At 33.5% G+C, this 72,089-nt stretch overlaps 1 protein-coding gene and 2 pseudogenes across 1 annotated transcript; all 3 read left to right on the top strand.

The window, feature by feature from the left end:
- The first annotated feature begins 17,713 nt into the window (after window positions 1-17,713).
- On the top strand, window positions 17,714-18,558 carry LOC145564844 (uncharacterized). Its single transcript, XM_081625021.1, has 2 exons — window positions 17,714-17,893; window positions 17,986-18,558. The coding sequence occupies exons 1-2, from the start codon at window positions 17,714-17,716 to the stop codon at window positions 18,556-18,558; spliced, it is 753 nt and encodes a 250-aa protein (XP_081481147.1).
- A 20,033-nt stretch (window positions 18,559-38,591) lies between these two features.
- LOC145564841 (cytochrome P450 CYP736A12 pseudogene) lies at window positions 38,592-42,613 on the top strand (annotated as a pseudogene).
- Window positions 42,614-46,832: 4,219 nt separating this feature from the next.
- LOC145564840 (uncharacterized) lies at window positions 46,833-47,555 on the top strand (annotated as a pseudogene).
- Window positions 47,556-72,089: the final 24,534 nt, after the last annotated feature.

The following is a 72,089-nucleotide window of genomic DNA, read 5'->3' as shown; positions in this document are numbered from 1 at the left end:
AATATTATGCTTTAACATGATTATGATAATTATGATTATTATGATTGTTATCATGATTATGATTATTACGTTGCTTGATATATTTTTATTCTTATTGCTTGATCACGCCCTCTCTTGCAGGTTTAAAGGGAATTTGTACTTGTAATCACGCTTAATAAGATAATTAATAATCTTGCTTAGGGCTAATATGATTATAAATCAAGTGATTGCCAATAATAGTTTTGCTTGTGCATTAATATTCAACCAACATAGATAAACAGGTTTAGGGTTAATCTATTGATTGTATGTTAGTCAGAAAGTGCACGTGAATATGAGAAGAATAAAGTAGAGGCCTATTTAGGGTAGGTTCAATCTCTTTTAGGTTGGATTTGTACCTTCACCCCGAACTTCCAGTCATGGTTCCAGACCTATTGGAGTTAACGATCTCCTGGATCGTTAAGGGGTGTAACCTTAACCCTGTGAACGGTTTACATGTTCCTAAAACTTGTTGGCGACTCTTTTACTCTAGCTTCCTTCCCTTTGGACGCCACCATGCTTAAGTGTATGATCGCAGTGGGGTTCAAGCTTGGGGTTAATGGCTTGAAATATTCCCTACAGAGGGGTTAGGACATTGTGATTTATGTAGGTTTCCTCTGGGTCACCGCCTAGAAACTCCACTATTTTATCAATATTGGCATCAGGAAGAGGGTTTCTTATAACATTACTTTTAAAATATATATCATACCCAGTATTAGGAACATCAAACAACTCAGTCAAGTACATCGCATCAAACTCAATTTCTTTTTCATACACACAACACCGAATAGTACCTTTAGAGTACTTGAAACTTTTGCAAAATCCTTCATAGCATCAACATACAAACTCCGAGTGAAGCATTTACTCAACAAATTCACCCAATTTTGAGATTCAATCAAATCAAGCAATTCATAAAACTTAACAGACTTACACCAAGGGAGATTAATAGCCAAACCTGTCACAAAGTGATCCCCAATTTTCTCTTGCTTTTTCATGGCTGCTGGCTTGTCCCGGTAATTGACCCCTAGTCCCGGAGCACTTTCTTCTTCATCTTGCATGTCATCAGACTTCCTTTTGCAAGAAGACTAAGATTCGGTAGTCGATTCAACTTTTAGAGGCTCTTGAACTTCGATGGGAGTGATTTCCGGTGGAAATTCCATGGTAATTTCTGGGATAGGGTTTGTGTTTGAGTCGGCTTCAATTTGGGTTTTTGGAGAGGTAGACATTGGAGAGTAGTTTTGATCGGAGTGATGAGAGAGAAGGTAATTTTTGTGTGGTGTAAATTTGTGTAAGGCTGACTTGTTTTATGGTGGAGGTAAATTGGTGAAGTGAGGTGTCGTTTGGGAGGTGAGGTGAATTAAGTTGATTTGAAACTCATATTTATTGCTTAGGGAAACGCAAACCGTGTTTTAAGAGAGTAATGTGAGTGGGCTACTTTTGAACAAAAGATAATGATGAATATTTGATGCATTCATCCGAATTTTGTGTTTAGATAAAAAGAATTTGGAATTTTGAATAATAGATAAACATAATAATTTTATCTCTTGAATTTAATTAGTTAAAAATCACTTGCAAATGCAACTTGATACACAGAACAATTCAACAAGGCTCATGCAACCAATTTTGGACTTTCACATTCTATGTCTTTCAAATTTACATGCCCTTAGTAAATATTACTCCTGCTCACAACCTGTCTTAACTATGTAATTAAACATATAACACTTGTGCACAGTATACCATGATTAAGCACGTCAGTTTAAGTTTCATACCTGAGGGAACTTGATGCATTTTTCTTAGTATAACTTAATCATCCCAAGTTCCATTCTCATCTTCTCATGCCTTTATCTATTCAAGGGTTTTGTTAAAATATCTGCAATTTGATTATCACTTTGGCAGAAATCTAATTTAATCAAACCATTTTCAAGATTATCCCAAATTGCACTAGTGTTATCACAATAGATAGTAATGCAATTAAATTTAATACCAAAGTCACGCAACTGTTGTTTGATCCAAAGGACTTGAGAGCAACAAGCAGCTGCTGCTACATACTCAGCCTCTGTAGTAGACAATGCAACAGTATTTTGTTTCTTGGAACCCCAAGAAACTAGACAAGAGCCAAGGAATTGAACCATTCCTTAGGTGCTTTTCCTGTTGACTAAGTCACTAGCATAGTCAGCATCTGTAAATCCTCTAAGCATAAAGTCATCACTTCTAGGATAGAACAGACACAGGTCATTTGTTCCTTTGAGGTATCTTAAAATTCTCTTAACAGCCGTTAGATGTGATTCTTTAGGATTAGACTGAAATCTAGCACACAATCCAACACTAAAAGAAATGTCAGGCCTACTGGCTGTTAGATATAGCAATGAACCAATCATACCTCTGTAAGTGGTTTGATCCACACTTGTTCCTTGTGGATCCTCATCAAGTCTTGTTGCTGTTCCCATGGGTGTATGATTTGTCTTGGCATTCTCCATGTTGTAGTTCTTTAGAAGTTCCTTGACATACTTCTGTTGGCGAATCATAATTCCTTCTACTGTTTGCTTTATTTGAAGTCCAAGGAAGAAATTTAATTCACCCATCATGCTCATTTCAAACTCACCACCCATTAAGCTCAGCAAAGTACTTGCACTAACCATTGTTAGTAACACCAAATATAATATCATCTACATAGATCTGTACAACTAACAAATCAGTTCCTCGAGATTTAAGAAAAAGAGTTTTATCTACTTTTCCTCTTTTAAAATCATTTTTCAGTAGGAACTTTGAAAGCCTTTCATACCAGGCTCTTGGAGCTTGTTTAAGCCCATAGAGAGCTTTATCAAGCTTAAAAACATGATTTGGAAATTTAAGATTTTCGAAACCAGGAGGTTGTTCAGCAAATACCTCCTCATTTAAGAAACATTTAGAAAAGCACATTTCACATCCATTTGATAGATTTGAAACCCAAAAAAGAGGCAAAAGCTACTAGGATTCTAATAGCTTCTAATCTAGCCACAAGAGCAAAGGTTTCATCGAAATCAATACCTTCCTGTTGGTTCTAGCCCTTCACAACCAATCTAGCCTTGTTCTTTACTATAGTGTCATGCTCATCAAGCTGTCCTGAACACCCATTCGAGCCCAGTGACTTTCTTATCCTTAGGCTTTGGCTCAAGGTGCCAAACTTTGTTCCTTTCGAACTCATTTAGTTCCTCTTGCATGGCCACTGTCCAGTCAGCATCTCCCAAGGCTTCTTGATGATTTCGAGGCTCTAGGATGGACAGAAATGCATGGAACGCACAGAATTTCCTCATTTGCGATCTTGTTTGAGTTCCTTTTCTTATGTCATTGATTATGAGATCAGTTGGATGGGAACTTTTATACTTGAATGTCCTAGGTTGAAATTCCCTAGCAGGAACTCCAATTTGAGGGGCTTCTGGATCTGTTCCTTCTGCTAGTTCCTCATTCGCTTGTTCATCTGGTTCAGGAACTTCCTCATTCTCTTGATGATCCTCTTCTGGAGCAGGCTGCTTTTCTTTGGTTTGCTTCTGAGTCTCTTCTTCATCCCTGTCTCTTATCAATCCAATTTCAAAATCATTATCATCTTCTTGTTCCTGCACACTCACAAACTGGTTAACTTCATCAAAGATTATGTGAATGCTTTCCTCAACACACATTGAACTTTTATTGTAAACTCTATAAGCTTTGCTATCAGAGGCATATCCAAGAAATATGGCCTCTTCACTTCTTTCATCAAATTTCCCTAGGTTTTTCTTACCATTGTTATGTACAAAGCACTTACAACCAAAGGCTCTACCATGAGATATGCTTGGCTTCCTACCCTTGAATAGTTCATAGGGAGTCTTGTTGATGATACTTCTGATTGTTACCCTGTTAAGGATGTAACATGCTGTATTCACGGCTTCAGCCCAGAAGTTCCTTGGCAATCCACTTGCAATCAGCATCGTTGTAGCCATTTCCTCAAGGGTTCGATTCTTCCTTTCTACAACTCCATTTTGTTGGGGAGTCCTTGGAGCTGAGAAATTATGATTCATGCCATTTTCCCTGCAAAACTCATCGAATCTTGAGTTCTCAAATTCAGTTCCGTGATCTGATCTGAGATGAACTATGGAGTGACCACTGATTTTCTGTATTTTCTTGGCAAAAACAACAAACTCGTTAAAAGTTTCATCTTTACTAGCAAGAAAAATAACCCAAGTGAATCTGGAATAATCATCAACAATAACCAAAACATATTTCTTGCCACTCCTGCTTTGAATCCTCATGGGACCACACAAATCCATATGGATTAATTCCAAACGCTTTGTAGTGCTCACCATTTTCTTCAATTTAAAAGATGAACGAACATGCTTGCCTTTCACACATACATCACAAATTTTGTTCTGCAGGAACTTGATTATAGGAAGTCCCACAACTAGGTTCCTTGACCTTAGCTTGTCCAGTAATGAAAAGCTAGCATGTCCAAAAAGTTTATGCCATAGCAGGGGATCATCTTCAACAACACTTAAACATGTAAGGTTGTTCCTTAGGATTAAGTTGAGGTCAACTGTATAAGTATTCCCTCTTCTTGTTCCTTCTAGAACAACCTTTCCTGACTTGTTGTTGATGATGTTGCAAGAGTCAGAAGTAAAACTTACCGAGTTTCCTTTATCACATAACTGTGATATGCTGAGCAAATTGTGCATTAAGCCCTCGACCAGGAACACACTATCAATGGAATGAGATTTTGATCTTCCAATTTTTCCTTTTCCAATGATCTCGCCCTTCTTATTCTCCCCAAAGGTTACTATTCCTCCAGGGTCTTCTTCTAGTGAGAGGAATTTTGAATTATCACCTGTCATATGCTTTGAACACCCGTTATCGAGATACCACGAGTTATTTCCCCTCACTAGGACCTGCAAGAAAACTAAGCATTAGGATCAGGAACCCAGGTTTCCTTGGGTTCCTTAGACGTGGATGCAATATCAGTTTTCTTGACCCACACTTGTTTTACATTTCTTTTATCAGCTTCTTCTCTTATTCTACATTGACCATAGAGATGTCCAGTCTTACCACAAAAAGTGCATACCTTTATGCTAGGAAGCTCAACATATTTCTTTTGCTTACCTTTTCTCTTGGTCATATAACCAAGGCCTTCAGTTCGTTTTCCTTGAGGTTCAACTATCTACTTAGGTATGACCTTTGGGTCAATGCTTCTATCCTTTCTAGCATTCAGTTTCGATTCAAGTTGATCCTTTTGAGTTTTTAAAGTAGAGAGTTCATTTTTCAAATTTTCAAAATTAACATTGAATTTAAGCAGCTGATCGCTTGAGGAACTGTTAAAACTGATATCAGAATTCATGAGCTTATAATGAGTTAATTCAACATTTAGAAGAATACTTTCATTCTTGATTCTATCAGCTATCTATGTTATGTGTTTATATTTAAAATCAAGCTCTCTTAATTTGCTTTGAGACTTTGCATAGGTTGTTTCCAACCAAGCACCATGTTCTTTGCAAACCTTAAGAGCTTTTTCACATTTGTTCAGTTTCACACAAGTATCTCTAAAGAATTCTTCTTCTTCTAGACATATATCTATTAGGACGTCTTTAGAGAGAGTTTTAAGCTGTTTTGGATCAAGAAATACCTCTTTCTGGAGTTCCTCAAGGTAGGCCTTTTCATCATCTGATTTAGCCATCAGACAAAGATTATCCGTCTCCTCTTCTGGTTGGTCATCCTCTTCTTCTTCACTGTCTGAGTCTCCCCAGGCTGCTATCATGGCCTTCCTCATGTCTGACTTTTGGTAGTTTGCTTTGCTGAATTTTTCTCTTCCTTGTTCCTTAGCCTTTCCTTTTCCTTTATCATTTTCCAAGAGGGGACAGTCTCTGATAAAGTGTTCTGGGGATCCACACTTGTGGCAGCTGTAGTCAGGTTTTGGATTTGAGGTCTTTTTTCCGAAGTTCCTTGAGGTGCGGCCTTTCTTGAACATCTTCTTGAATCTTCGCACAATTAGGGCAGCCTCATCCTCGTCTACTTCTGAGTCTTCCTCCTCATCAACCTTAAGAGCCAATCCTTTGTTCCTCATGGATTCGTTGTTGACTCCAAGGTGCAGCTCATGAGTCATGAGAGAACCTGCTAGTTGTTCAATGTTGAACTTGGTAAACTCCTTAGTTTCCTGAAGGGTTGTCACCTTAGCTCTCCATTTCTCATCTTGCGGAAGACTTCTAATAACCTTCCTAACCTGCTCATCTGTAGGAATCTGTCTACCAAGGAAAACCAACTCATTTATGATGTTAGTAAAACGGGTTAGCATCTCTTGGATGGTTTCCTTAGGTTGCATCTCAAATCTTTCATACTTTGACATAAACACATCGATTTTTGAACGTTTAACCTCATTGGTTCCTTCATGAGTAATCTGCAGCAAGTCCCAGATTTCCTTACCGTTCTTGCACCCCATAACACGATTGTGTTCGTGAGGTCCAAGTCCACAATGGAGCAATTTCACAGCCATAGCATTGATTTCCATTTTATCAAAATCCTCTTTCTCAAATTCAGACATAGGCTTAGGGATTACCTCATTTTGAGCGTTTGTTTTGGTGACATCGAAATCACCAACCTCGATAACCCTCCAGACTTGGTAGTTCTCCGCCTTGATAAAGATTTCCATGCGGTTCTTCCAGTAGGTATAGAACTTGCCGTTGAACATAGGAGGCCTCTGAGTTGAGTATCCTTCCTCGAGCTTTTCATGAGTATTCATTTTCTCCAAGACCTTTCTTCTTCAAGGTTTCCTGATTTTCCTAGAAGTTAGGCTCTGATACCAATTGTTATTCTAATGAATACTACAAGACGGGGGGGTTGAATTGTAGTATGAGAGTTTAGCCAAACTTTTTGCGGAATTAAGACTAAGTAAGCTAAAGGAACATAAAGTTAAACTGAAGGAACTAAAGGATGAGAGAGATTTTTACGTGGAAAACTCCTTGGCCCTAACAAGGAGAAAAACCACGACCACTTGGGATTTTGGGAAAAGAATCTTCACTAGAGTAGGGAAAATGGTCCTATTACAAACTAAAGACTCAAACTTCAAGTTCCTCAACGAACTTGAAACCCCGAGAAACAAGTCACCCAACTTGTTACTCTTCTCTTCTCTTCCTCTCCTCTTCTCTTTCTCTTTTCTTTCTCACTTATCTTTCTCACATACATAAATTCACTCAAACTTCCCCATTCCCCAAATTACAACTCGAAAGAAAAACAAACTCTAGTACAAGAACATTAAGAACACTCTAATTAACTTGTGTGGAATTGACACTTGACTCAAATTAAAAGTTTAGAAAACTTATGTGAACAAGGGTGAGTTTTTTCAACTGAAATCAACAGCTATTTATAGACCAAAATTCGTTTAGGAAAAACTTCTTTATGCAGCAATTCCACTACGCCACTACTCCAACCCACTAAGAAGATTATGTTCCTAAAATTAAGGAAACATGAACTCCTCAATCTGCAAGACCATGACTTGAAGAAAATCATGGAGGAGTAGGCCGCAAGTTTTTAGAAAACGTGGGAGATTTTATTTTCAGAAGATATTTTCAAAATCAGAAATTAAATAAAATCCCTTTTAATTTGGAAAAAGATAAACGTTTAGAAAACAGTTTTCCTAAAAATTAGCATGTATAATTTTATCAACTTAGACCAATTCCACACAGCTTTTTCGAGTGTAACTAATTTCTTATACTTACATAAATTCTAAAATATATAAATATATTTAGTCTTCATGTCCTCTGATGAAGCTTCTACTCCGAGGCTTCTTGTTTCTTGGGAGGAACTTCTCTTCTCTGATTAAGCTTCTGCTCTGAAGCTTCTGTTCCCTGAGGGGAACTTCTCTTCTCTGGTGAAGCTTCTGCTCTGAAGCTTCTGTTCCTTGAGGGGAACCTTCTCTTCTCAAGTATTCATTTCTGAAGCACCAGTTCCTTCAAAGGAACTCTTCTTTTTGGATAGCTTTGCTTCTGATCTTCTTGTTTCTCATGGTATCTTTGCATGACACTTAATTCTCCTAGTCATTGCATCTGATCACACACTTAAACAATCAAGATCTTATTAGTCTGTAAGTAAGTGAGGTTGTGTCATCATCAAAATCATTAAATCCAACATATATTTATGATTATATATATGTGAATTATATGTTAGATGCATGTTTAGGATTTCGAATGTTGCGATGATTAATTAAGTTCACTTAAATCAACCAACATAGAAACACTAGGTCCCTAAAATATTGAGTAAAATTGCCATTCCAAAACAACACTTATCGACCTATTGAGAGTAGTGATGGGCTACGCCAAAGCGAGGCATCACTATTACTCCCTAGGATACCTAAGGCATACCAGGTATGCAAGTTAGTTTTGGGTATACTCAACGATTTGAGTGATGAAGTCCTAACATGTCGTGGAAAAGTGGATAAGTTGTTGAGAGAGCATTAGATGCGACGATTTATCCAACCAAGACTGGCTTGGAGCCATTAAGAAAGAGTTGCTTACCTTAGAATATTGAGTGTGAAGACAAGCCAAAGCATGCTTAACTACTCATTGTTTCTTTGAATCTTGGAATCGACTTATTCTCACCAAATGGGGACAATTTAATGTGTGAATAAGACGTTTAAATAAGTTTGATTAATATGCATGATTTCAATCTTATTTAAGTATTATGAATGGTTTTTCATTTCAAATTCTTTCAATTGTAGAACAATGTCTGCAAATAACTCAAACAACTAATTCTCGTTGCGCTCAATTCTTGACAAGGAGAAGTTGAGTGGGCCAAATTTTCTTGATTGGCAAAGGAACTTGCGTATAGTTCTCATGCAAGGGCACAAGGAATATGTCCTTGATCAGGAAATGCCCGAGACTCCCAATGAGGAGGTGACTCATGCTGCCCTAAACCGATGGAAAATTGCCAATTGGGATGTTAAATGCATCATGTTAGCCACAATGTCTCCCGAGCTTCAAAAGACTTTCTTTGAGAAGGAGACAACTTTTGAGACCATTTATGAACTGCAGAACATGTTCCAAGAGTAGGCCCGAACTGAAAGGTTTGAAACCCACAGGCAAATCCTTAAGAGCAAGCTCAAGAAAGGAGAGCCAGTCAGCCCACATGTACTCAAAATGATAGGATTATTTGAAAACATGGGAAGGCTTGATGCGGGGTATTCAACCGAGATTGCAATTGACATCATTCTCCACTCGCTTCACAAAGGCTATGATCAGTTCAAGATGAACTATAACATGCATAGCATGGAGAAAACCCTCACCGAGCTTCATGGTATTGTAGACACCTGAATGTGTCTCCCCAAAACCAAACCCAATGATGAATATCTTTTGCGTCATTTGATTATCGAACGAAGTGAAAGTGTGGAAAGTCTAATGATGAGGATGTTTTTATTAAAATATCTCTCTTTCTGTTTTTGAAAATATTTCTTTTCCTACTCCTATTTTATGAAAAGTAGCCAGTCCAATTTAGTTTGGTCCATGATAAAGGTCCAATAATAGTGTAGTTGGATTAAGCTCAAAAAGAGCTTTCCAATGATATATTATAGGCCCAATTCCGATGACTTATGAGGAAGTTATGGATTAAATTAGATTAGGCCCAGTGATTTTCAAAGGTGTCCCGATGATCTAGAGGAGGGCCTATTAACTATTATTTTAAATGAAAGGATGTTTTAAAATATATTAAATCTGATTTCGAAAATTGCTCGGACGCTTAATTACCCGCAACCGGTGTTGAAGGTAATTACGCGTGGAAAAGCGCGTTGACTTTTGGACCAGCGCGAGGCGACAGCGTCGTCACCTGACCTTCGTCACCTGGCGTTGGCCTTCGTCGCATGGCGACGATGCTCGTCGTTTGGCGCTGACTCCTGTCGTTTGCGATAGGAGGAGTTTTATTCCGAATATGATTTTCTTTGATCCCGTGCTATTTTTCTTATAAATAGGGGTCGAATCTCCCTGTTTTAAAATCATCAACAATCATCAATCATCTCTCTTTCTCTCTAAAAAAGCTAGAAGCTTTCTCTCTCTCTATTATTTTCTAAACCTTCCCTTTTACAAAATTCCGCATTCATTAATTTTAGACACACCTAGCCAAGTTCGAAGTTGCCTTCGCCCTAAACGTGAAAGGTTTGATAATTTCTAAGGGTTTGGTCCTAAATTCCTATTTCAATTATTTAATTTAATTGTTTGATTTATTATTTTCCTTGAAGTTACTAACGTGTGTATTTTGTTATTAGAAAGAGATACGAGGCATCGAAGTAAGTAATTTAATTTACTTTAATTATTATTTTGATATAGAAATAATGCTTAGAGTATTTTGTTGATTCCTAGTATCATGTTAGAATGTTTTTATGATTCCTAGTATCATGTTTAGGGTTAACTAATATTTCTGATATTATTATGATGCTTCCTATTTCTTTCTTAATATCATGTTAGTGTCATGCCTAGGATCTTGCTATTATTATGCTTTGAGAATATTATTATGATGATGATTGTTATTATGTTGATTGATGATTATTTATTGTTGTTGCTTGATCAAGCCCTCTCTTGCATGTTTAAAGAGAATTTGTACTTGTAATCACGCTTAATAAGATAATTAATAATCTTGTTTAGGGTTAATATGGTTATAATTCAAGTGATCGCCAATAATAGTTTTGTTTGTGCATTAATATTCAACCAGCATAGATTAAACAGGTTTAAGGTTAATCTATTGATTGTATGTTAGTCAGAAAGCGCACATGAATACGAGAAGAATGAAGTAGAGGCCTATTATTAGGGCAGGTTCAATCTCTTTTAGGTTGGATTTGTACCTTAATCCCCAAACTTCCAGTCATGGTTCCAGACCTATTAGAGTTAACGATCTCCTGGATCGTTAAGGGGTGTAACCTTCACCCTACGAACGGTTTACAAGTTCCTAAAACTTGTTGGCGACTCTTTTACTCTAGCTTCCTTCCCTTTGGACGCCACCATGCTTAAGTGTATGAACACAGTGGGCCTCAAGTGTGGGATGCTCGAAATATTCCCTACAGGTATGTTGAAGCAAGCCGAGCAAATGCTCAAGGATGAGGGGAAGCATGATATGCTCATGATCAAAAAGGGCAAGCCGTTCAAATTCTTAGGCAAGAAGAAGAAAGGCTTTAAGGGGAAGGGTAAGAAGAAGACCATTTTCGCCTAAGTCAAAGGCTACCATGGATAACAAGGAGAAGAAGGTAGCATCTTCTAAATTTGATTCCGAATGCTTCTATTGCAAGAAGAAGGGACATTAGAAGAGAGATTGCCTCAAATTTAAGGAAGATAAGAAGAACGGAATTGTTGATTCTGGATCAGGTATATTCGTTATAGACTTAAACTTCACTAGCGCAACATCATGGGTATTAGATACCAGATGTGGCTCACACCTTTGTTCCAATTCTCAGGGACTAAGGAACATTAGGAAGCTAGCGAAGGGAGAGGTTGAACTTCGGGTCGGCAATAGAGCCAAAATTGCAACCGTATCCGTAGGAATTCTCAATTTGTCTTTGCCCTCAGGGCTAGTTTTGGAACTAGAAAACTGTTTTTATGTTCCCAACATTACCAAAAACATTATTTCAATTTCGGCGTTGGACGCCAAAGGTTTTGAGTTTCGAGTAAAGGATAATGAATATTCGTTTTATCTCGATAATGTTTTATATGGTATTGCACATTCTGAAAATGGTCTTTATGTGCTTTCTTTAGACAAACAAGTTTATAATGTAAATAATACCGCCAAGAAAGCTAAGACCATGGAGTCAAATCAAACGTACTTGTGGCATTGTTGTCTTGGACACATTAACATCAAACGCATCAAGAAACTTGTACAGGAAGGTGTTCTTGACCCATTCGATTTGCAATCGTTTGAGAATTGGGAAGGATGTTTATTAGGCAAGATGATTAAGAAGCCATTCTCCAAGTTGGGAGAAAAGACATGATACTTGTTGGGCCTAATACACACCGATGTATGTGGACCAATGAGCTCCACCACAAGAAATGGACATCGATATTTTATCACCTTCACAGACTACTATAGTAGATATGGCTATGTCTACCTTATGTCACATAAATCTGAATCGTTTGAAAAGTTCAAAGAATTTCAGAGTGAAGTTGAAAATCAGCTTAGCAAGAAAATCAAAGCCCTTCGATCGGATCGAGGTGGTGAATACTTGAGCTAAGAATTTGGTGACCATCTGAAAGAAAAAGGTATGCTTTCAGAATTGACACCTCCATGAACTCCTCAATGGAACGGAGTATCCAAAAGTAGAAATCGAACCTTGTTGGACATGGTATGATCAACAATGGGTCTTAATGATCTTCCTATCTCTTTCTGGGGATACGCACATCTAACTGTGGCATTAACACTGAACCGTGCTCCATAAAAAGTCGTAGAAAAGACTCCATACGAGTTATGGATGAAGAAACCTCTTATGTTAATTCTTGTTAATTATGTCTTTTGATTATATTAATTGTGAGTTTGATCTTGGCTCGAGTTTTATTTTCCGCGATGAGTCGGACTCATCAAAACCTAACAACATCAATATAAGTTGATAGCATGCTAAGATTAAGAGCATGGAATGAAATCTAGTGCCAGCTCTTTTTTTTTTAAAAAAAAAAAAAAATAGTGCTCGATTCTTCTATAATACCATTTTGATTTATTTGTGTGTTTCTTTTTATCCAGGGACATAAATCCATTGGATATGTGTAAACTAACAGTGCTAGGGGTGGATACTTAAGCTCAAGAACATGCTTCCCGAATTGTTCCCGAACTGCTTTACTTGAGAAATTCGAGAAGCAGTAGAAAGAAATGATAATGTTGTCTAAGGAATTGCTAAAAATATTGTTTGGGGGACAATATTATTTAGTTTTAACTTTTAATTGAATTTTTCTTAGTTTAACTAGTGATAATTTTATTTTGTAATTTTCCTTATAGATAACAATGTATAAACTTTTAATTTATATTAATAAAATTCTTTTGTTTTTTTTTTAAAAAAAAATTCTGATTTTAATTGTATGATTGTTATAATAATAATAATAATAATAATAATATCAAAAAAAAAACCTACAAAGTCAATCAATTTACAAGAAATTGGTGGGGAGCCGAGATACAATCTGGGCTCCCACCCCTCTAGCTATAGCGAACCTGATCCTGCTGAAAATGTGAGCAGCTGCACAAGCACCAATATCCTGAGTGTTAGCGAATGCCTGAACCTGCTTCAGCAACGCAATAGCATCCTTCTCTAATTCCCCCAAAGAAGAAAAGGAGAAAGGAAGAAAACCATAACCAATAGCCTTGCAACACGCCTCATATTTGTCCCGCTTCCGCTGAGCCACTGCCGACACAACACGACCAGGAACGAAGTCAGACAACCCCGATTGTGTCAAAGGTGAAGACCCCGTCAAGTCAACACATACATCAAGGCCTCTATCCCAGGAATAAAGAAACACATCTGCTGGTCGAAGAGCCCCTCGTTCCCTCCAGTTAACCCAAAGTTAACCTCTTTTCAAGCAGAAATCCCATACCGCAAACAAATATCAACCAGGGTGTCACGAACAACGTTGTGCCTATGTTTGATACCCACCATCCCAGCACAAGACACTGCATGATCCCCGTAAATATCCCTATCAAAAACCCTTGAGCAAGCATAACACGGTGTTGAAACGGAGAACAAAGGAACACCCAACCGGTAGCAAAGAACACTACGGTAAGTCTTACCATTCATAGTCTGACCCAAACCCGATATAGGGACCGTCCGCAACCAGGCTGAAGAGTGATCCCCCTGTTGGGACTTCCATAAGGCAACCTGACGCGGAGATAAAGAGAAAGTGTAATCCGCAGATGCAGTGACCTTCGTGAAATATATATCTGCTAGTTTTTTCATGAGTCTGGGGGCAGCGATCTCACTAGGGTTACTCATAAGGTCAGTCTCCACACTCCTGTTAAAAAGACTAAGAGCACCATCAAAGGCCAATCCCAGACCAACAATACCAGAATTGCGAAGAAGCATAGCCTAAAGAGTAGAAGACTGCAGACGCGTCGCAAGGAAAGCATAGTGTCGAACATTACCCGCCGAATAGACACCCAAACCACCATAAGCAAAAGGTAAGGTGGCAAGTCTCCATTGCCAATCACCAAAACCAAGCCCCGAAGCAGTTACAATGCGCTTCAAAGAAGCCCGAAGGGCCACGTCAAAGAAATCTGTGTCATTTCAAAAAGACAAGGAGGACAAGTGCGCATAGCAAAGTAGAGTTTGGAAACCCCAGTACACGTACGAAGAAGCAACAACTCGCATTGGGGATCATCGAGCTTAGCAACAGCATCCATTAGCACAATGGTCTTCGAGACTCTCTGTGCAACAAGCTCACCACAAAAAGAGGAATTAGTACTGACAGGATCACCCAACAACTTAACACCATGCACAGGGCGACCAATATCTGGAGGAAAGACACCGATGAGACGACTACGAAGGTCCTCTGAGGGCCAGAATACTTCCGTTTTCTCAACATTGACATGGAGACCGAGACAAGGTCCCTCCGCCTAAATCAACTCGAAAACCTTTCCTACCACTAAGGTATCACCAATAATAGTGTCGTCTTCTAAATACCATGCTTGCAAACATAAGTCAAAAGAATCCCTGATTTGGGCATACTAACGGATGAAGAACCAAAACAAAAGGCAAAGGGCCTAGAGGATCACCCTGTTGCACTCCCTGACATGACCATAAGATATGCTCCTCGTAAAACAATCTAGCTGGAGTAGGGTAACAGAATTCAACCCATCGCGAGAGAGCTAGACAACGGAGACGAACCTCACGCAACAAAGCCGAAACGGTCTACCAAATTAAAGGCATCCTGGAAATCCACTAGCAACATGGAGAGGCCAACATCACCGCCACCTGCCTCAACCAAACGATTAACAGTATGAAGAATAGCCTCACCACCCGCCGGCACCCCAACACTAAACTGAAGACCTCCTATATAGCTTTCCAGACGCGGACCAATCAAAGTAGCCCCAACTTTTGAAACTAAACGCCTCCAAACGGTACCCACCGCTATAGGCCGAATACCACCACCAGGCTTAACAAGTGGCGTAAGAGGAGCACTAGAAATATATTCTCCCAACTCAGCAGGACATTTCCCAGCAAGAAAAAGATTAACCACCTGAGTAATAGAGTCCACCAACTCATCAGAAATAGCAACTGCAACACCACTCAAACAATCCATAAGGTGTTGATCACGCAAGCCGTCTCTACCGTATGACGTACCTCGCGGAAAACCCCTAATCTGTTCCAAAACAACATCAGAAGTAGCAATAAGGTGCTGATCAACGGGAATATCCGGTAAGATAGGAGCCGGAAAGGAAAGGTGCTTAGCTTGCAAATCTGCAAGAGTAGCATCATTGTAAGGGGCAAGACCAGAAGACGAAAGAACCCTAACCGCAGTAGCGTAATGTCCTTCAGAAATCTTTCTCTTACACTACTTAATATTACGCTCGGAAAAATCATGGTCCACATCAGCATCCAACAAAGGTGGAGACACATCAGCCAACGTGTCTCGCACAAGCTACACAGAACCACAAGGCTCACACCAAGGACAAATAGCAGCGGCGATACTCTCTTCCTGTCACTGTCGCTTGACACCCGAAGAACACTCTCGACTACTCCTCGGCGAAAAGGTTTTAAGGACACAGAGAGGCAACACAAGCAATTGAACCCAATAAGAGATGTCATCAGGCTTGCTAATCACCTTATCAAGGGAACCCGCAAAAAATCCAAGCGACACTTAGGAGGGATAGATTTCACCGAACGAAATCGCTTAGATAGCAAACTATCAAGAAGAGCAACATCAAAAGCAAAATGAGGCTCACTAGGCACCCTAGGAACAGGATCAGATACCTCAGAAGCAGGACCCTGCGGTTTAGGAAAACCATAAAGAATAAACTGAACAACACAATCCCTAGAATTAGGCGGGCCTACAAAATCATCAGGACCAGGACCATGCCGACACTTCGTACGAAGAGTATGTGTCTTGAAACACTCCCCACAAAGCCAAATGCCCATACGACGAAAGGTTGACTCCGCCTCCAAGAAAATAGCCAAATTAGAAGAAAGAGAGTGCCGAGTCAAATCCCGCGCATTTGCACACCAATGACGATCACGAAGATGAGTAAGCAAATAAGCTTTAGAGAGCCCGTTACCCTGGCCATCATGACACCCATTAAGACCCATTATTATCATTATTATTATTATTTTTTTTATTGGCATTAGGTATAGGGAACCGTGGCATTAGGGTATATGCACTGTGGCATTAGTTATAGGAAACTGTGGCATTAGATATCATAGCTAATGCCACGGCAATAATGTTACCGTTGCATTAGGTATTGATCTAACGCAATGGATTATTGATGCCGTGGCATTAGGTGTCATATGTCGTTGCATTAAACCAACTGCAACGCCAGCAGATGCCACGATACATGGCCATTGCATTAGGCCTAATGCCACGGATTTAGATGCCTAATGCAACGAATTTGGGGGTTGCAATAGATTAAAAATGTAGTAGTGTACAACCTGAGAGCTGACTATGAGGAAGAGGATTAACTTGCTAATTATGAAATTTATCAGGCTAACTTTGACCGGGGAAGAGGATGATAATGATGACATTGAACAATTAAAGGAGCCAGAGGTTTTTGATGCAGAGAGTAGTGATGATGAGCAAAGGAAGGCAAGGGAAAGAGTGAAAGGTTTCAATTGTAGTATAGTAGAATTGGCACAGAAACTACAAGTTTAAGCTTCTAAGGGTAATTTAGCTGCACGGCAGGAGGGGAACAAAGGTGGTAAGAGTAGTAAACAGGCTAGGGATAGTAGTAAAAAGGCTGGGGAGAGTAGTAAACAGGGAGGTTACTGTTCTGAATATGAGAAATCCAGTGATGAAATTCACATACCAAGGGGAAGTGATGAAGAGGAGACAATTGGGGAAAGGAAGAGTAGGAGAGGCTGCTTGTAGGGCCTGAGACTAACTTTAATGTTTTTTAGTGGAAGGTTAGTCATAGATTTGAAACTAGGGATGACTTCAAGCAAACTGTTGCTAAGTTTGCAATATTTCAAGGTAGATATGTAACAATTGTCTCAGGAAATAGAGATAGGCAGCAAAGTATTGGTGTGAAATGCAATATAGTGTGTCCTTTTAGGTTGTATGCATCTTGGGACTCTTGGAGAGTTTTCTTTGTAGTTAAAACTGTAATGCCAGACCATAGTTGCATCAAAACTATGGAGAAAAACAAGCAGTTGAAAGGGTCATGGTTGGCAGAACAACTGCTTGATGTGTTCAAGGCTAGGCCTCACTGGCTAGCTAAATAGATCATAAAAACAGTCAGGAGAGCTTACATTGTGATAATTAGGAAAGAATTTTCCTACAAAGTTAAGTGGCATGCCCACAAAAAACTTTAGGGCTCTATGAAAGAGCATTATGGGAAAGTTGGTAGGTATCTTGAAGCCTTGAAAAGGTCAAGTCCAAACACACGGCTGGACTTAGTGACATACATGGACAAGAATAAACCACCTCAGATTTTTCAAAGGTTGTATGTTTGTTTTGAAGGACTGTAAAAAGGGTGGATGGAGGGTTGTAGAAAAATTATTTGTGTTGATGCTTGCTTCTTGAAGACATTCTTAGGGGGGCAGTTAATGTCTGTTGTAGGGAGAGATGGGAATGATCAGATGTACCCAACTACTTGGGCTGTTGTTGAGGGTGAAAACAACAGTTCTTGGGAGTGGTTTCTAAATAACCTCAGCAAAAGCCTTCAGCTTAGTGATGGCTCTAGGACTATGATTGTGTCAGATGAGCATCAAGTAACAGCTACAACTGTATTTGTTTTCCTTTTGGTTTTGTATTTACTTAATGTTTTTTTTTTGGTTTATGGTTGAGTATGTTCATTAATGTATGTTTGCTTAACTAGGAAATTTTAAGAGGGGTTAGTGTCACATTCCCTCAAGCTGAGTACAGACATTGTACAAGGCATATATTTGCAAATTGGCATAAAAATATCAGAGGTGATGAAATAAAGTTGATGTTTTGGAGCTGTGCAAAGTCATACAGTGAAGTTAACTACAAAGAGGCAATTGAAAAGTTGGCCAAAGCTAATGGTGCAGCTGCTAAAGGATTCAAAAGTTACAACCCAGTTGTATTCTGCAAGGCATTTATGAAAGCTAATGTGAAGGCAGATGCCATTACATCTAACATGCTTGAGACATTTAATGGGTATATCATTCAAGCTAGGGCAAAGCACTTGTTGTATATGTTGGAGGATATAAGGGCAGCTTTAATGAGAAGGTTGGTCATTAAGAAGCAGGAAATGGAAAAATGGACAACTGTGTTATGTCCAAGGATTCAAAAGAAGCTGGAAACAGAGAAAGAGGAAGCTGCTAACTTTGTGGTCATTCCTTCATCACAGACTCTATTTCAAGTGAGTCATATATTGGACACTATGTCTGTTGATCTAGAGAACAAAACTTGCACATGTAGAGAATAGGGCATGTGTGGGATCCCTTGTTGTCATGCAGTGGCTGCAATTTTCTTTTTCCATAAGAAAGTAGAAGATTATGTGGATGAGTGTAAAAGAAGGAGATGTACTTGAAGGCATATGGGAATTCAATTCCTCCCCTTGAAGGTGAAAGGAATTGGCCAACGTCAGAGTTGATTATATATTCACCCCCCATCAAATAACGTGGGACCAGGAAGACCAAGGAAGAACAGAAGAAAGGATCCATTTGAGGACCCTAAGATGCCAGGAAAGTTGAGCAAACATGGCATGGAAATGACATGCTCCCTATGTCAGCTAAAGGCTATAATAAGAGAAGGTGCCCAAACAGAGGAACTGCTCTACCACAAGCCCAAGATGAGCCTCCTACTAAGAGACCAAGGGGGAGGCCAAGGAAGGAGGCTGGACCATCAAAACCTATGCAGCCATCCTCTTCTGTTCATCTAATTGAAACAGCTAAGCCTTTAAGAATAGGAAAAAGGGGTAGAGTGATCAGCATGGGAGGCAACTTAGCTAGAAGTACAAGGGGGAGGGAAACAAGCAGGAGTAGAGGAAGGCCCCCTGCAAGTAGTAGAGGTGGGAGAACTGGAAGGGGTGGGGAAAATTCAAGCAGCAAGGGAAGGGGTAGTACCACACCAAGGGGAGGTAGCATGGGTGGAAGAGGATCGAAGGGTGGCAGAGAGAAAGGGAGAAATCAGGTCCCCTAGGGTTTTGGTGTTCTTATTGCATCAAATGGTGCTACTGTAACCAATGTAATGACACTAACTTCTTCATTACTTTGATTCTGTCATAATTGTGATCCCAAACTAACTTGTTTATTTGTTTCAATGCAGCCACCAGGGAGTTTAGGACCTCAAGATGTTTCAACATACACCACTTCTTTCTCCCACAACTTCAGTCAGGGTTCCTTAAGTTAGAACAAGTTGTAATAAGGTTGTATTAGTTTGTTAAGGTCAACATTATTCCTAAGTTTAGGCTATATTTCAGACTTATGTTAAAGTTTCTTCATATGAACAAGTTTGTGTTTGTAATTTGAACCATTTCGTGTTATGGAACATCTGACTTCTGTTTATATATGTTCCCTTGTTTTTTTTTCAGTTTGTGCTGATATATGATCTCTTTGACTTGATTTTTTAGTTTAAACCATATAAATGTATTAAACAACTTCCCAAAATGCAATAACATTGAGCAACAACAATTAAACCAAGCAAAATAAGTCATATATTCATTCATACTACCATGGTTACAAAAGTTCAGTTAATATCAGCACCTACACTAAAGCAAAGCCCTACTTACTTCATTGTTTAAGTCAATACTAAAGCCATGTCAATACTACTGCCCTGCCTAGCTGACATGTATGCCAAATTAAGCAAAACAAACCAACACTACCACATCTGAAAAATACCCAAAATACAGATGCCCCAACCAACCCCAAAACACTTATACTACACCTTCAACACAACCCCAAAAACTACCTACACCCCATCATCAACACAACCTATTTCATCAACAGCACAATGGTGAAAAAAGCCCAAGAGAAGACCAAAGTAAGCATCATCCTTTTGTCATTGTTGTTTTCCTCCAATTCAAACATCGTTTCAGTTGTTGCAATGCCCATCTCCTCCACCTCTGGAGTTCACGAACATCATCCACCTCATTAGCCCACTTGAAAAAGCCACAAGTCCTCTGCTCCTACAAATCACCTAAATTAGCGTATTACAACAACAACAACAACAACAACAAAAAACAAAAACAAAAAAATAAAAAATAATCAATTAGATGTGCAATTACTTACAGGCCAGTAAGAACACCCAAAAAAGCGCTTCCCCTTTGTTGGACCATTGTAGCGCACCGTCCTTAGTGGTGCAATTTCATTGTGGTAGCACATCACTTGAGAAGATGAGGTTTGTTTGGACCTCAACCTTGAAGATGAGCCAATTGAATTATGACTTACCATTGATACAAAACTGGAGAAAAAAAAAAGAAAACTTTCAACATAAAAGAAGAGATGAGATGAGATGAATTAGATGAAGAAAGATGAAAAATTTAATTAGGGGGGGAGGGGAATTTATAACATTTGCAGAGAAAAGAAACAGGGGAGACGGCATTAATGGCGTCTTAGCTTTCTCTCTCTTCAAATGGTTGGAAATTAAATTAGAGGAAACCGGATGTGTTAAGAAATCATGTGTGTTTACCAGTTTTCAATAGGTGATGGATCGTTTATGGAAGATAGGGGCAAAAGGTGGGATTGTTTCTAGAATCTCAAAAGGTGGGATTGTTTGTGGAAGACCGACTAAAGATGGGATTATTAGTTTACAATTTTCCTTTGTTAAATTAGCAACTAAGTATTTGCTCATTTGACAAATGAGCAACTAACTATTTGCTCATTTGCTAAATGTGCAAAAAATATTGATTGCTTATTTCCCAAATTAAATAATCAAAGAAATGTTTGCTTATTTTACAAATGAGTAACTAATTATTTGCTTATTTTCTTCAAAAAAATAATTTATTTGCTTATTTGACAAATGAGAAAACAAATGGTTGCTCATTTCACAAATGAGCAAAGAAATGCTTGTTAATTAAAGAAATGTTTGCTTATTTGACAAATGAGCAACTAAATATTTGCTCATTTGACAAAAGAGCAACTAAGTTTTTGCTTATTTGTTAAATTAGAAATTAAGTATTTGCTCATTTGACAAATGAGCAACTAACTATTTGCTAAATAAGCAAAAAATTGATTGCTCATTTCCCAAATTAAATGATTAAAGAAATGTTTGCTTATTTTACAAATGACTGACTAATTATTTTATTATTTAACAAATGAGAAAACTAATGGTTGCTCATTTCACAAATGAGCAAAGAAATGCTTATTAATCAAAGAAATGTTTGCTCATTTGACAAATGAGCAACTAACTTTTTGCTCATTTGTTAAGTTAGTAACTAAGTATTTGCTCATTTGACAAATTCAATATGTTTTGCTCATTTAAATTAGTAACTAATTATTTGATTATTTGATAAATGAGAAAAAAAATTGTTTGCTCATATGATAAATGAGCAAAGAATTTCTGCTCGTTTGATAAATGAGCAAAAAATTATTTAGCAAAGAATTATTGCTCAATTGATAAATGAGCAAAAAATTGTTTGCTCTTTTGATAAATGAACAAAAAAAATGTTTGCTCATTCGATAAAGTAGCAAGTAATTATTTGATCATTTGATAAATGAGCAAAACTTTGTTTTCTCATTTGATAAATGAGCAAAAAATATATTTCATTTGATACATGAGCAAAGAATTATTTGCTCATTTGATAAATGATTTAAGAATTGTTTGCTTATTTGATATATAAGCAAAGAATTGTTGCTTATTCTTCTTCTTCTTCCTGTAGCACTAATTAATTCATCTCTCTAAGATTTTCTTATCTATCACACACTTCTCTCTCCCCCTAATTTGTTTAAATTAATTTTGTTTATAGAGATAACCTATGTAGGAATTGAACCTACACCCTCTATGCATTTGCATAGTACTCTACTAATTGAGCTAATAGGTTTTATCATATGCTTTAAATTATTTTTCTATGTTATAAATTTTTAGTTAGCTCATTTAATAAATCAATGAACAATTGTTTGCTCATTTGATAAAATGAACAAAGAATTGTTGCTCATTTGATAAATGAGCAAAGATTTGTTTGCTCATCTGATAAATGAGCAAAGAATTATTTGATCATTTATCAAATAAGCAAAGAATTGGTCGCTCATTTTGTATATTATGGACAAGGAATTTTTGCTCATTTGACAAAATGAGCAAAGAATTGTTTACACGTTTGACAAATTAAATGAACTGAGAATTGTTTACTCATTTGATAAATGAAAAAAGAATTGTTTGCTCGTTTGATAAATGAACAAAGAATTGTTTGTTCATTTTACAAAATGAACAAAGAATTGCTTGCTCGTTTGATAAATGAGGAAAAAAAATTTGTTCATTTGATAAATGAGCAAAGAATTGTTTGCTCATATGATAAATGAGCAAAGAATTTGGCTCATTTGATATATGACCTAGGAATTTTTAAATATTTTATTTTTACTATATTACTTTTCAAATTTAGTTTGCTCATTTTAATTATGTTTGCTCACTTTACATATCTTCCATTGAATTTATGAAATTTACAACATTAAGGTTGAATGATATTACAAATTAAGAATATTCAATAGAAAATTTCAAAAAAATTAGCTTTAATTAAAGTAAAAGTAACATGCAATAGGAAATTTATAATGAAAATCCTAAATTGAGAACACTCAACTCAAAAAATCTAGCAAAAATCATAATGTCACAATTAAATAATCAAAATAAGAGCATTCAAATTCAAAATTTTCCAAAACACCAAAATTTGATAATTAGAACATCAAACTCGAAAATTTTGATGAAAATACTATATCGAGATAATTCTATTCGAAAATTATAATGAAATACCAAAATTAAGGGCATGGTATTCGAAAATTACTTACCAAAATTATGTATAAGTGAAAAGAAGATAGAGAAATTATCGATCCTTGAAGCTTGAAACCATTGATGTTTCTCCTTCAACTTTGGATAGAGAGAAATAAAATGGGTAATTTTTTATGGAGAGAAAAAGAGGTTATGTGTGATGTTGGGTTTGAGTGGGTTTTGTCATGTTGCAAATTACATTAATCTCATCTGTTGGATTTAATAGAATCTAATGGTTGAGATTTGTCCTCACATAAGGGATGGGTTCTCACATAGAGTGTGGTTTTCCCCGAATCCTAACCCGAAATATATATATATATATATATATATATATATATATATATATATATATATATATATATATATATATATATATATATATATATATATATATATATATATATATATATATATATATATATATATATATATATATATATATATATATATATATATATATATATATATATAATAAACGTTTTCGCTAAATGTTAAATACAATCCTATAATTCCTTATGATAATGCATAATATTTAGACATACGATATCATATCACTCATTTATATAATAGCAAGGCCGATCATTAGGGTGTGCAGCCTGAGCGGCCGCACAGGGCCCAAGTTTGATTGGGTCCTCAGATTAGTAGAAATATATAACTAATATATGCTATAGAATTATTTATGCATACTAATTGTGGCTTAGTGGTTTCATGAGCTCCAACATCTTTACTTGCAAGGGGTTCGTGGTTCAATTCTCACTAAAGTCTTTTTTTTTTTTTAAAAAAAAAATGTATTTAATGCCTATGCTTATTTACTATTTCCACAACCATTAATGCATTTCATTTTCTGCCATAATAAATGACTAAACTCTTTATACAAAGTATTTCATTTTTGATAATTACAAACTTTATATACTTGGTATTTGAGAAGAACAACAATTTTGTTTCTTGTATTAAAAAAAAGCCGTGAGTAGAAAAAACTCATAAGCCAAATTTTATACTCCATTTTTGCATAAGGCCTCCAAAAAGGTTAGGACGACCCTGTATAATAGTTTACTTTTTGTAGTTTTGTTTGTAAATAAATATATATGCTATTGTTGACTTGAAATTATATTATCAAACTTTACTAATATCGTAAAAGTATTTTACCAAACCATTTTTTTTTTTTTTTACTAATTCTCTATTGTTTATTTAAATAAACTAAATATAATATTATATATATATAGAGGAGTTTTTTCCCAAGATTTTAGAAAGCCATATAGAATTTTGATTTTTAAAAAAATATTAGAGTGCCATGTAGGATTAGTATTTTTTAGAGCGTTACCTATATAAGATTATTCCACATAGGATTATTATTTTAAAGTGCAACGTAGGATTAAAATGAAAAGTTTAAATTTATTATAAAATTAAAATATTATCTTTTTAAATTAGATATCTTATTTAAGAGAAAAAAAACAAATTATTTTATCTTTTTTCAAAAAAAAAAAAAATTGATTTCGTATATATGAAAAATACTATTAAACTTGGATTAGATTAAAAAAATAATGCTTCTTATAATTACAATTATGATTATAATAATGAAGTATGAGAAATGACTATAATAAATAAAAAAATACTAACAAAAAAATATACAATCACTTCAATATATAAAAAAATAATGTTAAACTTAAACAATGAAATTTACGTAATTGATATTTTATTAAAATTGGATTAGATAAAAAATAATGCTTCTTATAATTTCAGTTATGATTATAATAATGAATATGAGGAGTGATTATAATAAATAAAAAAATACTAACAAAAAAAAATTATGAAAGCACTTCAATTAAAAAAGATATCAGATTTTTTGTGTCAAAAACAAAAAAAATTATCAGAATTTTCTTCAAAAAAAAAATATCAGTTTTGGATTAGATATAAAAAATGAGAAAATAATCATTGAAACTGAAGTCTATCCTTTCTATTTTTCCAGCACCAGAAAAAAAGAAAAAAAAATCATCATTTATCATCTATTTGGCTAACAGATTAAGTTTTACATTAACAATTTATATTTATCATATCTAAAAATAAAGCTTTATCACAACTTAAATTTAGTATATTTTTTCAATCCTTTATAATTTCATCTAATGTCCCATACAAATAAACATTCAATATTTTTTCAATCTTATATAAACTCATCTAATGTCCCACACAAATAAATATTCGATATTTTTTCAATCCTATTTAAACTCATTTAATGTCCCACACAAATAAACGTAAAACATTTACAAGCAAAGAAGCATATTTTAGAATTTGAACACCATGAAATTCTTGAATGTGATGAACGGTGATCCTAAGAAGTTAGTCATAAGTGTTAATTTTGCAAAAGGGGTGGGTTTAATTATGCAACTTTATAACTATAGCACAGTCAACGATTGATATAAAGGATAATAAAAGCCCGAAAGATCATATTTTCACCTTGTACACAATTTGGAAAAAAAAAATGTTAGTTAAACAAAAACATATAGCTTCACATATATTATTTTCTTTCTATTTTTCTTTAAGAGTTGGTTTGAATTGTTGTTTAAACAAAAACTTTACAAAATATACATGTGTGAACCTTATTTGTATAAAATATTATGATACTTGAGTATAATATAAGATATCAATATTATGTATTAATATTTGGTATTACGATTGAATATTAAATGTTAAATTTAATTATTAATTGAAACCCGTGCATCGCACAAACTTAAATCTAGTATATTATAAATGGATCTTATTTTAGAGAACTTTTCAAAACGAATTTGATGAGCAAAATAAAACCGAGTTATAGGATATTTATTAAAATATATGATTAATTTTTATATGTGAAATATTAGAAGTATATCAATAATAAAACTTTATACAATATTTTTATCTTAGAAAATCTATCCAAAATTCGCCTACTTGGTATCATATGTGTCACAATAATACCTATTTGTCACATGCCACTAGTAGAAAAAAAATACTATTTGTAACGCCCTATTAGTAACTGGCATACATTATGTTAGTTACTACAAGAGTATTAGTAACTAACATTGAAAGTGCAAGTTACAAATAATTTAATATTAGTAACTGGCATAAGCAAAGTCAGTTACAAATAATAGGTCAAAGATAGGCTGACCAACTATTAGTAATAGGCGTATAAAAGTCAATTACAAATAATAGATCAAACTTTATTGACCTTATTAATTTGTAAGGGGCTTTATTAAAGTTGGTTACTAATGCTACCTAGCATGCATGACTCTCTTTACACTTTTTAATTTTATTTTTTTAGAAGAAATTAGTCATAGACCCTCATCATTCCCTCATAGTTACAAATTGGTCACCATTTTTCACAAGGCTCACAGATTTTCTCTCTCCTCTGAAACTGCTCTAAAGTAAAAGCTCCTCAAAAACTTCTATAAAGCTTCTCCAAAATTCATTCATCAACATCATTAAGATATGCTCTTGATCTAAGACTAATTTATTTATTTTTTATTAATTTTAACCATTTATTTGAAAAATTAACTAAAAAGAATTCTAGGGTTTATGCTTTTGTTTGTTAATAATTTAACTTAATGGAATTTTTGTGGTTTTATCACTTGTTAGTTGCAATTTTGGGTTCCATAGTAAACTGGGATAGATTGAAGAACATCATATTTGAACAGTTGGGTAGTGAGGGTTTCAAGAGCAAGAGAAAGAAACTAGGGCTTAAAAATCCTAAATCGGTGTATAGTTGAACATTTGGTATGGCTCTTCAATTCTGGGAAAATCTTTGATTATGATATTTGCGTGTTTGTTTTTAATTCTTGTATGAGAAAGTTTACAATTTAATTATCAATATTTTAAGGGAAAAAAAATTAACTAACAGGAACAAGCTTTTGATTATAGTAATGAGGTTTAATAAAATGCTCTAGTTATTAAGAATGCAAGTTTCCAGCATAGTTGCATGTAGATATTGGAAACTGCTCATGTTCTGTTTACGTTTTGTTATAATTATGAACTTATGCTAGACCAACAATGTTCCCGTTCCTATTTCGAGTAGAAAAGTCAATCTATGACTGCTTCAATAGATTTATTCTCGTGCATCAAAGGTAAAAATTATATTCCTACCCTTATTAAAATTGGTAGAATCTCGCTCTGGGATCATTCTCCTTCATTACAGATGATTTTTAGGTGATTCTTCTTTAGAATTTGGGTGATTTTTTGTCTACTTTTTGCATGTAAAATTTCAGAATTTATTGAGTTTGTTTGCTATTAAACTGTGTTGTTTTCTGAAAACTGGTCAGTTTTGGTTCAATTTGGTACGTATATGCTTTTGTTTTAGTGCGTTTTTCTTAGAGATATGTTGAGATTTTTGCTGGGATATTCCTGTATGGTTAAGGGTGTTTTAAGAGTGTTTTTACTCATATAAAATGCTTCCTTTCTACTGCTACCCTTTCTGTCGTTTTTTGCTCTGATTTGTGCACATTTTTTGTGTTTAAAACAGGGTGAAGAGCCTATAAACAAACTTATGTAAAATTTCTTGAGAAATTATATATCGTGGAGGAAAAGTTGATTGATATATCGGAAGCTAGGTTTGATATCTTTTCTTGGTTGGTACACTTGTTATTTTGATGGCCTGTATGTTATTAGATTCACTTGTATCTTCAAGAAGTAAAGTTTTTATTTATTTTTATTTTTTTTTATTACATACAATGTTAGGCACATATAAAAACTGATATCAGATGCATCTAGCTTGTGGTGGTCACATTTCAGGTTGGAGTTCACTCAAGCAAAGGTCAACAGAGTTTTGAGCTAGTTTAGGCACTTAGATTCATCAAGGTAATTAAATAATTTTGCAAAGAATGACTTTCGTCCTAAGTGTATGTTGATGATGTCTAATTTAACCTGAGTAGTCTCCCTGTATTTCAAGGAACTTCTAGCTTGTGTATGTGATAGATTGTGATATTAGGCACCTGCTATCTTGTGTATGTGATGGTTTGGTCTAGTTCAGGCACCTCTGCACCTGCTAGTTCAGCCGCCTCCGCACCTGCTAGTTCAGGCAATTGAAATTTGAGCTATTTCAGGTACCTCCTAATTTTGTATGTAATAGATTGTGCTAGTTTAGACACCTAAGAAACTGAAAATTGAGCTAGTTCAGGCACTAAGCATCTGTTACCCTATGTTTTTGTTGTATTTTATATGTGGGGTTGTTTTATTGCTCTCCCTTTAACTATATAAAAGCAATTATATGTATGTGAGAGTTTAGTCTGATACAATTATATGTATGTGATAGCTAGTTTAGTCATAGCATAGGTTTAGTGAAATTACTGGTTTTGATTTCTGTATTGAATTTATTTGTGACTAGTTTTGTCTAATAAGTGACTGAAGTTTTTCTTGTGATTTTGATGCTTATTTTCTTTTATATCCCCTTAGTTTGATGCATTGACCATGTTAGAAGAGTTCACTTGGTGACTGTCTAAAACAGCCCTTTTCTAATTTTGGCTTTTTAATGTATATATTTCTTTCCCATGTAGAATTCTGTCGCAATATCAAGTGCTCAGTGTGAACTGCTGCTATCCCACACAGGACAGTCAAATTTGTGAAGCAGACAAAGACAAAATCGACAAAATTGTCAAAATTTGAAGGTTGACCATTGTAACAATTAACTACTAGCTTTTTTTTAGTTATAGAGTATTATTTATTGTGAGTTGTGTGAGAAATATTTGTAATTTAATTTACAAGTACATCAATTCAATATAATTTACAAGATGTCGCTTAAAGTTTATTAATAATTAATGGTCTTTACATTAAAAAATAAATAAATAAATGTAGTGTACGGGTGGTGGAAGTAGAGGAATTTGCTACTGCTACCATTTTATTTATTTATTTTTTTAATAAAAACACTATTCGTAACTGGCATTAGCCTATGCCAATTACAAATAATACTCTATTTGTAACCGGCATAACTTAACTCCAGTTACAAATAGTATGCTTTCTAACTTGGAAAATAGCCTATTTGTAACTGCCATTGGGTAAAGCCAGTTACAAATAGTACATTATTAATAACTAACATTAGCCAGTTACGAATATTTTTCACTAGTTGTAAAGGTGGCAATAGCAACCAATAATGCCAGTTACAAAATGTCAATTTTGTTAGTTACAAATAGCAGTTTTTCTACTAGTGCTATGTGGCTCGATACTTAACTTGGCGACAAACTAGAATGCCAAGTGTTGGTGTCTCGTGGCCTGACCGTGAGACCGACTTTATTTATTAGTGATATATGATTTGATATGATAATTAGTTATGTGCTCGGCCAATGCTCAAATGGTTGATAAATTTTTAGGATTAAATTTTTGGCTTGAATTATATACAGTCATGTAGTAATATCTTTTGATAATGTAAGATATGTAGACATACTAATATTATACTTTTAGTAGTTTTGTTTGTAAATAGAAATCTATATTATTATTAACTTGAAATTATTTTATTAAACTTAAATTATTTTTACTAAACTAAAAGTATTTTTAAAAAACTAAATTTTTTTTTTTATTGATTCTCTATTATTTTTTTAAATTAATTAAATATTTAATAAACGAATCTTTTTTTAAAGAACTTTTTAAAACGATTTTAATAATGAAAATAGAACTAAGCTATAGAATATTTATTAAAAGTTATGATTAATTTTTTATATGTGAAATATTATAAATATATCGGTAATAAAACTATATACGATATTTTTATCTTACAAAAGCTATTATTATTATTATTATTATTATTATTATTATTATTATTATTATTTTGTCACTACAAAATACGAATCTATTATTGAATAGATATGTCTGATTTTTTATATTGTTACAAAATTACCTTATTTAAAATATATTTCTTATTAATAATTTGAAAGAATTATATATCATGTATTGTGTTCTTTAAAAATATGACATACGGAGTTATATTTATAAGATATAAAATAATAGTTATGGATAATATTTTACAATACGTGAGGCCCATTAATGGGCCTCATGAGGTAATGACAAACCATATAAGGAGTTGGGCTAGAGTAGTTAGAATATAGTAGGAATTTGGGCTTCACATGGGCACTTATTTCTAGATATGATCTATAAATAAAGTCCATGCCTAGGTTTGACAAAAGACACAAATAACGTAAATTGTGAAACAACGCAACCAGAAATTCCCTAACCCTAATCTCTCTCCCTCACGCTCGCCCTCCCCTATCTCTCTACCATTCGTACGGCCAGCCTCTCCCCTTGGTGGCGCGTGGTGTTCGTGGTGGTAGATCGTGGTAAGTTCGTTCCTCTCCTCTCCGTAGAAGGTTGATTGAAAGGGTTCAATCACGATTAACTAGCATTAGTGGAGGTTCAATCTGTGCCCGTGGACTAAGTAGAGGAATCACGTTTGGGGTTCTTATTCTCCTATTGTTCTTGCTCGATCACACGTGGAATCATGCTTCAAAAGTACAATTATATATTATTTATGTGTTATGCTTGTAGATCCTGTTTAGGTGCTTATGAATATGATTCATGCAATTCCGCTTATAGTACCTAAAACCCTACAGATATATTATGGGCCAACCAAGTAGCAAATTTTATTGTAAAGTCGCCAATATTAGACAAACACCAGCAAGGTTCATCTTGAATGGACGAGGAAGGAAGAGGGATACCTTGAATAATATAGACTAAATTATCAGGAATAAGAAGAGACATGGTCGTAACATCGCACTTATTAGAGTCCGTAATAAATTGATCGACAATAAGATCTAGAGTGTGGATATCTAAAATATCTAAATTAACATAGAAATAATATTTTCAGAAGAGCACCTCCAATTTATCATAATTAATTTTTTGCCCTGATGCTACTTTATAAGTGTTGAGTATATCAACTATAACTTCGCATTCTCGTCGGTTGGCTCTAGCAAACAACAAATTATCATCGGCAAACAAATGATGTGAAATTATTAATTTAATAATTAAAAAAACATTGACTTTAAGTAAAAAATATCTTCAATTCATTTCCTCAATTTTTGTACAAAAATTGGAATAGGATTTTATATATATATATATATAGAAATCAATAGATCAAAATAAAAGTAATAAAGCACATGGCATGGGCACATAAATAAAGGCATCGTATTAACCAATAAAAAAAGTTATTAACATTTTATTTTGGAATTAAAAAAAAAATCGTCACATAAGAAAAATTAACGAATGAATTTGAGAGGATCTCATGTGCTTAGGTAAAATAATTATGAATGGTAATTCGAGATTTAAATTAATTAATTTGACCAAATAATTAAATTTATTTTAGAATTAGAAAAATTAATCGCTATATAAGCAATATTATCAAATTAGATTTGAAAATAAAATTGTGGCAATTGTATTAGATCAAATCACAACCATTTATTTCTTTTGACTAATGTGAACCTTTCACAAAATTGATTTCTGATTTTATTTTTGAAAAACAATGACAAAAAAAATTGCATATCTTACAGAAATATTCTCTAAATAATAGGGAGTATCTGATATGTTTTTCGAGATTGATGATATCTCATATCTCTAACACCCTCCCGCAATCATAACGGCTGTAACACGAATGTTGTGATTGGAAATTCTTCACTTTATTGAAGTCGAGATGCACTACTCTAGTGATGTTGCCTTCATTTTTTTTTTTTTTTTTTTTTGAATGATGAGAATTTTTAGCTTTTCAAACCCATCAATCATCAAACAAACAAGAACGCTAACTTGTTCTTCTTTTTGAACCTGGAAATATAACTTGTTCTTCTCTTCTTCTCAAACTTATCGTATTTTGTTTTTTCCGGAGCAAAACCAAGCTCAAATCAACATTATTTTTTCAGGCAAAACCAAGCTCAAATCATATTTGTTTTTCAAAGAAAATCACACTCAAATAATCAATTAAGACCTTTGTCACACGGTACAAGGAGAAACCCATATATAAAACCATATTACACAGCAGAAGGAGAACCCATATATAAAATCATATCTCACGGCACAAAGAGAACCAATATATCTTGTCTTAAGATATAAGAAATCCATTTTTTTTTTTTAATATTAAATTCATAGGCCGTCAAAGCTTAGACCCTCAATCACCTTGCCAATTACACAAACTCACAAAAATCCTCCTTCCATGATTAATTGGAGCAAGCAGCACAAACCACAAGCAACTTATCTAAGTCTCAATAGAACGTACAAAAGTAACGCATGATCATCAAGTGATCAATACTAAACAAGATCTTAATCTTAGTGTCAATAGAACGATCAAAAGTAACAAACGCATGATCATCTGTTCTTAATATCATGCTAAATTTGTATTAAGGAAATAATAGAATGACTTATTTATAATTCAAGACAAGGTAGAGTATTTATATAAAACCTAAATTCATTAGATAGGAAACAATCTTTCTAAAATATCTAATATCATAACCATATATCCTAAACATATATTCACTAAATAATATCTTAATATAAATAAACCCAAATGTATAATTTTTCTTACTAAAAATATACCACACATACATTTTCTTATATTGATGATATCTCATATCTCTACCAGGCCATGAGCTAAGATTTAATTAAAGTAAAAATATAATTTAATTTAGAGCCAATCATAAATTATATGATGCTAAAAATTTATTTAGAGGCAACGTGTGATGCTAAAATGGTAGTTTTATTAGAGGCAACCAATGCGTGATGGTGAAAAATAGCTTTCGAGACAACCATAACCTATGTTGATGCTAGGTACCTTGTCCAAATAAAAGTTCACAAACGACATTTTCCAAGAATCCAAGTGGGATATTTCCCACTTCCTTCAAGACATTAGCCGTTTTTGGGGAAAAGCTGAAAGATGAAACTGATTGTATTAGTTGATTTTAACTAACTGATTGATTATGTGAAATGACCAATAAGTTTAATGTGAGGTAGGTAGTTCAAATAAGGCTTTAAAGTAAATGGGGGTATAATAAGTGTCATTTCACCTAAAGAACTGAATAAGCTAATTGAAAAACAGAAATCTTTTAAAAAGAGCTTATTTTGTGGAATAAACTCTTCAATAAACTTCTCACTAAACACCTTGAATTAGCTTATTTAATAGTCAATAAACTAATGTTGGTCAAATAAACTAATTTTGCTCAAATAAATTAGCAACCAAACACAGCCAACTATCATTTTCATACTTTAATTTGTTGACTTTCTAACACTCCAATTTTATAAGTTGTACTCGGTTGTAACACACTAACACTTGTATGTAGCCCTACTTATTAAGTAGGGTAAAGCAACGTTGCATTGAAGTACATTACATCGAGCATTGAAGTACATTGCATCGATGGAGCTTTGCTGAGATTTTTTTTTAAAAAGCCCAGCCTCAAGTAAATATCTTTATTGAAGTGCATTACATCAAGCATTGAAGTACATTACATCGATGGAGCTTGCTGAGATTTTTTTTGTTTTTTAAAAAGCCCAGCCTCAAGTGGATTTCTTTATTGAAGTACATGTACTCCTAACCAACTTAATTAATGAAATAATGACAACTAATTATCTAATTGATGACTGATGAGTAAATGTGTTAAATGTTAAAGATAAGTCTCACAATTTTTATAGGAAAAGTGAAAATTAAAAATCCAACCTTTGCGCGGTCTGACATTAAAAATCCAACCTTCAGTTAATCTCACAAAAATTCAACCTTTATACCTCACCTTCATTTAAAGATCCGTTACCTATTGATGACTGAATTTTGTAGGTTATATGCCACGTGTCAGCTAATAATAGGTCAATTATCTTTTTAATTATTAAAAAACAAAAATAATTAAAAGAAAAAGAAAAAAAAAATTAGATACCCTTTTCCACCACCACCACCTTCCCCTGCCACCACTCCCTCTCCCCCTCCCTCCCCTGCGTGCCCACCGCCCATCGGAACCCAATGCAAATGCCACCAACAAAAACACACAACCCACACTGGAACCCAATGCACACCACCACCACCTTCCCCAGCCACCAACATACACGCCCAGCCACCAACTCCACCGCCCCGCCACCAACACACACGCCCAGTAGTCTGGTCCTCCGCCATTTCAGGTTGAATACATGATTGATTTCATCAAAATCAATCTCAGTAGTCTGGTCCTCCACGAAACCCATGAAACCCCCTTCCTCCATCCAATAAATTGCAAACCATGAAACCCCCTTCCACGAAACACGACCACACCAACCCATGAAACCGAACTAGCACGAAAATACCCGCCCCCACAGACAACCTTTGAGGGCTTTGAAACCGACCACCCAAGAAACCGACCACCCAAGAATCAAAATCAAAATCGGTGGTACATAGAGGAGAGGGAAAATCACTAGAGGTGTATTTTGGGATCGGGGTTGGGTTTTGGAGCAGCAGGAGGGTGGCGCCGTGGGTTTCGGGGCGGCAGGTGGTGGGTTGTTTCCGTTTTGTGGTGGGTTGTTGGGGTTGTTTCTGATTTTGTGGTTGGTTGTTGTGGTGGCGGAATTGGTGGATTGGTGGGTTTTTTTTTATTTTTTATTAGGAGAGAGGAGAGAGAAAGAGGAGAGGTTAAAGGTCAAACAAATCTGTTAGAGAAGATGGGGTATAAAGGTTGAATTTTTTTGAGATTAATAAAAGGTTGGATTTTTAATGTCAGACCGCGCAAAGGTTGGATTTTTAATTTCCATTGTTCCATTTTTCCATTTTTCCATTTATATATCTCGTCTAATTAAATAACATCCACAAATGTCAATTCTCAAGTGGGATGCTTCCTTAGTTCCTTTCTTAACACACTACAAATTATATTCATATAATTCATTCCAGGTGCTTAAATAGTTATACTCGTATGGTACAACGTTGTAGACTTTTTAACACCCCACTTTTCATCACTTGGATAAATCTAAGAAAGAAGACATAAATTACCCAAGTGGGTTAATTTTACTTACAATTTGAACGGCATTTATATTATTATCTATATGTATATCTATACTTAGTCTATATTTAATATTTTAAAACACAAATCATCATCCTCATCATGCCACATCTAAACTTTATTTTTCACCAAAATCACATGTCACCTCACATTTTCATTAATAAATCCTCTTTCTCATATTTTTTTTTAAATAGTAATAGGCTAATAGCCTTTATTTATTCAATACATGTATAAATGTTATTTGATTTACTTTTCCCCAACTTAATATCTTCTACGATTACATTTAATTTCCATCCCTTCTTCTCCATTATAAACTATTCATTTTCCATTTAAAACATACTATAAAATTAAATTTAATTTTATATTGTAAAGTACACCTATAAACATTACGCGCATTGCCCGGGCCATAAGGTAGTTAAAACTCAAAGAGACCACATGTGATTGACATGTGCCATCTCTTATTCTCTTTCTTAGTAGGAGGTGACGCCACATGAGCAATGACATGACATAAATATTATTATAAAAATTGCTAGGGTTAATTAAAGATTTGATCCATACACTTTAATTGTCATGAATGCTCATCACAACAAGAAATAATTTGCAAGCCATATAATATCAACTAAAAAAAAAAATTACTACGAAATACTCCTTATATTGTATTCTCAATTTTAATTCTCTTCAAATAATCTCATTCTTTTCATCTCTTCATACTCCATTCATTTCACTTTAAATTACATTCATTTCTCTTCAAATCCCATTTCTTTATCATTATATTGTATTCTTTTATCTTTAAATTACATTAATTTCTCTTTAATTTACATTCATTCACTTTTTAGTCATCAATAATCTATATCTATACTTTATTAGTATTTAAAAAGTATAACCAAGAAACTAAGAAAGACACATGTCTCCATCCATTCTATTACACTTCTCTAACCATAGTGCCACATGTCATCTTACACTATTAATTATTTATTACACCATTTTTTTTAATTCTTTCACTAAACCTATACTTCATCTCTTCATCTTCTTCTCTCCCCTTTAATTATTCAACCTTTTCCTATCCTCTCTTTAATTTTAGCACTTCCACCTTCTATTTAAGCCTTTTTTTTTTATTAAAGTTCCAAAATTTTAATTTCTTTAATCATGTTTCCGATTACATATTATAACCTATAATGATTTACTGATATTTCCTCACTTATCTCTCAATACAATTTTATATGAATAACCCGTGCATTGCACGGGCCAGAAGGCTAGTTCAATTTAGTTTGTAATCGAAATTACATGTAATTAAACCCCCAAAGATTTCCAATTATAGTTTTCAATTAGTTATCCATCTATCCTTATAATATTCCTATAACTCTATACTAAACTCTTCATCTCCAAAGGCTTGCTATTTTTTCTGTATACAACTTTTTAATCACTTGCTTTTTTACCCTTTAATATCTAATTGGCTTTGGGAACTTGGCCTTCAATAGTATATACATCCTCTTTTTTTTTAGTTGACACCTTTCTATTATCACACTTGCCAACGCATGTTTTTAACGATTAATATCTCTAATCATCAACAATATAAAATTATAAAAAGTGAATATTAGTAAAATATACATTGAACCGATTCAAACAAGACCCCACATGTATTTAGTTTTTTTAATAATAAAATATCATCTAAATCATGTTACAAAGTCAATATCTTTAAAAGATTCAACTTAATTTTAAATTGAATGTTGCATACACAGTACAATCTTAAATAAAACCTTTGCTTAATTATTTTACAGTTGTTCAATAACCTTTAAATTTGTTACAAAACAACAATCTCAACTCTATCTTTCAAATCCAAAAAAATGAAACTCCTTACTTGAATTAAGAATCTGGGGCAACATCCTGGGCCACAGACTAGTTATTTCCTTCTTTCTCTTCTTTTATTAAAAAAAAAATATAATAATAATTGCAAAGTAGTTACAATATTTATTAAACCAAGTAAGGATTAGTCAATGTGTGATGATGATGGCTCTTCTACAAGGCATTCAAGTCGTTGGAATAAGCACGGCCATCCGCCGTAATAGAGCTGTACCCTATCGTTTCGAATCAATTCGAAAAGAAACTGAACTGTTAAAAATCTATTTTTTGGAAATCGAAAATCGATCTGACTCAATTTTCTCTAACTCGAAATTGAACCGAACAAAATTTGTGTGTACAGTTACTAACCCAGCCCGCTATCAAGTCAAGCTGTTACAACCGAAACTGACAACAACCCGAACCGATTATGTCTACACCCGATAGTAACCCGATCCATTTTAAATCGAAAACCATTTAAACCTGGCAAAAATCCGATAAACCTGAACCGGGCCAACCTGTAACCCTTTGTGATCGAACCATTTATAACCCATAACCTATTGTGACCGAACCGTTTCCAACCCGTAAAGCGTTGAGATCATCGTTTACCACCGATAACCCGTTATGATTGAGTCGTTTACAACTCATAACCCAATATGTTTATGATCTGATCCGTTTCAACCCACTACTCAAATAAACCTAACTTATTTATAACTTAACTTGATTATAACATGACCCATTCCAACCCATTATCTGACTAACTCAAGTCGATAATGATCCAACTCGATTTTAACCCAATATGATTTGGACTGAAATCCGCTTTAAATTGGGTAAAACTCTTTTCAAACCGACCAAGTTCAATCCAAACCGATTATGACCTAAATTGATAATAAACAGACTTGATTCCACCCGATCTATTGTGAACCAAAACCCATTTTAAAACCAATTCAGTTTAACCCAAATTGATTACAACCCGACCCGATTAGAATCCGAACTCTTTGAACCGAAATCTACTTAAAACTGGCTAAACCCGTTTTCAAACCGACCCGATTCCGCCCAATCTGATTACAACCCGAACCAACAACCCGACCCGATTAGGACCCGATCCGAATAGAAACCGCAATAAAAAATAAAAAATAAAAAAATAAAAAAAAACCAAACAAACAAACCAAACTGTCCCGATGATTTTCAAAATCGACCCAAACTGACCCGTTAATCGTAATAACCCGAAACTGATAAACCTAACCCAAACCCGAATTGTTTACCCGAATTAACACCAATAGCTGTAATGCTTCTCCAGCTCCACCCTTAACTAAGTACTCTCTCCGTTTTTAAATAATAGAGCAAGTATTTAAAAAAAGGCCAAAAAAAGAAACGAAGGAAGTACATGTTTAAAGGCAATTGTGTTTTATGTGATACAGAAAAAGATTATTTAGAAACAACTACATTTAATACTCTAACCCATCATTTTAAAATCTAAAATTCGAAACACTTAATAATTTATGATAACTAGTTTACACGTTATACTTTTTTTTTAATTATAAATACCTTGGTCCAGCATAGTGTCACAGATATGATTCTTAATAATCCACGAGAATCAAGCAACTATAGGATACTTTTATTTTTAGTGTTTAGAAAGCCAAAAAGAGCGGGTGTGAGAAACAATTCCTGAATCTCCTGAAATTGAAAAGAAAGTTCTAACCACTTGAATTATCCCTCACTCTTAAACAATTGAGATACTCTTGTTAGTATAACATAAACAGCAATAATAATGTTGTCCCTTGGTATTACCATCGTTGTATTTCTCATTGGCCTAATGGCTTCATGGAGATCACTTATGCAACTACTTAAGAAAAAAATTACGATTATGCCCTCATCAAAATCATTGAATACACCAAAATTACCTCCTAGCCCACCAAAATTACCCATCATAGGACATCTCCACTTAGTAGGGAGACTCCCTCATCGTAGCTTCCAAAACATAGCCAAAAAATACGGGCCAATCATGCACTTAAAGCTTGGCTCTATGGACGTCATTGTGATCTCCTCGCCACTAATGGCGGAATGCCTTCTTAGGAATCACGATGTACTTTGTGCAAAGAGGCCTATGTCCAAGGTTTCTCATGACCTTTCATATAATTCTAAGGGAATAATTTTCACACCATATAGTTCATATTGGAAAAATGCGAGAAAATTATGTGTCATGGAGCTTATGAGTGCTTCAAAAATTAAGTCATTCGCATGGTTGAGGGAGGAAGAATTAGCTAAACTAATGACTTCATTGAAGGCTGCTTCGGAAGCTAATCAAGCCGTAGATATTGGCGCTAGTGTTGGTGGTGTCCTTGAGGAGTTGATATATAGAATGTTGTATGGAGCTCCCAAGAACGATTTGGCTCTTAGAGCTACTGTCCTTGAGGCTTTGAGACTATCAGGAACCCTAAATGTTGCTGACTTTTTGCCTTTCCTTGCATCATTTGATCCTCAGGTTTGTTTCAAGCATTGTCTTTTTTTTTTTTTTTTTTTTTTTTTTTTTTTTTTTTTTGGGTGTTTTATATCAGATTCATCCTTTAGGCTAATCCAAATTCGAAAATTAGTTCTTGGTAGTTAGATTTATGTCCCCTCCTATTGTTGTTGTAGGGGATCCAATATTAAATGCAATCAATGTTTTGCTTATTAACTAAAAAAATAAATATATGTAGTCTCTTAGCTAAGAATTGGTTAAATTTTATCCACCTCATATTTTTCAAACTAGAGTTAATTATTAGATCAAAATCATACATCTACAATAAAAATCAAAACTAAAAATTGCATATAATATAAGATCAAATATAATTCTACATACTATGAGGCTATGAGCACACGACAATTGTTATATTGAAATCTTACACATTTGGAAACCTCTCTTACCATGTATTACTGTTCAATGCTAGCTTCTTCCTATGTGAGAAGGTTTATCGATTTATTTTAGGTTAGTATAACTTGATTGAATTAAATTGATTATTGACTAGAAATTGGCATATGTCATGACACTGAACAAATCTTACACTTAATATTCAAAAACACAAACCACAAAACACTCATATGTCACATGTCACCATAAATCATTCATATGCAACACATTACAAGAAAACTAACCTAAGTAATACCAGTGCATCGAACGGGTCAAAAGGTTAGTTGTTTTCATTAAATTAAATGTCGTTAGAAAATTGAAAAATGTTTCCTCCGTTTTAATAGTAATTCATCAAGGATGAAATTACGCATTCCAATGCATATTTTATATATATGTTAAATATCAATAAATATATAAGAATAAAAATAATGAGAAGTTAATATTGTGAAAAGTTATTTACGAGACGAATCTAACAAGATCCCACATGATTATATTTAACTTTACGTATAAATCATAATATGCAGTCAAACAAGCATGGTGAATAGTGCAAAAGTCTAATTGTTTCAATTTATTAAAATGAGGAAGTATATATTAGTACTAATCTAGGAACTTAAAAGGTGAAAGGGAGAAATAGGAATTAGGAAAGCTAATAATTGTTAGCTTGATCTATATGTTATATATACCTTTCTTTTAACTAAACATTAGGCTTGAAATGTTTTCTTTTGTTTAAACAGTCAGCAATCTTGTGTGCAACATGTCATATTGTGTAACTACTTGTAAAATAACAAAGTAATCCCTATAATACTGACCGAGTAATCCTTGTAATACTTATCGGGTTTAATACTGACTGGATAACCCCTATAACATTGAACAAGTAATTTTTATAAGACTAACGAAGTAATCCCTATAATACTGACCGAGTAATCCTTGTAATATTTATCGGGTTTAATACTGACTGAATAACCCCTATAATACTGAACAAGTAATCTCTATAAGACTAACGAAGTAACCCTCACAATGGCTGGCAAAACCATGTGATCGGTCACATATAATTATTTGTGTTGTTTAAATTGTGTATGCCAATGTAAAAAGGAAAAATATAGTATTAATTACATTACAGCAATACTAAGAGGATTATTGTAAATTATAAAGGAAAAATAAAATCCAATAAATCCAACTTTTACTTATATCTTCCACGATACTTCCATGTACCACTAAGTCAGTCAAAAAACCTATATTAAAAAACTCTTCTATCTGTCTCAAATCTGCCCACCTCTAGCCTAATGTTCTAATTCCCATAGGTAACCTCGAATTAAAAAAAAAAAAAAAATATTAAAAAAAATAAATAAATAAAAATTGAACTTAATCCATATCTGCACTTGGCACCAGAGCTTGAAAGTGGTAAAGATTTTTTTTTCTTGATCAAATTACACTAGTTTATGTAAAACTAGATGTTCTTTGGTGTCTGATATGAATTAATTTGCATTCTGTTACCGTTATTTAACTAGTATAGTACTCTTTTGACATCGTAACCTTGTTAAAGGAAGGGGTTTAATTCAGTTTAGATTTACTAAGAATCTTAAGAAAAAATTTACTTACCAAATATAAGATTTTATACTTCCGGTGGATATCTTTATTTGTCATTTATATTGATATTAAAAGCTATAGTCATGTGGATTTTTATTTTTTTATTTATTTTTTTATTTTTTTTAATTCTACTCAATGTATAGGTTCAACATATCACATGGTTTTTCTTCCAGCTTTTTGGGATAAATTATAAATCGACATATTAAATTAAGTATATCGGAAGCCACTATGTCAAGTTTTTCCTTGTCGAAATTCCCTCCTAAATCAATTATCAATAGTTTACCAAATGAAAGATATGATAAATTTCTTAATGAGCATTTAAACAATTGATTAATGAATTAGAAATAGTAGAGCTTTTATAAATAATGCTATTAAATCAAATCATATTTTAATTATTACTAGTGTTATAATAAGTAGATGCCCATGCATGTTTTCCTATACAAGTTAAATAAATCAAGCACAGTTTGGGGCATTAACTATATTAACTATTATGGAATTATCAGGGGTTGAAAAAGCGCATAAAAAAACTTATGATAATTGTGGATGATGTCTTGGAGAAAATCATCAGCAACCATGAAGATGAAGCAAAAAAGGAGCAACGAACTCACAGAGATTTGGTAGATGTAATGTTGTCATTGATGAACAACACCACCAAAACATCATATGGCATTAAGAGGGATGGTATAAAAGCCATTTTAATAGACCTAGTTGTGCCAGCAATTGATAGTGCTACCAACATAGTTAAGTGGGCACTTGCATCTCTTTTAAAGCATCCAGAGAAAATGAGAAAATTGCAACAAGAGATAGAAAGTGTTGTAGGAAAAAATAAAATGGTGGAGGAGAAAGATGTTCCAAATTTCAAATACTTGGACCTAGTTATTAAGGAAATCTTTCGCCTATATCCAATCATTTTTGCTCCACATGAAGCCATGCAAGAAATTACATTCAATGGGTATTATATTCCCAAAGGCTCACAGATTTTCTTAAATGCATGGGCGATTGGTAGAGATCCAACAATATGGTCAAATAATTATGAAGAATTTCATCCTGAAAGATTTTTGGTTAACGACGTTGATATAATTAGTGGACAAGATTTTCGCCTTGCACCCTTTGGTTTTGGTCGAAGGAGATGTCCTGGTACGCAGCTTGGTCTACTAAATGTTAAGCTAATATTGTCTACATTGGTGCATTCCTTTGATTGGCACATGCCTGATAATACTTCTTTCAACAATTTAGTCATGCAAGAGAAGTTTGGCCTTGTCATGTCCATGGCAAATAACTTGGCACTTATTCCCAAATATCGCCTCAATGTTTGAGTCTTTGTTTAAAGCTTTGGCAATTTTTTTTTTCAGAAAAAAAGCTTTGGCACTTCTTATATAGTGTTAGATATACGTAGTACATATTTATTTTTTGTGTGTTAGATGGTATGTGTAATGCTTTGTAGTGTATAAGTACTAGTTTTATATGCATGTGATGCGTGCCTTGATATAATATTGGTTGTTTTACACAACTTTTGTGTTGATTTTTTTATCGAATCATAGCATTTCTTTATTCCTAAATTTTGTTCTGGGTTATTCAGTGGCGGATTAGGATTCGGACAATGGGGGTACGAACTCAATAAAAAGCAGAAAAATAATTCAATAGAAAAGGAAAATATTCAATACTAAAACAAATTACAAAATCCATATTACAAATAATGAAAAGACAAAGATTACATAAGTGACACATTATATCTTACAAATGCATACGAGGAGTTTTCACAACTTGAAAGCGATTAATTACATCATAACTAACTTGCAAAAACAAGCCCCTCTCAATAAATGTAACTAAACAATCATTTATAAATTGGACACCCATACTATTCCGCAATTTGTTTTTCACAATAGTCATCGAGGAAAAAACCCTTTCCACATGCGGTTGCTACGGGAAGAATCAAGGCTAATTTTAAAAGTAACCTAGCTTATATGAATCGTGTTTCTCGGTTTCAACTAACTCCGATTCTGTCAAATTTATACAAAATTTTGGCATGAATTGCATATAAAATTAAATAAAACTAACTTAATTAAACAATTCATCAATCAGTAAAGCAATTAATTCAACATAATCTAAGTAATCTAACAAGCAGTAAAGCAACTAATTCAACTTATTCAAGCATTCAACAGTTCAACTAATCAACTATTAAATTGAAAAATTAAAACTAATTTAGTAATTCAACAAATTAACAAACCAAAATTATTAAACAAGTAAACAGAATGACAATGACATATTAATTATAAAATTAAAAGTTGGATTGTAGGAACTAATTCAAGGATTCAACTATTAAATTGAAAAATTGAAAGCACTTATCGTCAGATTGTTGGCTCAATATCACTTCCCAGTCGGTGAGGGCTCTGCCGGAGTGAAGTAGCCACTGCCGGAGAATCACTTGAGTGGGCTGAGGCCGTGAGGCGCCGCTGAGCAATCGGAGGAGACGGAGGAATTTTAGATCTACGTTTTCTGGTTTTGTACTTTAAGTATGAACTGAGGAAGTGAGGAGAGAGCGTGTTTTTTTTATTTGAATTGAGTCCGTTTTTTTTTTTTTTTTTATAGTTATTATTTACTTGTTTATGGGGACTGACAGCTATAGCATTTAATATTTTAACCAAAGAAACCGGATATCTAAGAGAACAGGTCTATTTTACCATTAATTTTTTTTTTTTTTTTAGAATGGGGGTACAGCTGTAACTCTATGTACTCCTGGATCTGCCACTGGGTTTATTAATATTTTTGTATTTGTATTTTTAGAAAATTTTATCTAAATTGTACGGAGTACAATTCTTTTTTTTTTTTTTAATTTTTGATTATTTCCTTTTCAAAATTGCAAGGTTTTTATTCATCTATTATGACTTACGCGCTAAAAAAATAAAAAAAAAAAAAAAAAAGTAGAAGAATTTATGTGTTTAAATATAGAAGTGAAGATAAATTAACTACGCATCGATTTTTAAATGTACAAAGCACTAATTTTTCATTGGTGGCATGAATTGTAATTGTATGATATATGTTTGATGCATAATTGAAACTCAAATTTTAGCTAGGTGCCTAGGTAGTAAGCTTGCAAGAACAGTTCTAGTTCTCTTGGTATAATATTGTGGGTTTTTTTTTTTTTTTTTTTTTTTTTTTTTTTTTTTTTTTCCGCGAAAATTTTCGTATTTGTAGTTAAACGTGATTTTAGATTGATTTACAATTATCATTTGCATTGATTTGTTAATTAGATTAGGAACGTTTTTACTACCTCCATTAACTTTTAGTTGCAACTTTGAAATATTTTATATCTCACAAATAATACCCCAAAGTTGCAACAAAAAGTTAACGGAGGTAGTATATATTATTTTATTTGATATGTTATTTATCTCAGGTTCGTAGGGCTTATTTAGAAATTTTAGTGGTAATTATTGAAGCAAAAAAGGGTAGAATTGTCTTTTTATATGAACACAATGACCTTATGTTTTGGCTTATATAATAGAGATGTGCCGTGCAATGTGAACAATAATTACGTATAATAAAGTGAAATTCCATTAGCGAAGTTTCCTCTATCTTATATTGTACAACAGTATGTGCTAGTTATAATGAGCTTAATCTTTGGTTTGTATTCTTATTTAATAAGCTCTAAGGTTATATACTATGTTACAATCATCCAATAACCAAAATTAGCAGTATTAAATGCTTTGACTTTTGTTTGAATCTAGTTACTTTGTTCGAATCCATCACACTTGCTTTTGATTCAAGATACTTTGTTGAATTCGTTTCACTTCCTTTTAATTCAATTGCTTTGTTTGAATGTGTTTCACTTTTGTTTAATTTTTGGAGTTTATTTATTTATTCATTTATTTATTTATTTTTATACCTTTTGACTTCTACTAGAATAAAAGTGATTTGTTTGAATATGTTTACTTCCATTTGAATAAAGAAGCTTTATTTGAATACGTTTTACTTCCTTTTCATTCAAAATGATTGTTGGAATCCATTTGACTAGTTTTTGATTCAAAATGCTTTCTTTGAATAGGTTTGACATCTGTTTGACTGTAGTTGCTTTGTTTTGAATCCATTACAATTGCTTTTGATTCAAGATACTTTGGTTGAATTCAATTCATTTCACTTCCTTTTGTTGAATGTGTTTACACTTTCTTTTGATTCATTTCACTTCCTTTTTAATACAATTGTGTTGTTTGAATGTGTTTACACTTGCTTTTGATTCAAGATACTTTGTTTGAATTCCTTTCACTTCCTTTTGATTCAATTGCATTGTTTGAATGTGTTTCACTTATGTTTGATAGGAGTTACTTTGATAGAATTCGTTTGACTTCCACTTGAATCAAAACAATGTGATTAAATTTGTTTTACTTCCATTTGAATCAAGAAGCTTTGTTTGAATACGTTTCACTTCCTTTTTCATTCAAAATGATTATTTGAATCCGTTTGACTAGTTTTGTATTCAAAATGCTTTTTGTAACTAGTTTGACTTCCGTTTGACTTTGGGTTCTTTGTTTGGATCCATTACACTTTCCTTTAATTCAAGATACTTTATAGGTGACTTCGATGAACCACAATAAAAGCTAAATGAGACACCGGAAAAAAAAACTACTACGAAAGTATTTTCCCTTTTTTTAAGTGCACTTTACTCCAATGAAGTGCACGGAAGCACAATCGGTCATGGCTTAGCGGCTGACTGGGAAATCCATATCGCCTAGCTAGCATAGACAACTTGATCCTTTTAATCATAATTACCTGGACTCGCGCGAGAAGGACTGGATTTTAGTACATGTCCAAGTGTCCGGTACGGCAAGTTCAAAAATTTAGGACACGAGGGCTGTCTAATATTTGGACACGGGTGCAGGGACACGATAATCATGTAAATATCAAAATAATATTACTCCAAATTTGGATACGGCAAGGAAATCCATATGTACTCAACTTTTGTTGATTCGTACTTTTGTGTTTGTATTTGGCTTTCCTTTGGATTAGCCTTACTATGATCCATTTATATGGTGATTAGAGGGGTTGAAATAAAGAGAAAGTGGTAGGTACTTGAAGCATGAAGAGCATCAGAGAGTTATCCGTTATGCTTTGTTAGTTTTATATTTTGAATTGTTGATTATTATTTATGAACTAACATTGTTATGTTTTATTTTAAATTTGTTTTTGATGGACCATGATTGTATTAGTTCCAACTTGCGGATGTTTTAATTTACTTATGTTTTGAGAATGTGAACTCAAGTTATTTATTTTGAAAAGTTATTTTAAATTAGACTTCCGCTGTGTGACTTTGAAAATAGTCTAAGTCGTTATCACGGTGACAGTAATTTTGGTTATTTTCTAAAAGAAGTTTTATTTAGAATAAAAACAGTATTTTAAAAGTAGGAAATTTCTAGGGTTATACACTTCTATTGGTGACAGGGTTGGTGAGGAACGTGCTGATAATCTTGAGCAATCTAATGAACCGATGAATGATGAAAATCTAATAAATGAGAATGTTGCTAATTTGTGAATGTGTCAAATATGGCAAATATAGATGATGACCCCTCTGTTTTGAATGTTCATGATGATTTACCAAATGTGGACGATGTTAATGATGATATAGACATTGATGAACACTTTATACTTCCTTTAAATATTTGTGGTCCTATGAATTGGGGTAATCTCGACAACAAAGGCAGGGATATTTTGGTTAAAAAAAAAGGGGCCTATAAGGGAATTAAATCGTACATATTCTAAAGATAATCTATCTAGCATAGGCATTTTTCTAATACTTAAATATTATTCTCAAAAGTTGAGTAATGGAGAGTCAAGTGATAGAAAATGGCTGATTCACTCTAAAGCTGCGAATAAAGTACATTGTTTTTGTTATAAATTATTTACATCTCAAAATAACATAAGCCTTTTAGCAGCTGATGATGGAATGAATAATTGGAAACATCTTAGTGAAGGCTTAAACAATACGATAGCATCATTGAGCATATGACGAATATGAGTATTTGGAATGAAGCGAGAGTAAGATTAGTGGAGAATAAAGGTATCGATAATAATTTGCAAGAAAGTATTTCAAAAGAACGGGAACGTTGAAAACATGTTTTGATAAGAATAGTATCCATTGTTAAATGTCTTACAAAACATAATTTAGCATTTCGTGGTTCTAATGGAAAGCTTTATGAGGATAGTAATGGTAATTTATTGGGGTTGATTGAAATGATTGCTGAATTTGACTTGGTTATGCAAGATTAAATTAGACGTATTCAAAGCTAAGAAATTCACCATCACTACCTTGGCACTAAAATTCAAAATGCGTTGATTTCTCTTTGAGCCGATGATGTTAAAAATTCTATAATAAGACTCATCAAAGAGGCAAAATATTTTTCTTTAATCCTTGATTGTACCCCTGATGTAAGCCATCATCAAGAATATATGACTTTGATAATACGATGTGTTAATTAGTCAAATAAAAAAAATAAAAAAAAAACAAAAATAGAGGAGTTCTTTTTGGATTTCTTAAAAGTTGATGATACATCTAGTTTGGGGCTTTTAAATGAATTGTTAAGTGTATTGCAGTATATAGACTTGAATGTTGATAATGTGAGGGGACAAGGTTATAGAACTGGTTCAAATATAAAAGGAATACACCAAGGGGTTTAAAAGAGACTACTTGTAACACTAGTAAAAAAAAGCAATTGGGCTGCCCTAAATGGGGCCCCAAATGGGGAGCGATTATTGAAATCCACTTCCAAAACCCACAAAAACCCACCCAAAAATAAAAGGTAGACAATAAATGGGGAGCGGCTTTGGTTGACCTACTTCCAAATAAAAGAAAAACCCCACGTTTTCTCTTTTCTCTCTTTTTCAATCCTCCTTAATTTTCAATTTGCATTCTTCCTTAATTTTGAATTCGCACTCCTTATTAAAAACCCTACCACCATTGCTACTGCTTCCTACTCCACCCTCAACTCCGGCAATTTACCACCACCACCACTACCATAGCTACTGCTTCCTATTATTGTTGCTCAGATACTTCACACATCCCACCACCACCTCCATTGCTACTACTAAATCTGCTGCTGTGTTGGACACGCCGTGACCAACGCAAACACTACTGCTGCCACCACCACAGTCGATTACACCACAAGCTATTGCTGTTGTTGCTACTATAGTCCCTGTTGCCCCTATCGCCTCGCATTATTCTCTCCCAACCTCGCTTTAGTTACTTCATAAGGCACCACCACCATACTTTTGCTCTAACCCGCATTCCTTCTCTTTCTTACTCTCAAATTAGGGCGAGTTCATGCTGAACGAATCTCACTTCCTATTGTATATGCTCTCAATAATTTCCCAATTAAACTAAAGTTAGGATTTCAAAATTAGTTAACCCAATTTTATCTTAATTGTTTTATTAATTATTTATTTCCATAATGTTAATCGTTAAATGTTTTATGATTTTGAGTAGCCTTAAAGTTTTTTTTTAATTAATAGAATAAATATTAGTTAACTTGTAAGTTTGTTAAATTTGGTTTGTAAAATATAATGTAGTGGAATTTTTAGCTTTTTTAATGACTGAAATAGACAATTTCAATATCGGTAATGCATTATATGATTGATTGAAGTGATAAGTAAGCTTAGTTTGCTTGTAGGTAGTCCAATTAGAAATATCTTACTACATTTTTGAAATGCATATCAAGTGTTTGATGAAATGTTTTGATCTTTTATATTTGTAATTTTGGTTTTAATTGATGAATGGGTTATTGTAATGTAGGTACTAATTAATTACTAACCTAATATTTATTATTTTTGATGTTTCGTAGATACTTATGGAAAGCAAAACTTGGATTTGAAGACTACATTTACCTCAACGGTGAAGTTATATATAAAGTTGATGAATCACATTTATATAGGATATATGCACGTTTATGCTAGCTTTATCGTCGCCTTTTGAGTATATTGTCGCTTTTTAGGTCGCCAATGCATAAGTTGTTTGTTTTGTACTCTTTTACGCTCCGTTTGTGTTTTTCTTAATGTTTCAGGCGATTTCATAGTCATTTGGACGCTTTTGAAGTGTTTGGAGTTGATTCGGCTGATATTTAGATGAAAGCCGATGAATTGAGTTTATTAATCGAAGACCCCATGTTTGTGGATGTTGATTTTGATTATTATGTGCATGAGGAATGGAAGTAGTATTCACATGGGTCGCTATTCATCTTACAGAAATGAATTTGAGTTAGAAATGAAGAAACACGATAGTTTACAAAGTGTCAAAACAGACCTTTGCTCACTCTTTTGATCATAACTTGCGTTATAGAAATCAGATTGCAATGGTTCAAATTGGGTTGGAAACTACACTTGAAGTGTTTTCCAACAATAAGTCACACTCCCCAATACAATCTCTAGAACAGGATTTACAGCCCGTGAAAGACGGCCTAATGAACTAGCGAGCCACCAACGCCCGAAGCTCGGCACTCTCAGCCATGAGCGAGCATCTGCTTGGCCCGCTGGCCATCCAGTAGGCGCTAGTTCAAGCGTGTGCAGTAGTTAGTAGGAAGCAGTAGGTCCTCGTGTTCCCACCATCACGAGCACTCATTGACTACGCTTCCACATGTTGCCTTTAGTTGACCAATTATAAATATGACTTATGTAATTGTGTTATGAAATAATTGTGAATATCCATTATCCTTCTTGTATCATACCGGAATATTCTAGATCTAGGGTTTATTTTTATCCAAGTAAACCCTAGTTATATTATATGTATATATATCTCCTACTTTATGGAATAATGATTAATCATATTCTTTATAAATTCTCTCTGTTTTATAACACGTTATCAACATCATAACTCTACATTATTGTTTTCAATAGCAATTAAAGCTTCATAAATTGACTGATCTCAAACGACTATCAAAGGTATGTCTAAACTTTGTTATTATCAAATTATTAGGTAAATAATTTTACACACTTATACAAATCAACATGTAAATATTTGTACTTTTGTATATTCTAATTAATAATTTTGATGAAGTTTATTTTTGATAGGGAGTATTCTGGTTGTTATTATATCACTGTTGTACCTTTGATATACTGATCTATCATTATGTATTATTGTATTGTGCTCATATTAAATAAATAACTAAATAAAAATCACTCTTTTCGATTGTCCTCTAATGATGATTGGTTTTTTTTATTTTTATTATTAATTTGGTTATATGCTTTCATACTTTATTTAATATTTTTTTTTTGGTGAAATGCTTTCATAATTTATGCCTTTATATATGAAAGGAATATTACTAATATATATTTTGCTTCTTGAATTGATAAAATGTAGTACTTCGTATTGACATTAGGTAATATATCATGTTAAATTGCTTTGTAATACACCCATGAGAAATCAACAACTGTTCAGGTATTTGATTAATATGTATCTCATATCTCTAATGGATTTCCGAGCAAATTAATTATTGAGCAAAATTTCTGAGAAGAAAAGCTGCACCAAATTAATGTTGTGTTATTGAAAGTGGGTTTCGAGTTCAAGATACCTCGTTACTTTTAATATAACTGCCATCAAGTTGAATAATTGTAGGATGATTGATTTGGTTCTATTTTAGTTTCCAAATCCCCTGTGATGTGCAACTATTTAGATTAATATGGGGTCAACAATATTTATTATTGCTTTGTGGGCTACTAGTCAAAGACTAATAGACTATATATATTTCACTTTTGATAAATTGATTATTTAGGGCTTGTTTGACATCATTTTTTGTTTTCACTTTCCTGTTTTTTTGAAAAAACCAAAAACAGGAACAAGAAAAAGGTGTTTCTACTTTTCTGTTGTCAGTTTTCAAAATTATCATGATTTTAGTAAGTTTAAATAATTTTTGATTCATTATGGGACATATATCATGTACTTTTAAAAAACAAAAAACTAAAAAACAGAAAACCATAGTAATGCCAAACAAACCCTTAGTTTTTTAAACAAATTAACATCATGTGAACTGTGAAGCTCTTATAATAACGTGTCAGCTAGCATTTGGGATTAATTGCCCTAAGAATTGAATATCGGCCACATGTCGAAAAAATCGATCTTCAACTCAAAGTTTTAATCCAACATACCCGAAAGCCCATAAAATCCCAATGCACTCTAATGCAGGAAAGTTTTCCTCACTACATTATTTCGTTATACTCTAACTCACTCAATATGCTCATGTGTATCCTTTTACATCATTTTTATTATGATAATGTAATGTATTACAATGCGGGGGTTGGTTAGTCATACTAACTAATGATTAAATAAGACTCAGTAATTAAGGCGTTTTCCATGGGAGTTTATTCTCTTGTAGTCTTTGCTTAGTTACTTGTTATTACATGTTTATTATCTCTACTAATACTTGTGTCCATTGATAAATAATGTTTGATTATGGACCTTATTATTTGTCTAATTGTCTTGATTGATTATGGATTGTTTGTTTAGTTTGAATGACTCAAGTTGTTAAACTTCCACCTTGATCTTAAGATCTAGACAATGTAATTGTTGCTCATGGAGAATATGCCGAGTTAATATTTTCTAGATGATACTAGTTATTTCTCTGTGCCTCTAAGAAGAACCAAAAGGTATGGTTTGGCAAGAGACTAATTTAATCAGGAAGGTAGTACCAAGTCTAATATGTATACACTAGTATACTACTTTATGTGGTATGAATGAGAATTTAGATCATTTCATGTCTTGAATTTTTATGAATGTTTTGTGAATATTTGTTATATTGAATTAGAGATCTATTTTGAGCAATTTAGCATATCATAAGCTTTCACCCATGAAGTTAGTTGTCATTTCCTAAAACCACGATAAGAGCCATGTTTATTCCCATATGATATACGCACGTGATGTGGGGTTTACAACTATGATGAATTAATTTCTCTAAAGTGCTATACATATGGAATATGACTTGTAAAATTGTGGGTGATGTATATGCTAAATTATGTGCTATATAAGTTTAATGTATGAACTTAATAAATCATGTTATTGATATCTCAAGTATTGTTTTTCCGCTAATATAATATGTTAGTAAACTTATTGAACACTATTATGAAACATACTAATATAACACGATGAAACACGATACAAATGTTGAAATATTGATTTATGTGTGATTGAATTCAATTATGTATATATGACTTTATATGCCAATATAAAGTTGAATTATCGAAATGATGAGTAAAATAATATGAAAATTGGAGGACAAATTAGTTTCTGAAGCACGAGAATAAATATACAAACGATTTTGTATAATATTCTATCTGAATACCAAACTCAAGATGAGAGTTGATGATTCATACATTACTTGATTTACTCACTCCCAAAAGTAAATAGGAATTTATGTGATTTATAGGATAACAAGTATGTTTGTATGATAATTTCTTGCTTATATGAAGAGTTTATAAGAATATCTATTTGAGCAAGAAATAATGTTAATTATGAGCTAAAGAAACTAAGTATGACATTATGAGTTTCTTAGTTGAAAATGTATTCATTATGCCCATACTTTAATTTTAAGAATTTTTAATATAAAGATTCATATAATTGGGCAAGAGGAAAAGAATAACTTTGCTTTGTTTGATACATACATTGCTAAAAGATTGTTGTGGCTTAAAAGGAGCAAGGAATTTAAAGATTGTTGGACTATTTTTATACCCCCATATGCAAGGATTAGGGGGAGATAGTGTTTATTCCATTGTTTTAATGTAATCCTTGCACATGAATAATTAAATATGTTGATGGTCAGTTTGGTACATACACTAGCCTGCATATCAATGATTTATTTAATAAAGGTGGCCACATGATAATAAAATATTTAGAATGATAACATCTTGAATATGGATATGAATAAATGTCATTGCCTATATACTAGCTATAAATGTACATATTAAGTTGATGTCCTAGAAGGACAAGATCAGTTGCTATTGAAACTAGCATACCTGAAGTGTGGTAATCCAAAGGGTTACAATGATAAGAATACTTGGAAGAGGAAAGGAGCAATAATTGACAATGATAAATTTGAGAAAGTGACACATTTTGATGCATCTCCTAAAGAGATCATTTATAGTAAATTAAAATGTGTTATGTTGATATAAAGTACTCTAGAAGAATATAAAATGTTGTCCAGCAAGATTAGCATGGAATAAGATTACAATTAATGCTCTAGTGGATGAGTATTAGTTAATTATCTTGCCAATTGTAAAAAGAAACACATTGGTGTAATTATATCACATCATAATCATGGTTATGCATAAAGTATCCATAATGGTGATTATCAGTATTATAAAATTGACCATAATTTAAATCTTAAAGGAAAAGTAATTTGATGTGATAAATAAAAAAAATTAGGCCATCTAGGGTTTAATAAATTCTCGTTGTGGAAACCTGAAGTTACATTTGATATGAAAGAAATAAGGTGCTGACACTCGCTCATGTTAAATATATGAAATACATTGAATGGCAAGACATAACATTGAGATTAAGCTATATTTGGATTGTGATTTTTAATAGTTTGTGTTAAAAGAAAAGTTCAAGAGATAATATATTGGTTTTTCTCAATAATTGGTGACCAGAAGCTCACCAAGTACAAAGTACATGTGAAAATTTTAATTAACTAGTTTCATACTATCAATGTTTCTAGTGATCACGAAAATCACCAACTTGTGGAATTACAGGAAAGCTTATGTTTGTATAACAATTCTCTTGATTGGGGATATTAAATGTCAGCACATAAAAAATAAAATAAGAAAATAGACAATTGCACAATTTATAACCTTTTAATAATATTGATCTCTAGAAGTGAACATAATTTCATTATTCTCCAGAAGAGATATAAATTTGTTGAATATACTCCCTGCGTCTCTAAATGATAATCCCTTATGGGGAAATTTTAGTCCCAAAATGTTCACCCCATTTGCTTTTTCCAACAACCATTAATGTTAATTTTTTAGCAAAATTCCCTCTAATTTGCAACAATATTTGTGCAAATTTAACTTTCCCATATAAATTTTGTTTTCCCATGTACTTTTATTACTTTCTCTCTTTACTTTTTTGTATAACCAATGTCAATTTACTTTTTAATGTACTTTTACTATTCTTATTTGTATTTATTAATTCCCGTGAAAAATGCTCATAAGGGACTATCAAAAGGGGACATAGGGAGTATATGATAATCCTACAAGATGGAATTTGTTTCACATGAAATTATATTCTAAGTTGGTGAAGAATTGCCCCAATATTTGAGATATTTTACCAACTAAGGGGGAAGGATTGAAGTAAGTTGGCAAAATTACAAAATTATAATTAGTTGATCCCTATAATGATACTTTTTAAAGTTACATGCCAACTTTTGTATCGGATATGTGGCAAATTTATGCTTTGATTTGCATACTACCGTTATGACCTAATCAGAGGCATATATAGGAAGATACAATTTGATCATAGCGATAATGATATGATATGCATACATTAAGATAGATCTTGCGAATTATATTTTAAAACACTACACCTGAAGTGTAGATTTTGTGATCGGTTCCAATATAAATATATGATATATGGCAAGATAGTGCAATACTTTTAAAGTAAAATAATAGTTTAATTATTAATATCATAGTGTGAGAAATACCCCAGATAGGTGGTACAGATATCTGAACTGTAATAGATGGCCTATGATATGAAAAAGAAAAGTTATAACGGTACCGATTAGAGATGTATTAAGATATCATTGTATAATAGCATGCGAAATTATATCTTAAAGAATTTTATGATACCGGTATACTATGGAACCGATAAATAATATGCATATGCATGATAAAATAGACTAGTGAATAAGGGATATGAAATATATGTCCATTTTATTGTCGACATAATGATAATAATTAAAAGTTTATCATGGACCAGAAGTCCAATGAAATATGGATTTTTAAATCTACAATGTACAATGTCTTGTATTATTTTGAGTCCTATGTATTTTCATATTCATGTGTGAGTCTAGGTTAATGTATTATTCGTTGCATATGTCAAAATTTGTTAGATGCATTACTCATTGTATATTTTGTTTTATATGTTATTATGTTTTCTATATCTCAAATTGATCCATTAGTGTTTATACAATAATTTTGGTATATGTGAATATTTATTCAAAGTATAATAAGGCGTATTAATAACTTTGATGAAAAATTACAAACAAATACATATATTTCAATGGGCTTATAGTTGTGATGAAATTATTGATGACATGGATTTAATAGCATGTTAAGAATCATGTAAGAAGAGTTCATGAAGAAATTATGTACGCCATATTTGTATATCCAGCCCTACAAATTTTATATTTTGAATATGGTAATTATTATCAAACTTTTAGTCTATATGACTACATCATTGACATCTCAACTTGAATTTTGAGAATATGGGAGTTAGTGAAAATTAAAATTTTTATTTGCATGAGAATTATCATGTCAATTAAGAAACTTCTAAAGAATATCAACGGGATGCTTATGATTGAGACTGTTTTCTTATGGTCCAGAAGAACCATGATCAATGTATATAATTACATGTGTTACATTATTATTTTACACAAGATTGAAAAATGACATTAATTATATCATATGTTGCCATATAATTATTAAGGAATGTTTGATCAAATAATGATCATCAATTTCTATTATTCACGGCCTCTAGAAGAATCCATTAGTATGATGGTTAAGGCAACTTTAAATAGAAATTTTGAATGAAATGTGGACAAAATACAAGTATTATTACCATAAGTATGGTGATATGAAGAATCACTTGTTCGCGTGAAGATTTGAAGCTTTGGGAGGATTGAAGATCAAGGAATGATACTATTTTTCGTCATGTTAGAAGATACTCAACTATATTGGATTCATTGCATTCGAAGATCTCAAGCTATACATTCATCAGGGAAAGAAAATACGCGCTGCACTCTTTTTCCCTTGACCGTGGTTTTGTCCCATATTGGGTTTTCCTGGTAAGGTTTTTAATGAGGCAGCATCGTGAGCGTACGTATTACGAAGAATGATGTACTCTTTTTCCTTAATTAGGTTTTTATCTCGTAGGGTTTTTCCTAATAAGGTTTTAATGAAGCATATTCTTCGATAATAATGAACATCTAGGGGAGAGTGTTATGAAATAATTGTGGATATCCATTGTCCTTCTTGTATCATACAAAAATATTCTAGATCTAGAGTTTATTGTTATCCAAGCAAACCCTAGTTATATTGTATGTACATATATCTCCTACACTATGGAATCATGATTAATCATATTCTCTTTAAATTCTATCTGTTTTTTAACAAATTGCTATTTTTCTGATTTTATTTTATTTATTTATCTTTACATTATTTTTAGGATAATATAAATACTCCCAAGGGTTTTTTATTTTTCCCTTATGCCTTTTATACCTTTTTTTTTTTTTAGTTTTCTCTTGAACCCTACTTTCTCATGGCATCTCCATGGATTTTTTATGGATGATTCTTGGGTTTATTATTTTAAGGTATTTTAATTTATTGCTTTTAAGTATGTTTTATCCCTTAGATCTAGTTTTAATTATTTCTTTTATGTTTGAGGTAGTTTAATTTCTAGGGTTTGAGAATCCATGTTTGTACAATAATTCTTGATTGATATTATTTATAATTTTGATTATTGATTTCTCTAATTGATAGTGTTTTATTGTTAATCTTGCAACCTGATCAATTGTTTGATTAATTATTGTTAATAAGAGTTTGAATCGAAAGATCGTACTTTTAGAGGCTTACCTATAATTAGCAATTTTGATTATGTTAGCGATCGTACTGCATATGTTGAATTGAGAGCTTTAAGACCCGATCGTAGGCTTAGCAATTGCTCTAGATACTTGATTAATTAAATTGTTGATGGTAATTTGATAAATTTAAACCTATAAGCATGGTGAACCACAACCCTAGGCCTTTTTATTATTTTTGTCCTTATTTTAGCTTAAATTACCTTTCAATCCCGAATTTTGTGATATAGTTTAGTTTCTTCGTTCCTTGAAAGCTTGATTAAATGGCCATCTCTATGTGGATTCGACCCTAGATACCCTACTACGACATTTACCTTTGATAGGTGTACGACAACCTATCAAAAGTGTACATTCATTGTACTTGATACCTTGGTATGAGTTATAAATCTTAAGTTAAGATATCATTCTTTCTCTTTATCCATTGTACATGTATACGCATGTGTAAATATGAACTTGTATATTGTTGAATGACAAATAAATGCAAATTATTAAATGCTTGCATCATCATTTTCCTAGATACTCGTTCGAGTCTTTCTCGTTAAGAGAAAGTCTTGAATAGTCCCCGGTTAGAATTGTTTTTGAACGTTTAACTTCACTTAGGTGGTGAGCGTATGTCTTTTTTTCGATTTTAAGGAATATCTCGGCTTATCATTTCCTCACCATGCTCTCTAGGTACATATGTAGGTAAGTAATTACCTACATTGTGTACTTAGAGAATTGGGGGGAAATGCTGCTAGATTTTTCTTAAAATTGGAAAGTAGACATACATTCACTAGTGAGATTAGACATTCAAGGATGGGTTAGGTTGGAGTGATAAGGAGCTTTTGGGAGCAATCATTTTTACACTATATGAATAATATATATGCTATGTACTTTAATTGTACTTTGATTAACATAATATATGTTGCATTTATACATTATTTGTAATATGTTAGTATATATGTTAAAGGAAATTTAAACATCGATGGATCATGGTTGGATCTATGGCAGACGTGATACATTGGAATTCTTTAGTGGGGCTCAAGAGTTTTGTAAGAGTGCTTTACAACATCAGCTCAGAACAGGTGCCAATTACCTTTATTGTTCATGTGTCAATTATAATAATGTTACAATGGTCGGTAGTGTTGATACCATTAGAGATCATGTAATATGTCATGGGTTTAGGAATCAATATCATGTCTGGGTTTGGCACGGTGAAAAGGGGTCGTATAGAGGGAATGTTGATAGGAATGATAAGAATGACAAAAGTGTCAAGATTTGTGTGGACGAGGATTAAGGGAATGATGATGGTGGGAATAAGGATGAGGAGGGGAATGAGATCGAGGATGGTGATTATGATCACTTAGATGAGATGATGCATTATGTTGAGGGTGAGTTTGGAAATCGATCTAATGTATTTGAGTTATTGTCAGAAGCTGCCAACAAGCCTTTGTATCCTGGGTGGAAAAAATACACCAAACTCTCAACCGTGATAACACTTTATAACATTAAGTCAAAGCATAGCTGGAGCGAGACTAATTTTAGTTCTTTGTTGACTGCGTTATGTGACATGTTTCCAAATGGGAATGAACTTCCCAATTTATGCTATTATATAAAGAAACTCATGTGCCCATTTGGCTTGGAGTATAAGAAGATACATGCATGTCCTAATGATTGTGTTTTTTTTTTTTGAAATGAATATAAAGACTTGAAGAGTGTTTTAGCGATACGGTAAGTCGCGTTACAACTTACAAGCGAATAAGCTACAATGTTGGTAAGACGGGACCTCTTGTTAAGGTGTTGTGGTATCTTCCCATTATTTCAAGATTTAAGCGTCCAATTTTAATACCAAAAAATGCTAAGAATTTGAGATGGCATGCTGAGGGGAGATTGAAAACGGTTTGTTGAAGCATCTGGTTGACTCTCTAGAATGGAAGAATATTGATACGAAGTTTAGAGCATTTGGTAATGAAGTCTAAAAGTTAAGGCTTAGGTTGTGCACGGAAGGTATGAATTCATTTGGGACTCTTAGTACCCAACGTAGCATGTAGCCGATACTTTTAGTGATCTTCAACTTGCCTCTGTGGTTGTGCATGAAACAGTAGTACATAACTCTTTCACTTCTTATAACGGGGCCAAGGCAACCTAGAAATGACATAGATAGATGTTTATCTTGAGCCACTTGTTGATGATATGAGAAAGATGTGGGATGAAAGGGTTTCTGTTTTTGATGCTTTTAAGAACAAGATGTTCACATTATGTGTAGCCGTTATGTGGACAATTAATGATTTTCCCGCATATGGTAACTTGTCCGAGTACAAGAATAAAGGGCATAAAGCATGCCCCCATTAGTATTGACGATACACTAAACGTGCCCCTTGATAACTACCACAATGAAGTGTACTTCTAGACCTTAAGGTGTCTTAGGTGCAATCACCTATATCGTATGAGAAAAAAGCCTTCAATGGGGAAGTGGAGGAGTCGATTGCGCCTAGGCCATTAAGTGGTAAGGAGGCTTATGCTCGAGTGAAAGGTATACCAACATTTTTTGGTAAAACAGCAAAAGTCGTAGACCGAACTACTCTATTTAAAAAAGAATCAATCTTTTGGAAGATTGAGTACTAGAAAGAACAAGATGTTAAACATTGTCTCGATGTGATGCATATAGATCAAAGAAGAATGCTTGTGATGCTCTTGTTGGGACACTTAATTATGAATATTTAAGGCAAAACAAAGGATGGAAAGGGTGTGCGATTAAATTTGCAAGTGATGAGGGTTCGTCCGAAATTGTGGGTTCAGCTAAAGGTAGGGAAGGCAATGGTATAGGAAAAGGAAAGCAATGATGGTGGCAAACAAGGTAAGGGGAAGTGTAAGGGAAAGTCCAAGAGTCTATTAAAGAATAGAGATGAGGGAAAAGGAAAGAATGAAAAGGTTTATTTACCTCCGGCTTGCTACCCATTGTTAAAGGAAGAAAAACGAATGTTTTGTGCATGTTTGTATGACATTAAGGTTTCATCTGGATACTCGTCAAACATGAAAAGATTTTGATTCCTTAAATGGAGAATTGAAGTTGACAACTATGAAATCCCATGATTTTCACATGATGATGCAACAATACTACATGTAGAAAAGTGCTTGGTCCTTTTACACACTTGATGTTCTCCAGGCGGATGTGGTTGTAAATTTGTGTAAATTTGCGATGTATTTCCCACCGTCATTTTTTAGACATAATGTTGCATCTAATTCTTCATTTGGTTTGTGAAATTAAGGTGGTGCTATCCTTTTGAAAGACACATGGGTATATTGCAAGATAAGTCAGAAATCTAGTCCATCAAGAAGGTATTATGATTCAAGGGATTGTAGTTGAGGATATTGGTAATTTTTGGCAAAGTATATTGCCGTTGCTAAACCTATTGGGCTTCCCACTTCCTGACATGAAGGGAGACTTGATGGTCAAGGCATAATCAAGTCTAAACGGATCTCACCTAATCGAGATCAGTTCTTGCAAGATCATCTATTTGTGCTTCACCATGTTGCGTGCGGAGGTTTACCCATATTTAGAAGAGCATATGGATAGTTTGCGTGTCGAATTTCCATCAAAAGGAGAAAGGGCACTGATGATGCAGTTGCATAATAAGATGTTTGTGACGTGGTTCCATGATTGAGTGATGCATCAATTAGATGAGAGTGTCTCTAATACAATAAAGTGGCTAGCTTATGGTCCAAAGGAAGATGTTCGTTCATTTGAGGGATATGACATAAATGGGTATACATTCTGGACTGAGCGTTAGGATCAGAAATCCTCATCGATTCAAAATAGTGGTGTGACTCTTGTGGTTCATCAAGAGAGTTTGCAAGTGTGAAGGATAAAGCACCAGTTGACGCAGAGTTATCCTAATACAAGCAAATTCAGGAAATATGGGACTTGGATTACTATAAGTTCAAGGTCGTAGGTCTATTCAAGTGTAAATGGGTCGATAATAATAGGCGCAACGTCAGACATGACGACTTCACTCTTGTAGACCTTGGCCATTTGCGAGATAGTTTGGAACCATTCGTCCTTACATCTTAAGCTAAGCAAGTGTTTTATGTAATTAACCCAGCTGGACCAAAATGGTCCATCGTCCTTGTTGGCAAAAGAATAATTTTAGGGGTTGGAGATGTTGAAGACAGGGAAGAATGTGATGCGTTTGATGATTCGCCTCCTTTCACTACTCCTAGACTTGATGCAGCAAATGACGTAGACAATTATGAAAATTATATTTGATCAGACTACAATGAGGAAATACTCAAAAGAGGTACTTTTATTTATGCATCATAATAATAGTCCTATTGTTAGAAGGATTAGATGTGAATTTGTGATGATAATAAAGAAGTTAGGTAAGTTAGAATCTCATTTATGCCATTTTTAACTAATTTTGCTCTTATAACCTTGTATATGCGTAAAGTAAATGACTTTTATGCATTTTTCAACTTATAAGAATCTCAAATACACTAAATATGAGTTGTTATAAGGATTATATGTGAATTTGTGATGAAAATAAAGAAGTTGGGTAAGTTAGAAGCTCATTTACGACTTTTTTTTAACTATTTTTGTTCCTATAACCTTTTATTAACATGAAATCAATGACTTTTAAGCATTTTCAACTTATAAACATGTTATAGATACCAAATATGAGTTGTTAGAAGGAATACATGTGAACTATTAATGAAAATAAAGAAGTTGGGTAAGTTAGAACCTCATTTAAGCAATTTTGAGCTTCTTTTGCTTCAATAACCTTGTATTTACATGAAATCAAATTACTTTTAAGAAATTTCAACTTATAAACATCTAAATTACACTAAAATTTTGTTGTTAGAAGGATTATATGTGAATTTGTGATGAAAATACAGAAGTTGGGTAAGCTAGAAGCTCATTTAAGGCTTTTTTTTTTTTAAATCTATTTTCTCTCCTATAACCTTGTATTAGCATGAAATCAATGATTTTTAAGAATTTTCAACTTATAAACATGTTCTATATATACATAATATGAGTTGTTAGAAGGATTAGATGTGAACTAGTAATGAAAATAAAGAAGTTCGGTAAGTTAGAACCTCATTTAATCCATTTTGAACTTCTTTTCTTCTACAACCTTGTTTTTACATCAAATCAATTACTTTTAAGAATTTTCAACTTATAAACATCTAAAATACACTAAAACGTAGTTGTTAGAAGGATTATGTGTGATTTTTTTTTTATAAAAAAGTAGGGTAATTAAGAAGCTCATTTAAGGCACTACTACAAAAAGCGTACTTTTTGGACGCTTTTGGTTCGACGCTGTTGGTGTGGCATCAGCGTATGTATTTTGGTACCGTCTTTTCTCGACGCTTTTTCTGGTCGAAGATTGTCTCGACACCTAAAAGCGTCAGGAAAATCACGTGCTATGCACGTGAGTATGGCTGCCCGCAATTTTGAAATTTTTAATTAATGAAAAACTTAGCGGGTTGTATTTTCACCCTCACTCGAATCAGCAGGTTCCCAAATTCCCCCAAATTCCCAATTAAACTGCCCATCCACTATTTTGTTCTCCTCTAAACCTGGACTCCATCATCAGCGAGAAAAAAACATCATTCCTTTTTGGTTAATTTCTAGGTTTTGCTTGCTAAACTTCAAGGAATTTGGGGGTTTTTGGCTCGTCACTTTCATAAATTTCAGGTATCAACTTACAATTTTCTATATAATATTGTTGCCAGGTATATATCTATCATTTTAGGTACCTAATATCTCACAATTCTCTAAATTTCGTTAAAAGTGGGAATTATTCTTTGCATGTCTTCAATTTTGAGTTGGTGTTGAACAAGAATCGATCTCTTATTGCGAGGCAATTTTTTGCCCTTAATTAGATATTTTAATTTCTTTTTATGTTTTTTTTTTTTGTGAATTCTGTTTTCAAACCCAAGGTTTCCATGTTTTTTTTTTTTTTAAAGTAGTTTTTTGGTTTTTGTTATGATTTTTATGGTGTTTTTTAGGGTTTTACTTTGGAATTTTATTGGTTTTTGATATGAATTTTATAGGCTTTGAATTTTCTGGGTTTTGATATGAATTTTATAGGCTTTGAATTTTATGGGTTTTTGATATGAATTTTCTTGTTTTTGAATTTTATGGGTTTTTGATATGAATTTTCTATGGTGATTTGGTGGCTAATGATTGCATTTTGTCTTCACATGCTCTGCTCTTAGAAGCAATACTCATTCCCTTATAAATCATTAGACAACAACCCCAATACTCACGACCTGCTGTTGATGAATCAAGTCTTATTGTTAAGAATGTATAAGTTTGTTTGTTGGTTAAGATGACATGTATATTGCTGAAGAATTAGGTTGAGTTGATAATGAAGGCTGTGATAACTAGCAGGTGTGAAGATCTATTTAAGTTGAAATACATTTACAGAGTATAATTTAGCGCTTGATAAATGATAATGCATGACACTTGTGACACTGTTATAAATCGCTCACTACTGCCTCCCCTGGCCTAGTTCTCTTTCATTGCCCATATTTTAGCTCTTATTTTGGATCAAGAAACTAAAATATTGACAATTTCTCAGTGACGACAGTTGCCTCTTAGAGGTAAAAGTAAGCAATGTATGAAATTTATATAATTGACAGAAATTTATGTGCAGAAAGCTTACTTCTAAGGTGGAACATTGTTAAATAACTAGTCATAAATGATTTGCATAATGTTTAAACAACTCTATGATTTTTGGAGGGAAGCATGAGGCTAAAATTTTTCTTTATAAACAAGTATTTCCCTGAACAACTGTTTGATGTTGTTGCAGCTGTAGATTTCTGGTTAAGAGTTACATTTTACATGTGGTTTTAGACAAGCCAAAGTTTATTAAGGTACGATTTTCATTGCATCAAACATCGATATATTCATCATCTTGTCTGATTTTGTTATGATTGAGTAATTGATAGTGAAAATGCAATTGTACATCATCCTGAAAGACTCAATTTTATACATATAAACTTAAAATCTATGTTTATCAAGGGTTTAATGTTGTATATTCTATTAAAGCTGGTGGTTATGAATATAATGGTGGTAAACAGGGAGTTTCGTGTCATAAAAGCTCATATTTTAGTGAATTAGAGAACCTGATATTGAAATCCTTAATGTATCATAATCCTAACGAAGGAAATCATGTGCCAGCATGACCCAACAAGAGATGGACATGGAGATAGGATCTTTCTAGGATAGAAACTCACTATGGACTCTATTTGTATAACTTTTTTTTTTTGTTGTAGCTTGTTTCTTTCTAATTTTCTTCTTTCACCCCTCAACAAGTTTGCAGGCTTGAATTACTTACTTACATTATTTTTTAGTGGATAAACTTCTTGATATTATAAGTTTGATGGATGTCTATTTACTTAGTGAAAGTGATGTCCCCATTATATATTGGTTTAAGGATCCTTGTAACATGTTTTTTTTTTTAATGTCATTGATTTTAATTAGCAATTAACTATATATTTCTTTGTAGACATGGATACTAGTTGGATTGATTTACCAAGAGGTGATCCTAGTTATTATAAAGGTTGCATGAAATTCTTGAAACTTGCTAAAGAGACTCTTTTACCAAATTCATTGGAAACTAAATGCCCATGTAATAAGTGCAAGTTAAATAAAGCGAATTCTGTAGAAGAAGTAGGAGGGCATATTTTATGTTATGGTTTTTATAAAAACTATAGAAATTGGATATTTCATTGTAAAGATAAGGGAGTAAGACCCATGATCTTAGTAACGATCTACCAAAGGAAGTAGGTCGAGATGGTATGGATGGGTTACTAAAAGCAACTTTTACAGTTAATACAAAAACCAACCGACAAACCTCAAGATCCATCATTAAGTGAACCAATTAATGAAGATGACAATTCATGTGATATGGATGAGGGGTTTACCATAAATCACAAGGTAAATGATGAGTATCAAGCAACTTTCTCAAATGAAGAACAGGAAAAGTATAAACATCTCATGGAAGCTTCTGAAAAAGGCCTGTATGAGGGGTGTACTACTTTTTCAAAACTATCATTTCTATTGCACTTATTTCACTTAAAGTGTATGTTCCATTGGTCTGTTGAGTCATTTAATAAATTGCTTGAACTTCTAATTGACGCATTTCCCATTATTAAGGATTTTCCATCGTCTTATTATGAAGGCATGAAGATAATAAATGATTTGGGTTTAGGATATGAGAAAATCCATGCATGTCCAAATGACTGCATGTTATATTGGGGTGAATTCGTGAATAAAAGTGAGTGTCATGTATGCCATACATCAAGGTGGAAAAGTGTGAAAGGAAAGGAGGGTGATGTAAATGAGAAAGGAAAAGAAGCATGTAAGAAAGGCGAGGCAGCTAAAGTAATGCGGTACTTTTCCCTTATCCCTAGATTAAAGAGGCTTTACATGTCATCTAAAACTGCAGAGGATATGAGATGGCACTTTAATCGTAAGAGATGCTACGACACCCTTTTGATGGCGAGGCTTGGAAAAAATTTGATGAAAAATATACAGAGTTTTCCGCTGATCCTCGCAGTGTTAGATTGGGCCTAGCGAGTGACGATTTTAATCCATATCTTCTTATGAATACAAATTATAGCACATGGCCGGTGGTTCTTATCCCCTATAATTTACCACAATGGCTTTGCATGAAATCATCATCCTTTATTCTTTCTACAATTATTCCCGGTAAATTTGGTCCCGGTATGGATATTGATGTGTACTTGCAACCAATCAACCATTAATCCATGAATTGAAATTGTTGTGGGAAGGTGTTGATGCTTTTGATTCTTATAGTGGAAGCAACTTCAAAATGCGAGCAGCCCTACACTCTACTATTAATGACTTTTCGGCGTATGCCATGCTCTCAGGTTGGAGTACAAAAGGCTACAAAGCTTGTCCTTCTTGCACGCATTCTAAGTATTCAGATAGATTTGGTGGCAAAATTGTCTACCCTGGGTATCGAAAATGGCTGCCAATCGATCACCCATATCGTTCACAAGCTAATTTGTTTGATGGGAAAGAAGAATATGGTACTGCTCCGATTCGTACCAGCGGGGCCGAAGTTTTGAAGCAACAAGAAGGGGTAAAGTATGTATATGGGAAGTAAAAAAAAGTTCCTAAAAAAAGAGGGAGAAAAACTGCCAATGAACTTGATGATGATTGCAATCCCGATGGTGATGATGTTCTGTGGAAAAAGAAAAGTACATTTTTTGAATTAGAGTATTGGGAGCATAATCCTCTTAGACATAATTTAGATGTTATGCACATCGAAAAGAATGTGTCCGATATTTTATTAGGAACTCTTTTAGATTTGGATAATAGTAGAGATGATGAGAGTGGTAGAGAAGCCTTAAAGAATTTGAATATAAAGCCTCGTCTATGTATCAACCCTTAAGGTTACATCCCACCGGCTGCATACACCATGTCAAATGAGGAGAAAGAATGATTTTTGAATTAGTCTTGAAAAATATGAAAGTTCCTGATGGATATGGGCCTAATTTCAAAAGATGTGTGAATCTAAAGCAGCGGAAACTTATTAATATGAAAAGACACGACCATCATATTCTCATGCAAGATATCCTCCCGGTTGCTTTAAGGGCGTCGAATGCCACAAAAGTTATTGACTTGCTTGAGGAGTTATCAGACTTTTTTAAAAAGATATGTTCAGCAACTATAGATACAAGAGAATTAGATACCATTCAATCAAAGCTCGTGTTGACTCTTTGCAAGTTAGAGAAAGAATTTTTACCAACATTTTTTACAATCATGGTTCATCTACTAATTCATTCAGTGGATGAGGTCAGATGGATGTATCCTATTGAAAGGTGATTTTTTAAATAACTATTATTCTTATTATTATTATTATTATTATTATTATTATTATTATTATTATTATATCTTATTTTTTAAGTAATAATTTCCCCAAAATTTCTTAATTATTTCACATTCACATATATAATCGTTTTTATAATTCAAGGTACTTGGCCTTTTTAAAATCTCATGTAAGCAATAAAGCGCAATCGGAAGGATCTATAGCGGAAGGTTACCTTTTGTGGGAGATAATTGCATTATGTTCGCGATATTTAGAAAGTGTTGAGACTATATTCAGTAGACCTAGAAGTAATGAAGATGGTGTATCAAACATTAACAACTATCTGTATTATTCTGGTGGTCTTGTCGTTGGAAAGAAAGAAAATGTCCGTTTAAATGATAGAAGTTTAAAGCAAGCACATCGCTATGTTTTACTTCATTATGATGAACTGACTCCGGTGCTTGAGTAAGTAGCATTATGTGTTTCTTTAAAGCTCACTAATATTTACTGGTTATTAACATAACATTTTCAATCTCAATAGTGAGTTTATAAAACAAAAACGACAAGAGAATGATGTTGGAGGATCTCAAGATAATGTAACTATTTAAAATCAGTGGATAATTAATGAATTCGTAGATTGGTTGCAAAGCCAGGTTATATGCTTTTACATTTAGGGTTTTTTTAATTTCATTTTATACAACTATGTAGTCTAACTTTATTATACTCAAATTATAGGTTCATAATTTAGATGATAGCACAGTAGAAGGAAAGTTAAGAAAAGCCTTAGCTGGTGGCCTGAGTAGCCGCGGGAAAAAGATGAAAAGTGTTATTATCAATGGTTACAAATTTGATATTGCGGATCGTGAGTGATTTTGAACAACTCAAAATTCAGGAGTCATGATGGAAGCCGAGGGTCAAGATTACTATGGAAAACTCAAAGAAATTTTTGAATTAGATTATTATGGTTCTTTTAAGGTTGTATTACTTCATTGTGATTGGGTCGATATTCGTAAGGGTGTCAAAACAAATTCGAATGGAGGTGTTCGTGTCAATTTCTCAAAATTGATGCACACTGGTCGATTTTTGCATGATGATCCATTTGTTTTCTCATCTCAAGAAAAACAAGTTTTTTATGTTGAGGATGAGATACAAAAAGGATGGTGTCATGTCGTGAAGACTAAGCCTAGGGACTTGTTTGATGTACCTGAATAATTTGTTTATAACTTTTAGTGTTGGATTTTCCTAATATTTCATCTTGCAATAGTTCACAATTTTGTCAATGTCTTGATATTCTCGAGAATAAGTGTATTGAACTTGTTTCTTAAAGAGGTTTTTATGTATTGAACTCACTGTGCGACTTCTTATTTCATGGCTTTAATCAACTGTGCTTACTATACTTGTTTCTTATTTCAACTCTAATATATTGCTCATTTATTTTTCTTAATTCATACTTCAGTTTATATATACTAATACTTTTATTTTCTTGGCTTAATATTTTTGTTATCTTGCATGGTTTCTTAATTCGGTTCTGATGTATTAATCTTATTCACATGCTTATATGATTTTTGATTTCTGTTCTTTTTAATAACTTATCTTGAGAATGTATCAAGTAAAATATGACGTATAGAAGCAAGAGAGCAAGGGACATACTTGCTGCCATAGCAAAGTCACATGATCCAGTCTCATCACAGTCACCAATAACCACTACTGCACGTACTTCTTCTGCTGCTGAAGCTTCACAACCCACCAAAAAAAAGTTTCATATACTTCTTCTGCTGTTGAAGCTTCACAACCCACCAAAAAACAAGCTAGAAATTCACCACAAACTGAGGTTCTTAGGGATGACAAATGGGGACCTTTTTCTCCACCCATTACCACTACAAAATGTGACCAACCACCACCTAATAATTTATGATTCATTTGGAAAAACCCTCCTGGTTCAACATTGAGTTCAGTTAAGGAAGCAGTTACGCAAGGTCAACAGAAAAAATACCCACCAAAAGTTTCATCTTTAGTCCCACCTAATATCCCACCTAATATTCCACATTCAATTGCACGACTCATTGAACTCCCCTTCTACTTCTCACAAACCTCCTGAGCGCCCAAAACCTGCGACACGAGGAATCCAAAACCGTGAAACAGGTGCTGTGAAAACTTCAGCAACAGCTCCACGAGATAATCAAGAAAGACAATAAAGTGGAAGACCATCAGAAGAGATCCCGAAATAATCTAATTCTTTACGACCAAAAGCACTTCCGGATTGGCCTATAGACATAGATTTTGACGACAAGGAGGAGGTTCTAACCATAGTTAAATATTTTCTATTTAAGTTGTCTGCTGCAGTAAGCTTCTTGTTATTGTGGTGTGTTTCCGCCATGTTGCTGTTGCTTTTTGTTGTTCTGGGGTGTTTGTGCCCTATTGCTGCCTTACTATGCAGTATTACTTTACGGCTTTTGTGATGCAGGGAATTGATCATGTGTCTGAAATTTGAATTTGATATACCTGCTACTAATTGATCATGTGTCTGCTACTAATTGATAACGAAATCTAAATACTATACCTGCTACTAATTGATCATGTGTCTGCTACTAATTAATAACGAAATCTAAATACTATACCTGCTACTAATTGATCATGTGTCAGCTTCCAATCTGTTTCCCTTTGTTTATCAAATAATTATGTGTTGAACTTGTTGTGGAAATTTAAGGTTAAAAAATTTATGAAGATGAGGCTGCACACTGAGGGCTCTGATAACTTGTCTTCAAGGGGAAATCATTGATGTTTCTTTCTTGGCAGTTGATTTTTTTTTTTAATAAAATGCACAAATGATTTTCAATTTCCTTTTCTTGATTATTTTCCTGTATTTACCATTCATAATCCTTTCCTTTTCTCAAATGTAAACCAAACTGCCCAACGTATTCTATTATATATCAAAAATGGAGACAGAGCAATTGGATAGGATTTATAAGAAATGAACACCTGCTAAGACTCTAACTTCTTTTCTTTCACCACGGGCACCTTAACAATTAATCATTAATCTCCCTATCCACCTGCACAACAACACTCTGCGGCAGCCAACTGCCAAACAATAATCAATGTAATCTAAATGCTGGAAGGACCTCCCATCCCAGCATCACTAACATACTATAACCTAACTCTCCTGTCTTTCATCCCAGTAAAGCATGCTAGTGAATCCTCCTAGGTCCCAACTTACCAAGACAACTTGTCATCTTCCCTTAAATATAATACAGCTCCCCAGTCCCGAGTCCTAACAACCATACTTAAAAAAGAATAAAAAGATACTTTGCTAGTTAAAAGTTTCTCCACGAACTAAGAGAATGAGGGTTCGCTGTTTAACAGGCCATTGGGCCTCTCTTCAATACCATTCCTACTTAATAATTACTTTAACATAAGCAGCTATTTGTAGAAAAAAGAAACTTATCTATTGCCTATCATGATCAAAAAATAAAATCACATTTTGACCTCCCATTAACACAAGTGAATGTATAGGGTGTATACATATAACATATAGCATTTGCCATAAATGTGAAGTTTATGGATGAAGTTGCCCTTACGTTTTCCATGTGCCTTGGTGTCTTGGTGATACTAGTAAATCTGTAAATTGTTTAAATTAAGTATTAATGACATATAAATGAATCTTATATCTTCATCAAAGTATTATGGTAATATTTCTCTCTGTTTAGCCTTGGAACATTGTTGCCAAATTTGTGCTTGATTCATATCCAATAATTAAGAGGAGCCTTTTGTGTGCTTGCCTGACTACCCTATATATTTTGACCAGTTTGGGCTATCTATCTGTTGGAAAGGAAAAGATTACTCTGATAATAGTTATTATTCTTTGGTATGACCAGTTGTGGCATCTTAGAAGAAATTGCTTGTTGATTGTTGTAAGCGTGATATAATAGGCTGTGTAGGAGAGCAGGCACAAAATTCAGCCCTTTATAGACAAGATTCTCTGCAATAAAAGAAAGAATCTTGCCATAGCTTCCTGTTGGCTGTTTGTGAGTGTGGTTTGCTTTACTTTAATTGGGTAAGTTGACTCCATTCTTTTTTCTTGTTCTCTCACAGCTTGTACATTCTGATAAAAATATATAGAGGTAGCAGTCAGTTCTTTTGTCTGAGGTTTTAGCTGCTTTGTTTGTAATTCAAGAAGCAGTTCAAGTTTTCATTTCTAGTCAATCCATTGCTTGGCAATGGTCCAAACTTGATCTTAATTATACAGTTTGAGTGCATGAGTGAAAAATAGTTTGGAGTGTGCTGGTTGCCAGCATATTTTTGATTATGCAAGCTGCCCATCCTGAAATAATTCTATTATGCTGCACATATATATATCTAAATTTGCTTGCTAATCCTCATTGTTTCATACAATTTTTAAACTAATTATTTCTTTTAACTTAAGTTTGTTATTTTATTTAGATGCCAAGGGTAATACTACATTAGTAAGTGGTATTATTCTGCCAATTAACGTATGGAGTAATAACGGTGTACAGTACTATGTCGAATTCAATGATTTATGCCAGCCAACTAGGAAAGGTGGACCTATTTTGGTTAAATTCATTAGTATGATTGCGAAGATGGAGTCACATTGTCCAGTTGGGGAAAAAGATTGGCATGCAATCGACAACCATTTCAAAGGGAAGATAATTACAGACATAAGAGTAAGTATATTCGTCCCTAAGACATCCCCTTTGAATGCCTAAACACACATACTTAGCCAGTCTCTTACTTCTAATAAATTACTTACTAATTTATATTTTTAACTAATTATTTTACTTTACTGAAGGACCGCTTTGTGATTCCTCCTGGTGCGGAATATGACAACCAATCTCTCAAGCGTGCCAATAAATGTTGGAGACAGTTCAAATACTCTCTAAAACAGATTTATTACAAGCCATTAGAGAAGAAATTGGATGAGATGTGTAATAATGTGCCACATGGAATTACCAGTAGTAACTGGGTTAAGTTGGTGAAATATTGGGATTCAAATTACGGGTTAGTAAGGACAATATTTAGCTTACTGTTTACTCTATTAATATTAATTAATCTCTAACTAAAAATTTAAAAATGTGAGTGCAGACTATGTCAGGATGCGGTAAAAAAGCACGAGCTTCTCAAAATCAGTTTCA

This window comes from Chenopodium album, chromosome 10 (assembly GCF_948465745.1).
Source record: "Chenopodium album chromosome 10, dcCheAlbu1.1, whole genome shotgun sequence".
Taxonomy (NCBI): Eukaryota; Viridiplantae; Streptophyta; class Magnoliopsida; order Caryophyllales; family Amaranthaceae; genus Chenopodium; species Chenopodium album.
This window is presented reverse-complemented; position numbering and strand designations above follow the sequence as displayed.

Excerpts from the sequence above, each read along its gene's own strand:
- LOC145564844 (XM_081625021.1), top strand. The coding sequence starts at position 17,714 with ATGTCTGTTGTAGGGAGAGATGGGAATGATCAGATGTACCCAACTACT. Across the intron at positions 17,894-17,985 it reads ATCAAGTAACAGCTACAACT|GAAATTTTAAGAGGGGTTAG; the intron begins GTATTTGTTTTC and ends TTGCTTAACTAG.